Consider the following 72,089-nt stretch of genomic DNA (forward strand, 5'->3'; position numbering starts at 1 on the left):
TAAACTGAGCAACTCTCATGTGTAACTCCAAATGGGGCATGGCAGGGAGGGGCGTAGGCAAGTCATGGGCATTCCCAGGATTTAGGAGCAGAGTTACACAATACTTCCATTTCCACACCTAACTGATAGTAGTTAGGTATAAGCATTTACCCAACACCTCAAAAACCAGGAGCCTTCCTACCTGATTAAATTCTACTGACTAGCAACCCAATAATTCCCCCATTATTTCCCACAGGATGTAGAAGTGAGTGCAAAAAAGTAGCATTGCAGCAGCAGCAGTAGCTGCAGCAAGAGGTGACAGATCATGGGTGGAAGCATTTTTGTGGCTGTGATGGTTGTAAAGGGTATATTGCCTCACAAACTCTGTGTTTCCTGGTTTGGCTCCCTCTGGCTTCCTTCCTGCTTGATTGTTGAATCCTTCATCTAGAGGGTGACCGAAACCGCTTTTTTCAGTTTCAGCCAAAACCAAATCTGTGACTGAAATTTATCACTTGGTTTCGTCTGAAACTGGTTGCTACAGCCCTGAATCAGCACTACATTATGATATGGCACATCATGGCATGCCTTGCCCTACACCCTGAATGGGAATAGCCCCCCTCCTGGACTCTCCAACAGGTGCCTCCCTCTCCCCCACCCACTTGTAGGCCCCCCTCAGGTCTATCTTACAGGTCTAGTGGCATAGTTGGGACAGGAGTGACCTCCAATCATTCCGGCCAAGGCCAGCTCCAATCTCAAAATGGCTGCCAAGACCTCTAGCAGACATCGCTTAAGACTGCCACTGAAATTTGTAGCAGCCATTTTGATAGAAGAGGCAGCATGGGCAGAAGCAACTGGGCCAGGCAGGGACCTATGTCTGTTTGGTGGGGGTGGGAGGATGAAGTGGGAGCCACTTCTGTTCGGCGGGAAGGGAGTGGGGCTGCAGTCTTTTGGGGGAGCAATGGACACAGAACTAAGTTTCAGTTTCAGCTGATTCTGGACTAATTTTGGTGCTGAAACCAAATATGTCTGGGGCTTCTGGAACAAATTCTTCCATCCAGCATGTGATCTGAGGTTTTAAGCGGTGACTATTGCTTTGCTTCCAGGGATCAGGGCAGGCATGAAGTAAAAAATCTTATATTTTTATTGTATTTTGCTGCATTTATATCCCACATTTTCCCACCCATTTGCAGGCTCAATGTGGCTTACAATATAATACAACTACAATCACATTGATGGAATAGAGAATCAGAGTATATATAACAGATAAGGTGCATAGGAATATTATGGCAATCATATTAACGGAGAAGAATTTTAGAATTATTGCTATTAGGGTTCATAAGAAAATTATGTTGATTAAGAAGTGGGTAAGTGGGTAACAACATAATAAAATGATATCAGGACAAGGTATAATTGTCAGTTATTAGGATAAATGGATAACAACATAACATAATGATATCAGGACAGGGTATGATTATCAGTAATTAGGGTGTAAATAAAATAGGCAAAATAAAAGAGTTCCAATATAAAATTGTGTCTGGTGTAGTTTAGGAGTCAGATCGTTATGAAGGATCGTTATGGAAATCTACAGGCATGTGTTGCCAATGTTTTAGAATCTGTACCAGGAATGGGGAAGCAGGAACAGCCTCAGAAATCAGACGTGCCTAGGGCCAAGGATAACAGAGCAGGGACATGATCCAAGCCTGTGAGAGATGGAGAATTATAAACAGAGTTACATCTGCCGATGAAAGGAAGTCTCACCTGCAAACGAGAGTGAGATGTGGGGAAAGGAAAAACAAGTCAAAAGCTAAGGAAGTTCTCAAATTCTTGTCAGTCTCTCCTTCCCCCCACCACCTCACCTCATGGGAGAGGCAAACCTGCACAGAAGGGAAGCAGGCTAAGGAAGGGGTGAGAAATGGAGTGACACAAAAGGCTGAGTCAAGAGGAGATGAAGAGCAAAACAAATTAAGAGGAATTATGGAGTGGAGCAGGAAGAGAGATACCGTATTGAATCTCCTGCCCCACTTTTGTACTTTTGGGGGATCTTGCCAGGTATTTGTGAACTGGATTGGCCACTATTGGAAAAAGGATGCTGGGCTTGATGGACCTTTGGTCTTAGGGTTACCATATGGCTCCAGAAAAAGGAGGATGGATTGAGCCTGCCGGGTTTTACTTCCATTGCTATCAATGGAAGTAATTGAGCCAGCCGGGTTTTACTTCCATTGCTTTGAAAGCAATGGAAGTAAAACCCGGCTGGCTCAATCCGTCCTCCTTTTTCTGGAGCCATATGGTAACCCTACTCTTTCCCAGTATGGCAATACTTATGTACTTATGTAAATATAAGAAGTTATACTGTATTTGTGCAGGAAGGGAATAATTTGAAAGAGCAGAGGGAGTATAAAGGGAGAAAAAGGATATGGTTTATGGTTAAACTCGATATACCACTCTTCATGAATACATAACAAAGCGGTTTACAATCCAAAAATAATTAGAAAAAGGAAAAGAACACCATAATGTAAATAAGATAGAGAAAATAGGAGTGGAGTGGAGGAGTGGCCTAGTGGTTAGGGTGGTGGACTTTGGTCCTGAGGAACTGAGTTCGATTCCCGGCACAGGCAGCTCCTTGTGACTCTGGGGCAAGTCACTTAACCCTCCATTGCCCGCCGCATTGAGGCTGCCATGAGTGGGAAAGCGCAGGGTACAAATGTAACAAAAAAAAAATCTGTCATTCAGAAAGCAAGCAGATAAGGCTGAAATATGCCAATAAAATCAGCCATCCCAAATACATAGCAGATCCAGATCCTGATGGAAACATTTCAAACTAAGGAGAGAGGAGCACAAAGAAGGGGAATGTGAGAGTATGGGGGGGGGGGGGCAGAAGAGGAAAAGTGGTGAGGACTAGCTGGGGGGAGGATTGTGTACATGCTAAAGAGAAGAGGGTAAGTATGATGCGAACTGGCTTCAAGGGGGTGATAGGGGGAAGGAGGGACTGACAAGAATTTGAGTACTTCCTTAGCTTTTGACTTGACCACATGAGTCTTCCTCATGTCCACATTACTTCTCCTGCTCTTGACATTTAGATATTGACTGGTCATTTAGATTCACACTTGGAGGTTTCCATTGTTTGCTGGTTGGATGGAGGAAATATTTATATTGAGCTTGTGGGTTTATTGTCCCCAATTATTTTCACAAATTGGCTCCTATGCTGTGAATTACACACATATCACCAGATTTTAGGCATGAGCATTTACACCAGGGGTGGACTGAGGGTGGTCTTGGCCCCTTGCCGCTGCGCGTCACCCTACCTGCTGCTGCAGCTGATGCTCCCACTGCCCCGGTCCTACCTGAGGGGTTCTGGTGGTTTGGTGGCCTCTGCCCGGGGGGGGGGGGGGGGAATGTTCTTTCCTGCCTGCTGCACTGCCGCTATTCCCCTACCTGATGGCGCTGCCATGTTTTCAAAATGGCGGCCGAGACTTCCCGCAGTAGTTTTGCGGGTCTTGACGGTCTCACGAGACTTCTGCAGGGAGTCTCGGCTGCCATTTTTAAAATACGGTGGTGCCAGATGGGAGAGAATAGTGGCAGCTCAGTGGACCGGGCAGGAAAGAACATGTTCCCCACCGCAGAAGCCACTAGATCACCAGTGATGCACCAGGCATCTGGGCAGAGCGTCTGGGTCCTAGGGCACTGCCCAGTTGCCTGAATCGTCAGTCTGCCCCTGATTTGCACCATGTCTATGGTTGGCATATATACTGTGTTAAGCTAGAGTAGGCACCTAATTTTCTTTCTAGAATATACACCAATCAGGTGCCCTCCAGATGCCTAGGAATAAGTACAATGTTATTGAATTGTCCTCCAATGACCCTGTTTTCTAAGCCATACTATAGGTGCACTAGCGTTTTTAGTGCATGCTACAAATTAGCGTGCATTAATGCTAGAGACACCCATGGAATAGTTGGGTGTCTCTAGCTTTTAGTGCACACCAAAAGCACTAGCACACCTTAGTAAACAGGACCCTCAAAAGTGCTAAACGGCCTCCTTGAGAAACAGCAGCTGCTATTTCAGTTCAATGTGATACAATTTCTTTGAGAAATTCCTTTCATTAGAACCTCTAATGGAGAAAAGAGACCTTCAAAAGAAGGATTTATCTGATATAAAAGGAAAACAAAGCAAAATAAAAAAAACAGCTTAATTATATATATGAATATGTTCATTGCAAAGGGAATGTGCGGAATGAATTTGCACAGCTCAGGGCTCTAGAAGATGAAGAGAATTAGAATGACTAATGAATATGTTTCTTAAACAGTGCTCAGCTCTGTCGACATTAAATCTTTACTCCTCCTTTTCCAAAAGAGGTACAACACGTGAAAGGTTTTTCAATCTGTGTGCATACTTTGAATTTGCATGCTGTGGAAAAAAAAAGAACTCAGAGGATGATTCAGACTCCAGACTCTCTGGTGATTCAGGCTTTGGACTCTTCGAGTCTTAAAAGAGCAAGCTGTTTATCAGTTATTAGAGAATCTCTAAATGAATTGGGTCCTTCGGATATGCACAACCACTAACTCGGTTCAAATACAAAATAATTTTTAAGTCCCTTCAACTGGCAAAGATAATCAATCCTGTTATGCTTCTTGTAATACCCTTCAAAACACTAAAACACTGAAGAGACAAATGGTGGATTTTTACAAAAGGTTTCCTTTTTATCAAAGAAAACACAAAAGCTATCGGAAGCCAATAGTGTGATATTAAACTAATCACGGAGTAGATGTTACCACTGGTTCTGAGACTGAAGGAGCATTCCCCACTGATTTGGAAATGAAAACAAGTAATCAAATGAGTTGATTCATAAAAAAATATATATTTCACAGACTTAAATTTGAACATACTGTATGTTTATAGGGATATTTTAATTAAAAAAGACCCCAATTTGGGCTACCTGAGAGCTTGTAGCCAAAAACTGCTGCCTCCTTTATTTATATATCTTGAGCTATTTCTGGGAAAGCCCTGATTTTACAATTAAGGAAAATTGCCTCATGGTCACAAAAGAATAACCTTAAAACCCAATCTGTCTGGTTTCAGTACAAATTAAAAATCAGCATTGCTGGCAACGCATAACATATACATAGTAACATAGTAAATGACGGCAGAAAAAGACCTGCATGGTCCATCCAGTCTGCCCAACAAGATAAACTCATATGTGCTACTTTTTGTGTATACCTTACCTTGATTTGTATCTGTCATTTTCAGGGCACAGACCGTATAAGTCTGCCCAGCACTATCCCTGCCTCCCAACCACCGGCTCTGGTCACAAAAGAATAACCTTAAAACCCAATCTGTCTGGTTTCAGTACAAATTAAAAATCAGCATTGCTGGCAATGCATATAAATCTTTAAGGAAGTCTTTTACTAAACCTTAGCTTGAGTTATCTGCAGCAGGGTCCATTTTACTCCTATGGACTCTGCTATACATAACTTGAGTTAAACTTTAGTAAAAGACCCCCCTTAGTCTTTGGTGAGATCTCATTTAGGGCCTCTTTTACTAAACCATGCTAGCGATTCCTAGAGCATCAAATGAGAGGAAGCCCATTGAATTCCTAAGGGTTTCCTCTCATTTGCCACGTGGGAATCACTAGCATGGCTTAATAAAAGAAGCCCTTCGAGGTTTGTGTACAATTCTGGAGATCACACCTTCAAAAAGATATAAACAAGATGAAGTTGGGCAGCTACTAAAATGGTCAGTAGTGTTGGACATAAAGCATATGGGAACAGACTTGAAATCTTAATATGCATACTTTAGAAGAAAGTCGGGGGAGGGGAGATACGGTAGAGAGGTTTAAGTATCTCCGTTGTATAATTGCACAAGAGGCAAGTCTTTCAATTGGATGGAAGCTCTGGAATCAGGGAGCATAGGATGAAGATGAAAGGAGATAGAATCAGGAGTAATCTAGGGAAATAATTATTTATGAAAAGGGTGTGAATTTGTGAAATGGCCTAAAAATGGAGGTGCTGGAGACAAAGACAGTATGTGAATTCAAGAAAGCTTGGGACAAGTACATAGGGTTTCTAAGGGAAAGAAAGGGATAGTAGATGGCATGGATGGGTAGACTGGATAGGCTTTATCTGCCTTCATTCATCTGCAATATGATCACCACTTGAACCCAAGAACGTTTTCTATTTTACCTACATTATGCAAGAAGATTGAATAGTTGCAACACTGGATACAAGCTTTTCTACTGCTTTTTCCAAGCAGGTGACTCTGGTGGTAACTGAGATACTTGTAGCAGTTCTGTGCATTATGTCAGTATAGACACTTGTTGGACTTGATGAGTTAAGTTGCATAAAACCACTTTGTATAGGTTCTCTGATTTCCATCTATAGCAGATGTCATAAAATATTAATAATGACCATGTAATTATAGTTATAGTTTATTTGGGTTTGTTATATCGCCATTAACTAACTTGCAGATCAAAGTGGTGTGCAAGAGAAATACAGAAAAGAACTACAATAATTGATAGGACAGATTCAATGAACCCAATCTCTCAAGAAGAGGTCAAACATACAGTAAAGGGAAGAGGAAGAAAAGAAAATATTGCATGAATCAGGTAAGAAACGGTAAAGCGTTATGTGAGTATGAATGCTTGCTGAAACAGTCATGTTTTGAGGATTGTTTTGAATTTTTTAAATTACAATTCTGCATGGATTGAGTGAGGCATAGAACTCCAAAGAAAGGGGCAGCAAGGAAGAAAGCCTAAAGACAGGTGGATTCCAGCTGAGCAGAACAGGGACTAGGGAGGCACACTCAGTGGTCATTTATTGGATGTAGGAGACATGCTGGGGAGTAAGGAATAGTAAGATTAGAGAGATATGGGGGGGAGGGGGTGACCTGATTGGTAGGCTTTGAAAATAAGTGTAAGAATCTTGAAGGTAATCTGTTGATCAACTGGGAGCCAATGGCATTTGATAGAGAGGAAAGACATGATCGTACTTTTGGGCATGATGAAGCAATTTGAGAGCAGTATTCTAGAAGGTCTGGTGTTTCTTAAGAAGTGAACAAGACCAACCAAGGCAGATAATGTTAAAATAATCTAGTCTGGTGATGAGGAGAAAGAGAGAATCAAGGAGTGAAAAGTGTCATAATCAAAGAACCTACAAACAGAGTGAAATTGGCAAATGATAAAAAAAACCTGCATTACATAATCAGAAATTGTTAAGAAACATTAAGTTGAGAGTCTCAAATTACACCAAGATAATGGAAAGAATTCACTGGGGAAAGCGTGTGACCAAATAGGTTTAAAGGTAAAGAAGGGGTTGACAAACCATCTATGAACCAGTATGCTATTGTTTTATCCTTGTTCAAAACCAGTCTTTGAGAATGTAACCAGTCAGAAATAAGGGTAAGGCCTTATTTTCTCTTCTCACCACAAAACAAACATCCCTTCATCCATAAAAACCCCGGAACATACTCTCCCAATATCGGACTGTCAGGCTTTCAAAGCAGAACCTGGGTTCGTGAGCCCTTGGGCCACTGCCGAGGAGTGGCAGCGGCAGGCAAAACCACCCCACACAAGAGACAAGGCAGAACTCTGGCAGGGACAGCTAGACTTCACCTGCACTTGACCACCATTCCCCAGGGGTTGAACCCCCAGGTGCAGGTGGCCGGCAGGACTTACCGGACAGGGCAGGAACTGGAAACCAACTAGGCTGAACAGGATAGGACTAAGGGTCAGAGGGGAAAGGAATATACATGGGCTGCAAGGCAGGAGACTGGGCTAGGACTCACAGACAGACAATACTACACTAAGCAGGAAATGGACAGGCTTAAGGGTCAGGACTGAAAACTGCAAAGCAGCCAATAAGAAAGGAAACACAGACAGGTAAGAGACAGAACTGAAAGCTGCCAGGCAGCCACTAAACATGAAACACAGACAACCAAGAACTAGACAGAGAAATACAAACAAGAATCAAGACTGGGAAATAAGCAATATAGTACAAGATAAACTACACAAAGACTAGACTAGAATCAGGCAAGAATCTCAGATAATAAACTGGGCTCGGCAGAAGTGCACAGAGCACACCAGCATACCAGGGACCTTAGGCAATGCAAAGGCAAACACAGAAGTTTCTAGGTGATTAATAAAGCCCATCAGCACCTGAGGCTCAGCTGCAGCAATCTCAAGGCAACTATGGGTGCTGTTCAGGCACAAACAAGAAAGACAAGTCTGGCAGCCTGGAAGATCCGGACCGGACTGGGCTGAAGCCTGGAACAGGTAGGGACAGCAAGACAGTCTATGGCAGCCACCGGTTCTGGTCACCAGAGGGTGAGGAGAGCACAAACCAAGAAGCAGGCAGACAGCATACTGAAGCATAGAGAGGCTCAACACACCCAGGTGCAGTATAGTGGAGTAATTAGAGCCATGCTGGAAGCAGCCAGCACACAGAGACAGAGGCAGAGCTAACTCAGGCAACACACACAGGTGTAGTATAGTGGAGTAATTAGAGCCATGCTGGAAGCAGCCAGCACACAGAGACAGAACTAACTCAGAAAGGACAGACAGAAGCCAGCTCAGAAGCTGACCCCCAGTCTGAGAGGGGTCACAACCACAGACGTGACACGGACAAACTGAAGATCCTTGGAATTACTATTGACACCAACCTAACCCTGGAGAGCCAAGCGTCTGCCACCACGAAGAAAATGTTCCATGCAATGTGGAAACTCAAACGGATCAAACAATTCTTCCCTAGGGAAACTCTCCGTAATATAATTCAAACAATGGTACTATCACATGTTGACTATTGTAACGCCGTATATGCGGGATGCAAAGAAAAGATCTCAAGGAAACTCCAGACTGCACAGAACACGGCAGCTAGACTCATTTTCGGAAAGACAAGATTCGAAAGTGCTAAACCTCTATGTGAAATACTGCACTGGCTACCAATCAAGGAACGAATAACCTTCAAAATTTGCACTCTGGAGGAGGAGAAACTCCAAGATGGCGGCTGAGTAAGACGTCGTGAAGATAGCTCCGCTGTTTGCCGCTCTACTCCTGTAACATTTTTGCCTAGTCTAGTTTGAAACCTTTTAAAAAAAAATATGCCTAAAAGGAGAGGTAGGGCGAGAGCAAGCCCCGTTACTCCCTCCTTACCTAGAGCTGGAACGATGGAGCACTTCCTTCTACCGGGCACATCGTCGGGGACTGTTTCGCTGCTGGAGGGATTAGGGAGAGGTCTCCCGTTCCCCCAGCTTGAACACGAGATATCTTTTAGCCCCGAGACGAGGCTTCCTCCTCCTATGCCGGCTACGACGTCGAACTTGGACCAGAGACCCCTTGGTGCGCAAGTCGCGACGGGGCTTCCTGGCACGGGCCCTGAGTCGGCGCCTGAGAAGCCGAGGATTCCTTCTGTGGAGAACACAGAGGTGAAGAGAGGAGAGATTGTTCCTGTGGAAGAGCTTGGAGCAGTAGGAGGTCAATCAACTTTGCCTACAATTTCAACAATTGATTTATCAAGTAAGTCGTTTCTACCTGAAAAGCCCCAACAAATAACTTTGGATAATATATGGGAAGCGCTTGTAGGTTTAGAAGCCTCATTTACCCAACAATTTACTCAGTTAAATCAGAAATTCACGTTAGACAATGAAAAGATTTCTGAAATGGACATGATGTTAAAATCTGTGGGCAAGGAAGTTGAAACTAATTCCTCTGCAATTAAAAATTCTCAACAAATACAAATAAATTTAATAAAAGAGAATATGTATCTTCAAAATAGGATTGAAGTACTAGAGAACTACCAGCGTTCAAATGCCCTCAGATTGATACATTTTCCAAAACAAATTGCTATTTCCCCATTGATAACCTTCAAGCAATATTTAACAGACGCTTTAAAAATTCCAGAAAAATCACATCCACCCATCTCAAAGATTTTCTACATAGAACCATTTCGCAAGAAAGATTCTTTACAAAGGGAGGAAGTTAAAATCCAATCATTGGATTTAAATTTGACTCAGATTATTGAAGGAGACAATGAGGGTCTAACAACAGCAACACTTAAAGTGATTTTCATACTCCAACCGGATAGAGACTGGATTCTTAAACAATTTTTTCTAAATAAGAGACCTGATTTCCTAAATTGCAAGATAAGAATCTACCCGGATGTTTCTAGAAACACTCAGAAGAAAAGACAGGAATTCCTGAAGCTGAGACCAAAAGCAATACAACTTGGAGCCTTATTTTGGCTGAACTTTCCCTGCAAGTGCGTGATAAAACTTGATTCAATTAAATATGTATTTTTTGAGGCTAATCAATTAAACTCTTTTCTTGAGACAAAGTTGAGAGACTTACATCCTCCATTATCAGGAACAATAATAACTTCAACTCCATAAAAATTGTATATTGCTCGGTAATCTTATATCAGCCTCCATTTGTTAAAATTTGAAGTTGTCTTCAAAATTGGAATATTTACCTGAAAATTGTGATATTCTCCCCTATATAGTGGACTATAGACGAGTAATGATCTTCTTGTTATAAAAATTTTGTTTTTTCTTTCTTTCTTTTAGATGTATCTTTAAGAATTTATCAAGATACTAAATCGTCTTTATCTGTAATCAAGATATTATGCTTGAATATATTTTGAAATGAATAAATAAAAAAAAATAAAAAAAAATTTGCACTCTGGTCCACAAAATAATCCATGGTCTGGCCCCAACCTACATGACCGAACTTATCGACCTACCAACTAGAAACATCATTGAATCATCAAGAACGTTTCTAAACCTGCATTACCCAAACTGTAAAGGACTAAAATACAAATCAACATATGCATCCAGCTTTTCCTACATTTGCACCCAGCTCTGGAATGCATTACCTAGAAACATTAGAACTGTGAACACCCATCTAAAATTCCGAAAAGACCTCAGGACTCACCTCTTCTGGAAAGCCTACCCAGCAGACCCGAACTAATTCATGAACAATGCATCACATCTATCGAACTAAAAAATGAACAATACCCCTTCCACATAATCCTATTACTTCAAACTGTACGAATTTTACCACTCCAATTATAACTAAGTGTACTTTTGCCCTAATCATACTCTGTATTGCTCACCAGAAGCTGTAGTCACATCCCCGGAGACTTATCAGCTTCTTTGGGATTACTTCTCTCTATATGCTACTATATATTCGTCCCAGAGTTGTATTCTTTTTTCCTGAACCTTATCAGCTTCCTTGCACCTACTGTTACTCTATTTTCCACTCTGTATGTATTTCCGGAGTTGGTACTCTCCTCTCCGGAACCTGTAAGCCACATTGAGCCTACTGCAATGCCTGGTTGTCTTGGCATGTCAGGGGGACCAGTGCACTACGAATGCTGGCTACTCCCACGACCAAATGGCTTGGATTTGGTCATTTCTGAGATGGGCATCCTCGGTTTCCATTATCGACAAAAATCGGGGACAACCATCTCTAAGGATGACCATCTCTAAGGTCGACCTAAATTTTGCGATTTGGGCGTCCCCAACCGTATTATCGAAACGAAAGATGGACGCCCATCTTGTTTCGATAATATGGGTTTCCCTGCCCCTTTGCCGGGACATCCTGCGAGGACGTCCTCAGGAAAACCTGGGCGCCCCTTTCGATTATGCCCCTCAAAGTTATTCAAAGTTTTAAATCACAAGAGGATTGTGAAAAATTGCAGGAGGAACTTACAAGACTGGGAAACTGGGCATCCAAATGGCAGATGATGTTTAATGTGAGCAAGTACAAAGTGATGCATGTGGGAAAGAGGAACCTGAACTATAGCTATGTAATGCAAGGTTCCACATTAAAAGTCACCAACCAGGAAAAGGATCTAGGAGTCATCGTTGATGATACTTTGAAACCCTCTGCTCAGTGTGCTGCTGCAGCAAAGAAAGCAAACAGAATGTTAGGTATTATTAGGAAAGGAATGGAAATTAAAAACAAGAATGTTATAATGCCTTTGTATCGCTCCATGGTGTGACCTCACCTTGAATACTGTGTGTAATTCTAGTCACTGCATCTCAAAAAAGATATAGTAGAATTAGAAAAGGTACAGAGAAGGGCAACAAAAATAATATAGGGTATGGGGCAACTTCCCTTTGAGGAAAGGCTGAAATAGTTAGGGCGCTTCAGCTTGGAGAAAAGATGGCTGAGGGCAGATATGATAGAGGTCTATAAAATAATGAGTAGAGTGGAATGAGTAGACATGAGTCGCTTATTTACTCTTTCCAAAAATACTAGGACTAGGGGTCACGCAATGAAGCTACAAAGTAGTAAATTTAAAACAAATCAAAGAAAATGTTTCTTCACTCAATGTGTAATTAAACTCTGGAATTCATTGCCGAGAATGTGGTAAAAGCAGTTAGCTTAGCAGGCTTTAAAAAAGGTTTGGCTGGCTTCCTAATGGAAAAGTCTATAAGCTATTATAAAGATGGTCTTAGGGGAAAATCCATTGTTTATTTCTAGGATAAGCAGCATAAAATGTATTGTATTGTTTTTGGATCTTTCCAGGTAATTGTAACTTGCATTGACCACTGTTGGAAATAGGATGCTGGGCTTGATGGACCTTCAGTCTGTCCCAGAATGGCAACACTTAATGCACTTATGTACTTAAGATGGAATCCTTACATCTGTTTTATAAAATTTCCACATTTGGCAGATCATTTTGTAAAATACCAGGGGAATTGTGAAAAGCCCAACCGTGTTGTCCCAATGTCTACTTCAAAATTCTGTGCAAATTGGGACTTCACATCCCTTTATTCAAATACCGCTATATTAGTTGCTTTTTATTCCACCCCTTTCTTTTAGGTTTTTCAATAATCTGTCTTCCTTTTTCCTAATGATGTATTTCTTTCTGTCTTGCTACTTTACTTGACTCAGTCTTCCCCTCAGGCCATCATCTGGTCCTCTATTCCCCCACCACTGTGCTCACCAGCATCTTCCTGTGAGTGCTAAAATCATAATTATTGATGAGCTACAATAGCATTATATGGATTGGTATCAGTTTCAGAACACGTGTGACCATAAGACAGATATATACCCCAATGTTTTCACATCCTCACCTTGGAACGACTTTTTGTGAAATGCATTTGATATTTTTTTTCCTGGATCTTTTAACGTGAAAGGTTTTATACAACAGTACATTAAGGACCTATTGTCTGGCTGTTTCTTTGTTACTACTTTGGGCACATAGCCATGCAACAGGCATGCAAAGCATTTCTGAAGAGAAGCACATCCCCCCTCCCACTCCATGATACCAAGGTGACTGCCTCTTAAATCAAGCTGGATCCAATTAACAAAGAAAACACAAAAAGCTTTGTTAAAACACTAATGGGAAATCGTGTAGCACAGACACATTTGCATACTAGCAAACCAGAGCCAGGGAATTTCTGCTACATAGAAAGAACTGCTGTTTATTCAGTACTTCACCGAAAGGAAAATCAGCAAGAGAAGAATTATCAGGACCTCCTTTTTCATTAGAAAGGGTCAGTAAACGACCAATGCTTGATTTCCCTGCACTAATCTTAGTCTCGAAACAAGAAGAATAGTGCGAGAAAATCAGTGTAAAATCCCTCTGCTAAAGGGTATTGCAGTGGGCATGCAAAATTCATGCAAATCACTACATATTAAATTGCTTTCATAAAAATCTGCACTGAAATATAATGTAATTTTTTTTTGTATTGCTCATGGCTGGTATAAGGTGCAGCATGGAAACAGAGGATTCCTATTCCTTCACCTGAATCCCAACCCCTAAAATATCTCTGGTGGCCCAATTATGTCCCCCCCAACCTCTCACCCCCAACCCCATAAATGATCCTGATGATCCAAGTGGGTCCCCTACTGCCCCCCCCCCCAGACTCCCCACCCCCCCTCATCAAATAGGCCCACAGATTCACATTTTCAAGTTGGGAGAGAGGTGATGCCCAATCACTCCTGCCTCTGGTGGCACCTGACCTCATACAATATATCCTGAATGTACCATGTAGGGTCAGTCTGCTAAATAAGTTAATAATTGACTTATCTGGTAAACTAGCCTTAAGTGGTGCATCCTTGGATGCACAGCACAGGGTCAGATATTGCCGTTTTTCATGATGGCAGCATGTAGGTAGGAACAAGTGGGCATCACTTCTGCTTCCCAACTTAAAGGCATTCAAGGGAGGGAGTGCAGGTTCAGGACCCTGGAGGGTCATTTATGGGGCTGGGGGTGGGAGGTCCAGTAGGATATTTTGGGGATTGCTGAGACTGGGGACTCACTTGGGTTAGTTGACCATGCAAAGGCAATGGAGGGCCCTAGCCCTTCTAAATCAGGTTTTAGGACCGCTCATGGTACTGAAACCTGCAGTGGCCTAGTGGTTAGGGTGGTGGACTCTGGTCCTGGGGAAGTGAGGAACTGAGTTCAATTCCCACTTCAGACACAGGCAGTTCCTTGTGACTCTGGGCAAGTCACTTAACCCTCCATTGCCCCATGTAAGCTGCATTGAGCCTGCCATGAGTGGGAAAGCGCAGGGTACAAATGTAACAAAAATAAAAGAGATACTATTGGAGATTCTATATGGAATGTTGCTATTCCACTAGCAACATTCCATGTAGAAGCCTGCGCGGCCACATTGGTGATCTGCAAGGGCCGACTTCTACATGGAATGTTGCTAGTGGAATAGCAACATTCCATGTAGAATCTCAAATAGTAGCAACAGTGGAGGAGTGGCCTAGTGGTTAGGGTGGTGGACTTTGGTCCTGAGGAACTGAGTTGGATTCCCACTTCTGGGCAAGTCACTTAACCCTCCATTGCCCCATGTAAGCCGCATTGAGCCTGCCATGAGTGGGAAAGCGCGGGGTACAAAATGTAACAAAAAACAAACAAAAAAACAACAACAAACACAAAACATTTATCTGCTAACACTATCCTACTATCCCTACACTACAGCAGGGTGATGGTAGCATTATGTTGGGGGATAATTTGCAACAGCAGAGACAAGGAAGCAAGAAGATGGAGAGGAAGATGGATGGGAAGGCGCGGGGTACAAATGTAACAACAACAGCTTTATTATTAAATGATATCAGAGCCAAAATAGATGGGGGACAGGCCACTTTAACAGTCTCATTGGACTTACCAGTGTTTGCTGTATTAGAATGCCTGAAAAATTCTGAAGTTTAGTCCTGCCTTGAGACAGCTTTACAGCAAAACTTTGGCCACAGTCAATGTGATTAAAGTTGACTAGCACTCCGTTCTTTGAAAGCTACATTGTTAGATTCTTTTCCTTTTGTCATGTTTGTTTGTTGATCCAGAAATTGCATACAAGTGGAGTTTTAAATAATCCTTTTGAAAGGTTTTTTTTTTAATGCCTATGATGAGTGTTTACCCTCGTTAAAATCCTTTTCACCCTGTAAGCTTTTTGCAATGGGTGGAGCTGAGGGAACTGAGGCTTTTTCCCTTTGGGGATTGTTTGTACTTCACAAGTTGTTTTGAAGCTTGGAAAAGAACTTCAGCTAAAAATGTAGAAGAGTATGTTTGAGAATTAATTTGACTATTTCATCTTTTTTATATGTACACCAGTTGTTTCATATATTTTGATATTGATATTAATGATCATAGGAGCCAGCTCTGTGGGTGCTGTGGGTACTTGAGCACCCCCAATACAGAACAAACTCTTTGTCTGTGTCTAGGGAGAGGTGATTGCCATTTGGTTTAGCATCCCCAGTAATTTTGAAAATTTGGCTCCTGTGCTAATGATTCAACACTATGATGTGGAAATTTATGTATATTTTTATTTATGTTATTTCTTCATACTTGTATCCCACAATTATACAAAAATGAGTTTTGGTTCAATGTGGCTTACATTTAACAGTTAATTACATTGATTCAATTATATTTACAAGGTTATATGATGCTTTGTTTTTCAGTGGTTGGCAAGATAACTTTTAGTGCGTATGGAATAGTCATTGGGTTTCTTGAGAAGGTATGTCTTAGTTCTTTTCTTAAATGATATCTGATTGGTAAGATCATAAACATGGATCTTATCCCCTTACTAACTGTCTCACACTGGCTTGAGCAGCACTGCATGATCCTGAATGCAGACAAGACTAAGGCTTGCTGGTTGGTTGGTCATTTGCCTCTGCCTTTGTTAGTTACATAGTTGTTGGGTAAACAAGTGCAGGTTTCCGACTCATTTTGGTTTTAGGAGTCACTTTAGACTCTTGCTGCATTTTGATTAGCAGATCTCTCGGGATGTCCATCAAAGATTTTTTTGTGTTGCGTCTATTACAGGCTGTTCAGTCATGTTTTAGGTTGGATGCTTGGCACTCTTCTACATTCGGGAAATTATAGACCAGTAAGCCTGACTTAATTACCAGGCAAAATAATGGAAACTATTATAAAGAATGAAATTATGAAACTCATAGGCAAACATAGTTTAATGGGACAGTGTCAGCATGGATTCAGCCTTTCAGTCTTACCTTACCAATTTGCTTCATTTCTTTGAAGGCATGAATAAACATGTGAACAAAGGTGAGCCGGTTGGATTAGTGTATCTAGATGTTCAGAAAGCTTTTAAAAATGTTCCGCATGAGAGACTCCTGAGAAAATTCGAGTCATGAGATAGGAGACAATGTTCAGTTGTGGATTAGAAATTGATTATTGGACAAAAAACAGAGGGTAGGGTTAAATAGCCATTTTTCTCAATAGAGGAGGAAGAATAGTGGAGTGCCACAGGGATCTATACTGGGCCCGGTGCTATTTAACATTTATATATGATCTGGAAATTGGAATGGCAAGTTGTTAAAACACATACGGACTGTGAAAAATTGCAGGAAGACCTTAGGAAATTGGAAGACTGGGTATGTAGATGACAGCTGAAATTTAATGTGGACAAATGCAAAGTGATTTGCATTGGGAAGAATAATCCAAATCATAGTTATCTGATGCTAGGATCCACCTTGAGACTCAGCACCCAAGAAAAAGATCTAGTACCGGTGGTACTGGAAGTTTGCTGTGAGAAGATGTGAGGTCCAGCTCCTTATGAAGCGTTGAGCGAAACAGGAGCTCGCTGTTGGGCGTGGGCGTTCTCAATAGTCTCTATACAGACCACAGCTAAGTACTAGTATTGTACTATTGCACTTCCTAGAATAATAACTGTATTTAAGGTAGTCATCAGAGGTTTTTAGACTAATGACGATACTCGCCAGCGTGTGCATTAAGATTTAACACACTCTGAGCGAACCAGTCAGCTGTGCTAATCAATCAGACATCAGCTGTGACCGAGTCTCTGAAGTCTTTTCCTCTATACCTAAATTAGGACTACGTAGAGAGTCTTACTTGCCTTTGGGGGGTTTTATATGTTATATAATAACAGCAAGTACCAGGAATATAGCAAAATAAATATTGCCAATTGCACCCCCGGAATGCCACCAGAGTAGCTGGTTTTGACAGAGGCACTAACCGGACATTTTCAATGGCGCTAACCAGTGAAACGCTGCTGAAAATGACCAGTTAGCCCCAAACTGGTGACTTAACTGTCCAGGAGCCGTTTCTAGCTGGTTAAATCCTTTGAATATCAATCCTAGAGTTTTTATGCATACACATAGGGTTACCATATTTTTTTTAATTTTTTTTTAAATTTATCATTTTACTTAATTACATTCACATTTATCACGTAAATGTAAGGAAAAACAGAAATTAATATAAGGAAAAAGAAAAAACATTTTCTCACAACAATATATATAATGTCCACAATTGGGGGATCCAAGATCAGGAAAACAATCTCAAAGAAAATAAGAAAAACACCAAGTGGTTAATCTTACAAATTCATATTTTCTGAGGGAGGAAGGTTAAACGGTAATTGCAGCCGGTACAGTGGTAACTAAAGGAAGTTGCTACAGAGGGTTCTTCATCTGTTCTTTTAACTCCACAAACTCTTGTAATTTCTTGGGTTCAACAAATAAGAGGGTTACCATATTTTGTCCTCTCAAAAAAGAGACCCCCCCTGCCCCACCCACTCCCCACCCCTTTTGCTTCCTCACCCCGCCCACTGTCACATATTCCCCTCCGCTCCCCCCGGGTCACATATTCCCCTCCCCTGCCCCCCGTCACCTCCCCTCCCCTCCACTTACTTACTATCTACTGCCCTGGTGGTCTAGTGACCTCTTCGGGGCAGGAAGGAGCCCCCTCTTTCCTGCCTGGAGCTCTGTCCTTGCCCTGCATCCTGTTGCTGTGACGGTCTTGGGATTCAAAATGGCCAGAGTTGACGTCTCGTGAGGCCGCTTCAACTTTCGGTGGCCATTTTGAATCCCGAGACAGTCACAGCAACAGGATGCAGGGCAAGGGCAGTGCTCCAGGCAGGAAAGAGGGGGCTATTTCCTGCCCCGAAAAGGTCACTAGACCACCAGGGCAATAGATAGTAAGTAAGGGAAGGGGAGGCTAGGATAGGCCCGCCGCCCACCCGCTTGTCCAGAAATCCGGACAAACGGGCGGACTGGCAAAACCTGTCCGGATGCCCGGATATGTCCTCAAAAAGAGGACATGTCCGGGTAAATCCAGACATATGGTAACCCTACATATACATCATCTGGATTCTGAAATTACTGGCAAGTCAAGGGGAAAAAAACCCATTCTCGCTGACCTGCAGGTTATTGTTTTTAAAAGAGGAAGTCTATTAATAAGGTACCAATTCAATAAAGGTGTGCTTAGAAGTAGGTCCCTGATACAGAGCAGGGAGAGTCTATTCTATAACTGCATCTGGGTTGCCCAGATTCTAATATAAAATACTAGCATAAACCTGCGTCTTTGGGCCTAAGTGTAGGTGTTCCCATGTAATTTAGAATTAGTGCATGGTATCCAATGTCTAATAGTATATGACCACAGTTCTAGGTACTAGTCTCTGTGTTTCCCTTACAGCTACTCTAGCCCCAATATTGCCCAAAAAGAAATATTGTAAAGTGGAGATCTCTCAGCCAGAAGCTTCAGCTGTCACATTATTGCTATGTGAGGGCTTAATTTTTCTTCCCCTCTCAGGCTTGCTTAGTTTGGGTTGTTTGGAATCTGGATTTCCTCAGTCTTCTGGCAGGATCTTTCAGGCTCTATCTTCCATTTTTTACTGTATCTTTCTTATTGATGTTCCTCAGGCTGCTTCCTCTTCCTGTTTCTGTCTTTCCTGTTCATATTATATAGATTTGATTGTCTTACAATCTGAGCTCCTCTGGTTTATGCAGGGCTTTTTTTTTATTATAATTAATGGAAGAAGGACAGGGATTCTCAGGGGCCAGCCTAGGAAATGCTCTCATGTATGCCAAGTCTCTGGCATGCAAACAGCACATGCAACTTACAGCATTTTATAAATTGTACACGTAAGAGGGAGACATGCCCATGTCCTTCCCATGCTCCACCCACATGTGCACTCCCTTATAATTGTGGACTATTACATTTACCTATGTACTTATAGAATGGCATTTAGGGGACTTATAAATGTAAATGGCAGTTTTGCAGCATTCATATACAGTGGCGTTCCTAGGGGAACTGGCACCCGGGGCAGATCGCCGATGCGCCCCGCCCCCCGGGTGCAGCGCCCCCCCCCCCCCCCAAGCAGCACGGACACCCCCCCCCCCGGCGAAAGGACACCCCCGCGAAGGAACCCCCCCCCCGCCGGGTGCACGCCACTGGGGGGGGTGCTGCGCGCGCCTGTCCTCCGTTGTTCCATGCTTCTTCTCTGCCCCGGAACAGGAAGTAACCTGTTCCGGGGCAGAGAAGAAGCATGGAACAATGGAGGACAGGTGTGTGCGGCACCTCCCCGGCGGCGTGCACCCGGGGCGGACCGCACCCATCGCCCCCCCCCCCCCTAGGAACGCCACTGTTCATGTATACAAAGAACATGTTACTGCAGGTGCACAGTTATAGATTTGCCTTTTAAGATTCAGCTCAGCTAATTCAAGATTCATCATAGCAGATATATTTTCTGTAAAATTCAGAGAATAACTGGTGCTTTAATAGAATATCTTTGTTTTCATTCTCCATATGATATTAATATCTAGATATCCTTTGTTACACTTCAGCTCAGCTGTTTAAGTGCAACAGCTCTGACTAGTTTATAACTTTTCCTTTTTTTCCTTCAGTTGTCATTTTAACGTGGAGGGGCATAATTGAACGGGCGCCCAAGTTTTCCGAAGGGGCGGGGAAACCCGTATTATCAAAACAAGATGGGCGTCCATCTTTCGTTTCGATAATACAGTCGGGGACGCCCAAATCTCTACATTTAGGTCAACCTTAGAGATGGTCGTCCCCGATTTTCGGTGGTAATGGAAACTGAGGATGCCCATCGCAGAAACTACCAAATGTAAGCCCTTTGGTCATGGGAGGAGCCAGCATTCGTAGTGCACTGGTCCCCCTCACATGCCAGGACACCAACCTGGCACCCTAGGGGGCACTGCAATGGACTTCAGAAAAAGCTCCCAGGTGCATAGCTCCCTTACCTTGTGTGCTGAGCCTCCCCACCCCACCCAAAACCCATTCCCCACAACTGTACACCACTACCATAGCCCTTAGGGATGAAGCGGGGCACTTAGATGTGGGTACAGTGGGTTTATGGTGGGTTTTGGAGGGATCACATTTACCACCACAAGTTTAACAGGTAGGGGGGGTGAGCCTGGGTCTGCCTGCCTGAAGTGCACTGTAGTACCCACTAAAACTGCTCCAGGGACCTGCATACTGCTGTCATGGAGCTGGGTATGATATTTGAGGCTGGCATAGAGGCTGGCAAAAAATATTTTTTGAGGGTGAGAGGGGGTTTGTGACCACTGGGGGAGTAAGGGGAGGTCATCCCTGATTCCCTCCGGTGGTCATCTGGTCATTTAGGGCACATTGTTGTGGCTTGGTCAGAAAAAAAAAGGACCAAGTAAAGTTGGCCAAGAGTTTGTCACGGACGCCCTTCTTTTTTTCCATTATCGGCCGAGGATGCCCATGCGTTAAGCACGCCCCAGTCCTGCCATCGCTACGCTTCTGACACACTCCCGGGAACTTTGGTCGTCACCGTGACGGAAAGCAGTTGAGGGCGCCCAAAATCGGCTTTCCATTATGCCGATTTGGGCGACCCTGGGAGAAGGACGCTCATTTCCCGATTTGTGTCGAAAGATGGGCGCCCTTCTCTTTCGAAAATGAGCCCAATAGTAACACAGTATATGATGGCAGATAGCGGCCCAAATAATCCATCCAATCTACCCAAAAAGGTGGCCTGAGCCACACCTACCACTCCATGCAGGTTACACTCCATCATGGTTAAATACTGGCATAACAAATAGGGCAGTCATACAATCATGGAAGAGTGGTTTTATAAGTTTGGATAGTAACATTGATTGCCAATGCTTGAATAAACAGTAATCTAACATTGTTGCAAACTGACATTTTGCTCGCTATCAACCTTTAGGTGAATGTGACACAAAAAACTTGAGCTGTCCCTGCTATCCTCAGGTCACAGACTGTAGAAATCTGCTCAGCACTGGTCCTAGTTCCCAATCGCAGGAGTTGCCATCAAAGCCCCATTGCTGCTCATCCATAATCAGGACACAGACTGTAAAAGTCTGCCCTGTTTTTCTATATTTGGGACACAGACCATAGAAGTCCACAGAGAACTGGCCTTACTTCCCTACTACTGGAATTGCTATCTAAGCACTGACAAGTTTTTTGTTTTGAGTTCATCCTTTTTCCAAATAAGGATTCTTTATGTTCATCCCATGCAGTTTTGAATTATGTCACCATTTTCATCTCCACTATCTTCCCCGGGATGACATTCCAGGCATCTGCCACTCTCTCTGTGAAAAAAAAAAGTACTTTTTGACATTACTCCTATATCTATCACCCTGTAATCTCAATCCATGTCCTCTAGTTCTTGCACTTCCCCATCTCTGGAAAAGATTTGTATATATATTGATACTTTTCAAGTATCTAAACATTTATACCATGTCTCCCCTATCCCCCCTCTCCTCTCAGGTATTCATATTCAGGTAACATAGTAACATAGTAACATAGTAGATGACGGCAGAAAAAGACCTGCGCGGTCCATCCAGTCAGCCCAACAAGATAAACTCACATGTGCTACTTTTTGTGTATACCTTACCTTGTTTTGTACCTGTCCTTTTCCGGGCACAAACCGTATAAGTCTGCCCAGCACTATCCCTGCCTCCCAACCACCAGCCCCGCCTCCCACCACCGGTTCTGGCACAGACCGTATAAGTCTGCCCAGCACTATCCCCGCCTCCAAACCACCAGTCCCACCTCCCACCATCGGCTCTGGCACAGACCGTATAAGTCTGCCCAGCACCATCTCCGTCTCCCGCCACCGGCTTTGCCACCCAATCTCGTCTAAGCTCCTTAGGATCCATTCCTTCTGAGCAGGATTCCTTTATGTGTATCCCACGCATGTTTGAATTCCGTTACCGTTTTCATTTCCACCACCTCCCGCGGGAGACATTCCAAGCATCCACTACTCTCTCCGTGAAAAAATACTTCCTGACATTTTTCTTGAGTCTGCCCCCCTTCAATCTCATTTTGTGTCCTCTCGTTCTACTGCCTTCGCATCTCCGGAAAAGGTTCGTTTGCAGATTAATACCTTTCAAATATTTGAACGTCTGTATCATATCACCCCTGTTTCTCCTTTCCTCCAGAGTGTACATGTTCAGGTCCGCAAGTCTCACCTCATACGTCTTGTAACGCAAATCCCATACCATTCTCGTAGCTTTTCTTTGCACCGCTTCAATTCTTTTTACATCCTTAACAAGATACGGCCTCCAGAACTGAACACAATACTCCAGGTGGGGCCTTACCAACGACCTATACAGGGGCATCAACACCCCCTTTCTTCTGCTGGTCACACCTCTCTCTATACAGCCTAACAACCTTCTAGCTAGGGCCACCGCCTTGTCACACTGTTTCGTCGCCTTCAAATCCTCAGATACTATCACCCCAAGATCCCTCTCCCCATCTGTACCGATCAGACTCTCCCCGCCTAACACATACATCTCCCGTGGATTTCTACTCCCTAAGTGCATCACTTTGCATTTCTTCGCATTGAATTTTAATTGCCAAACCTTAGACCATTCTTCTATCTTCAGTAGGTCCTTTTTCATGTTTTCCACTCCCTCCGGGGTGTCCACTCTGTTACAGATCTTAGTATCATCTGCAAATAGGCAAACTTTACCTTCTAACTCTTCGGCAATGTCACTCACAAATATATTGAACAGAATCGGCCCCAGCACCGATCCTTGAGGCACTCCACTACTCACCTTTCGCTCCTCCGAGCGAATTCCATTCACTACCACCCTCTGGCATCTGTCTGTCAACCAGTTCCTAATCCAGTTCACCACTTCGGGTCCTATCTTTAGCCCATCCAGTTTATTTAAGAGCCTCCTGTGGAGAACCGTGTCAAAAGCTTTGCTGAAATCTAAGTAGATTACATCCATAGCTCGTCCCTGATTCAATTCTCCTGTCACCCAATCAAAGAATTCAATGAGGTTCGTTTGGCATGATTTCCCTTTGGTAAAACCATGTTGTCTCTGATCTTGCAACTTATTGGCTTCCAGGAAATTCACTATCCTTTCCTTTAGCATCGCTTCCATTACTTTTCCAATAACCGAAGTGAGGCTTACCGGCCTGTAGTTTCCAGCTTCTTCCCTATCACCACTTTTGTGAAGAGGGATCACATCCGCCGTTCTCCAATCCCTCGGAACCTCTCCCATCTCCAAGGATTTATTAAACAAATCTTTAAGAGGCCTCACTTGGAGTACTATGTTCAGTTTTGGAAGCTGTATCTTGCTAAGGACATAAAAAGATTTGAAGCAGTCCAGAGAAAAGGTCCTCAAGTCTCTTCTCATATGGCTTTTGGCACGAACCCCATACCATTTTTTTGTCACTTTTCTTTTTATGTCCTTAGCAAGATATAGCTTCCAAAACTGAACATAGTACTCCAAGTGAGGCCTCACCAATGACTGGTACAGGGGTCTCAACATTTTCTTACTTCTGCTGGTTATACCTTTCTCTATGCAGCCCAGCATCCTTCTGGCTATGGCCACCACCTTGTCACATTGTTTCACTGCCTTCATATCCTCAGACACTATCACCCCAAGGTCTTTATTCTGAATCATGTTTGTCTGTCTCTCACCCCCTTTATCCATGCATGAGTTAGCATATAGGTTCATAAGGTACAACACCATTTTCCCTCCAGTAAGACGAATGAATAATGTGTTTATATTCAAACTAAACTTAATTCACCCAGGGCCCCTTTTACTAAGCCGCCTATGGATGCTGAACACATGCCAAATTGGAGTTACCGCCCAGTTACCTCGTGGCCCTTGCGGTAATTTCAATTTTGGCGCTCGTCTGCTATATGCGTCTGCAAAATATTTTTTATTTTCTGGCATGCATAATGGACGCGTGCCAAGTGGCATTTGACACATATAGGTCATTACCGCCCAAATTCTTTACCACTTGGTCTATGGCTGGCAGTAAGGTCTCAGACCCAAAATGGATGTGCGGCAATTTTGATTTTGTCACATGTCCATTTTCGGCAAAAAAAAAGAGGCCTTTTTTACAGGCGCACTAAAAAATGGATCGGCGCACGCCCAAAACCCACAAGCCATTTTTCAGTGCACTTTTGTAAAAGGACCCCTCAATATTTAAAGACATTTAAATGGCCAAACAAGACTCCTGGCCATTTAAATGGCTTCCCAGGGCTATCCGTAGTTAAATGCAAGTAGTTAGTGCTGCTGATATTCCCGCAAACCACCCATCCCCTAACTGACTAGGTTAGGGGCAGGCCAGGAGCAGGACATAGGTGAAGCGCAAGCTTGGCTGGTTAGTGGTGATTTTCAGTTCACTAACCAGCTAAGTAACTACATAAAGGTGAAGTTTTACTAAAGGGTTTTTGCCGCGCACCAATCCAGAACTACCGCAGGAGCCTGGCCATAGTTCCCACCCCCATCACGTGCCATTTCTAGCACTACAGTAATTTTTTAGATTTTTGTACAACAGAACTTAACCGGTGGTAATCAGGCAGTGTGCGCAGGACCCCTTATCACCATCTCAATGGGTGGCAGTAAGGGCTCCCCACCGAAATAGCCATGTGGTAAGTGGTTCACTTAATGCATGACCGTTGCTTTTCCCACCTTTTACCCATTGCTGCTTAGTAAAAGAACCCCACAGTTGGAGAGCAAAAAGGATCCCCTAACCTTATGTGGTGAAGTTAACCAGGTGTCCATCTGAATATCAGCCAGTGATCGGTTAACTTCTGGGTGACTGCCGAGACCTGAATATTCAATGCCAGAGGCCACTTATGCCCTGACATTGAATATCTGGGGTCAGTGCAGCTTGCAACTGTGAGCGGCTCAGACATCGCAGGCTGAATATTGGGGAGAATAAGTGCAGAATATGTTTCTCCTTTAATTTCTTCATAAGTGTATTTCTGTAGGACAACTGGCTGGAAGATCACTTGCTGGCTTTTCCTAAGAAATATTCTCATACATGGTTTGCACACGTGCTGCCTGGCTCTGAATACAATGGTTCCTGTGACAGGCTGACAAACGCTGCCTTGCAAGTTGATTGTACCTCTGCTGCCAAACATTCCATTTCAACACTCAACAATGAGTAGTAAATTTGATGTGCCAGCAGCACAGTTTCTCCAGTGAACTTCAGAAGGGCAGTTATGTCAAGATCATACTTAATATGTTTTAACAAAAAAAATGTTCCAAGAATTGGTAATGAAATCCAAGCAGGAGGCAGCAATAATGGACCTGGAGCTTATGAATAAGGAGTATTTCTAATGTTGTAGTGGAAGATCATCCAGAACAGTAGATGTGGAGGGGCATAATTGAACGAAAACGTCTATCTCCATGGGCGTTTATCTCCGAGAACGGGTCCGTGAAGGGGTGGACCGAACCATATTTTCGAAAAAAATAGACGTCCATGTTTTATTCGACAATTTGTGAGCTGGGCGTTTTTGTTTTTCAGTGATAATGGAAAATGAAAGCGCCCAGCTCAAAAACGAATAAATCCAAGGCATTTGTTCGTGGGAGGGGCCAGGAGTCGTAGTGCACTGGTCCCCCTCACATGCCAGGACACCAACCGGGCACCCTAGGGGGCACTTTTACAAAACAAAAAAAAAGGTAAAAGAGCTCCCAGGTGCATAACACCCTTCCCTTGTGTGTTGAGCCCCCCAAATCCCCCTCAAAACCCACTGCCCACAAGTCTACACCATTACTATAGCCCTAAGGGGTGAAGGGGGCACCTACATGTGGGTACAGTGGGTTTGGGGGGGTTGGACGACTAAGCATTAAGCAGCACAATTGTAACAGGTAGGGGCCTGGGTCCACCTGCCTGAAGTCCACTGCACCCCCTAACAACTGCTCCAGGGACCTGCATACTGCTGCCAGGGAGGTGGGTATGACATTTGAGGGTGAAAATAAAAAGTTGTGAAACATCATTTTTTGTGGTGGGAGGGTGTTAGTGACCACTGGGGGAGTCAGGGGAGGTCATCCCCGATTCCCTCTGGTGGTAATCTGGTCATTTTGGGCACTTTTTGGGGCCTTATTCGTGAAAAAACAGGGTCCAGGAAAAGTGCCCTAAATTCTAGCTACAAACGCATACTTTTTTTCCATTATCTGCGAAAGGCGCCCATCTCTCCTCGGCCGATAACCACGCCCCAGTTCCACCTTCACCACGCCTCCGACACGCCCCCGTCAACTTTGTACGCTTCTGCGATGGAGTGCAGTTGAAAACGTCCAAAATCAGCTTTCCATTATACCGATTTATTCGTTTTTGTGAGATAAACGTCTATCTCCCGATTTGGGTCGAAATCTAGGCGTTTTTCTCTTTCAATTATAAGGTGGGTGGTATATTTAGATTTCATCAAGGTATTAGACATGTTTCTGCATAAAGCAACTTTTAAATAAACTGAGATCCTCTCTTTGGGCTTTAACGTGATTGAGTCTGAAACAGGCTGAGTGGGAGGCATGTCAAATGGTATTCACTCTGAGGATAAAGGCAATATCAATGGTGTGCCATAAGGATTGGTTCTTAGTTTGGATTTTTCAACATTTTTATAAACAATATTGTGGAAGTGCTGGAAGGGCTATCAGAAAGATGTCAATAAAACAAGGATGAATCTAGCAAAGCTTTAATAATGGTCTACAGCAGGGGTTGGCAACCTCAGTCCTCGAGGTCCACAACCCAGTTGAGTTTTCAGGATTTCCCCAATAAATATACATGGGATCTATTTGTATGCTCTGCTTCCATTGTATGCAAATAGATCTCATGCATATTCATTGAGGAAATACTAAAAACCCGACTGGGTTGTGGCCCTCAAGGACTGAGGTTGCCCCCCTCTGGTTTAGAACATGGCAGTTAAAGTGTAATGCTAAAAATACAGGTTTGGGCTGCACAAACCCAAGGGAGAAGTACAATATAGAGATGAAATGCTGCAATACACAAATAGGGTTGCCAACTAGATCCAGATTCGCCCAACAGGGTTGATCCAGTCCTGGGCCTACCCCAATGCATGTAGGGACTTGTAGGCTTGCTTTTCTTAGGGAATCCAATGGGGAAATCAGAGCCTCAAGTCCCTGGATGAAATGGGATAAGACCAGGACTTGATCAACCCTGTCAGGCAAATGTGGATCTAGTTGGCAACCCTAAACACGAAAGACAAGTAGGATCTAGGGGGTGATCACATTTGATGATCTTAAGATTTCCTAATAGGTACAAATGGCAACAGCAAAAACCAGAAGGATGCTTGGGTCTATACAGAGAGGAACAACCTGATGGAAAATATATATAAGACTCTGATCAGATATTAATTGGAGTACTGTATATGGAAATAGGAAGCAGTTTGGCCTCATTGCAAGGACCCTAAAGATGATCTTTCTTCTGTCTAATTTCTACCACATCTCTAATCTTCCCTTTGTATCCAAGGTTGTAGAGAAACTTGTATCTGAACAACTAGAGGTTTTTCTTGATAAGTGTTAAATTTATAAGCACTATACAAAGAAAAAGATGCTATGGGGCTCATTTTCGAAAGAAAAAAACATACAAGAAGTGTCATAAAGCACCATTTGGACAGATTTCTTCCCTAAATGTCCAAATTAGTATTTTCAAAACCTGTTTTGCAGATATTTTATTTTAGTTACATTTGTACCCCACGCTTTCCCACTCATGGCAGGCTCAATGTGGCTTACATGGGGCAATGGAGGGTTAAGTGACTTGCCCAGGGTCACAAGGAGCTGCGTGTGCCAGAGGGGGAAATTGAACTCAGTTACTCAGGACCAAAGTCCACCACCCTAACCACTAGGCTACTCCTCCACTTTTGTCTGGTGTGCATCCAAATCACAAGGGAGCATGTTGGGGATGTTTTGAAGGCAGGATTAAAGTGGGTTTAGGGTGTGCCTAACACTTGGATGCTTTACAGCCATAATGAAACAAACCCAAAATGTCAAGGTGCCCTAAATGACCAGAAGACCACTGGAAGGATTCAGGGATGACCCCCCTTGCTCCCCAGTGGTCACTGACCCCCTCCCACCCCAAAATGTGAATAAAAATAGTACTCACCAGCCTCTCGGATAACCTCAGATGTTATTGCCAGGTCCATTACAGCAGCAAGCAGGTCCCTGGAGTAGTGAGGTGGTAGGTGCAGTACACTTTAGTCAGGTGAGCCCAGGCCCATACCTCCCCCTACCTGTTACACTTGTGGTGGAAACTGTGAGCCCTCCAAAACTCACCAGAAACCCACTGTACCCACATATAGGTGCCACCACCCATAAGCGCTATTAAACTTCACCCATAAGGGCTAATATAGTGAAGTACAGTTGGGGGTAGTGGGTTTTGTGTAGATTTTGGATGTGTCAGCAAACAAGATAAGGGATCAATGGTGAGATGTGTACATGGGAGAATTTATATGAAGTCCACAGCAGTTCCCCCTAGGGTGCCCCACTGCTCTCCTGGGATGTCTGGGGGACCAGTCTGCTAAAAAATGTTAGCCCCTCCTACATCCCAATGGTTTGATTTTGTGCATTTTTAACTTGCACTTTTTTTTTTAATGCCCTAAAAAGATAAATGCAAAGCACAAAACCTTGTTTGAAATGGTATTTTCAGAAAAAAAAGAAAAAGATACTTTTCTTTTCTTTTTTTTAAATGGGTGTATTTCCTATTCAGATTTGGTACATTTAGTACAAAACGTCAAAAGTCTGATTTAGATGCACTACCACACATAAAAAATAGCCATAACAAACTCAAAATATTGAAATTGAGAAATCTTGAATGATGATTGCTCTAATTGCAAGCAGAAGAAACCTAATATCCATAACATAGCAACATACTTATACAATGTTCTGCTCTGGTTCTACAGCCTGCTTTACTGACACAGACTACTCAGTAATTACTGTGGATTCTTTTGGATTCGTATTAGGTAAATGAGACTTTTATTAGAGGTTCTAAAATCTAAGATACAATGATATATATATATATATATATATATATATATATATATATATATATATATATATATATACAATGATTAAGCTATGTACAATGATTAGCTATATAACTGAAAAGAAACAATACCTATAAACAATCTTTACGTCACTGATCCCTAATCTCTACATCCAAGCAATGCTAGGAGTTTCTAGACCAGAAAAAGAAGCAATAATACACTATAATATACACATGTCTATCGCTGTTCATTATATCATCCAGTCTCTTATCATCAGCTGGGGGGGGGGGGGGGGGCTGTTCACAGCAAAAGCCAGGAGTTTTTTTGACCAGGAAATATGGTTTTCTGTGCACTTCATACGTTACTCACAGATGAGCTCCCAGTTTCACTGATAGAAACTCTCCTTTTTATTAGGCTTAGAACTCATGTTCAGAACTAAGGAAAATTACAGAATGCTTGAGAATTTCTCTGTTTAGGTAAACAAGCCACACTGTGGGAATGTGGTCACATGTTTCTCAGTCCAGGTGGCCAGTCTGAACTCAAAACAGGCTCTACCTCTCCCTTCACATACATTCCAACTTATTTTCACACAATAAAAGTTAAACAATCATTTTTAAACAGAATTACTTCTAATCAAAAATACAGACCCCAAGTGCACTGGTCGGTCAAGGCAGAGTTGAAAAACAATCTTTAAAATTCACTTTTATTACATACAGGTACCATAAATCTCAATACTTAGTTTTGAACAACAGCTCACTAACAAACTTTTATGTAACATAAACAAAAAATTTCAACAGGATTGCAGACTGACTATCTCTAAACCAGATGAAACTTATTCACTCTAAATCTGATGTAATTATTTTTTCCACATTCCTCCCTTTATCCTCACTTCTCTCACCTAGCATTCACTGGGTACGTATTTCCCTTTATGGTTTCATAAAAATTCCTGGGGTCCTATTCAACAACACTTTCCATTCTTAAACATAGCTCTAATGTCATTAGCAAAAGCTTCTTCCCCAGATACGCTCTATTTGTTCAATGTTTGAACCTTCCTCTCTTAGGACCCTTCTTTGTCTTTGTTGTCTTAAAAATAGGATTCTGTAATTCCCTATATCATGGTCTGCCACTCACTCAAATTAGAAGACTCAGTGGCGTGGCCAGAACTGACATTTTGGGTGGGCCCAGACCTAATATGGGTGGGCACCATGTGTATATAGGTGTGAGTAGTGTTTCTTGGGATACTCCTAAATAATGCTGTATAGTGCACTTGATGATGGATTTTTAATATACAGTCTGGCCAACAGCTGTCCTACATCAATATAAACCACATACATATTCGGAATCTATGTTGCAAACCTTAACACCACCAATTCTGAACACTCAAATACCAATAGCTGCACCTTTAAAAAGGCAGCAGTGAATATACACAATAGCAATACATGTCCCAGTGAAAATCCAGACAAGTCAAAGCCAGACAAATATAGATCAACACACACACACACCACATGCCAGCAGAATCTCTTACTTTGGTCACAGGCAGAACACAGATCAACCATCATTAATTGCAGAATAAAGGTCCAAACATTTGCCTGGCATCAGCCCTACCCTTCCCTTCCTACCCCTCCAATCAGGAATCTGCCCTACACTTCCCTACCCCTCACTCCTCCCAGTAGACTAGCATTATCCTGCCATGCCCCCTACCCATGCCCCCTAGTCTGGCATCTTCCCTGCCCTTCCCAATTCTCTCCCCATATCCTGATGCACACCAGCATTAAATATAAAACCTTTTTTTTTAACACATCCTGGGTACTACAGAATCTACCCCCATCCAGAAACTCACCAGCATTTATATTTAATGTTGGTGGATTTCTGGGTGGGGGTGAGCTCTGCAATGCCCAGGTTAAAAAAAAAGTTTTATATTTAAATATTTTTTTGAAACCTGGGTAGTGCAGAGCCCACCCCCACCCAGCAGCCCACCAGCAATACACATACTAAAAAAAAATTCTGTTACCTGGTTTTGAGCTTCATATAGAAGTCTACTGCCCCGATGATTGTGCACGTGGGAGTCCGTGTTCTAGGAGCACACTCCTCGGTGCACTTTGTCTGCCTGGTATGGAGGAGACCCGAGCTGTGGCAGTCAGTGTCCACGGGCCACAGAGGGGGGTGACAGTGTGTGTGCGCAGGCCGAGACAGGCAGTGTGTGTGCATGGGCCATGGTGGGAGACGGGCGCTGTGTGCATGGGTCAGGGTGATCAGGCAATGTGTGTGTGGGCCGCAGAGGGGAGACAGGCACTGTGTGCGCTGGCCAGGGAGATCAGGTGCTGTGTGCCTGGGCCAGGGGAGGGGGGCCAGGCATTGTGTGCACAGGCCGCGGGTCTGGGGGTAGGCTCCAGCTAGCAGCAGCATACCAGAGCAGGTCCCAGGGCCCGATTTCCCGAATGCTGCTGCAACAATAAAAAAGGCAGGTAAGAAGGCTTCTCTTTGCTTGCTGCCACAGCGCTGGAGGTTTCCACATGGCTGCATGCTGCTGTGCAGCCTAACCAGCTCTTAAGAAGACAAGTACCAATTGGCGGTTCAGAGAGACAAGACAGGTACTGACTGGTGGGTCAAACAGACTGGATGGGCCTGAAATGAGAAGACTACAGTTGGTCCAAAATATGGTTATTAAGCTACTATTCAGTAGAAAAAAAAATATTACCATATCTCTCCTCTCTATTTGAAGGAGTAGCATGGTGGTTAGTGCAGCAGACTTTGATCCTAGGGAGCTGGGTTCATTTCCCACTGCAGCTCCTTGTGAACCCAGGCAAGTCGCTTAACCCTCCATTGCCCCAGGTACAAAATAAGTACCAGTATGTAAACTGCTTTGATTGTAACCACAGAAATGTGGTATATCAAGTCCCTATCCCTTCCCTGTTTTTGAACACAAACTAGTGGTAGTTTATTGAAACCCTTTTGAATACTTGACCATTACCCATCAGGTTTTACATTATATACTTCAATCATTCATCTCCAATTGTCTTATTCCTTATGCTCCACACAAAAAAAAACCTCTTCACACTTCTCAACAACCTTTCCTTATTCTTTCATCTCATCATCATATCTGGCTCGATACCATCAGAAATTTTTGCTTCATTGACATCACCCCAACACCCTGGAATAGCCTCCCACTTTCCCTTAGGAATGAACTCTTTCCCTTAGGACTGAACTCTCCTACCAGAAATTCAATAGCACTCTAAAAGCTGAAGGCCAAGCTCCTGCCCAGTTAAACCACACTTAGCTGGCAGGCTGCTGATGTTCACTGGCACTTAATGGGGAAGTACCACTGAATACTAGCTCATTTGCAAACTGGGTAGCCTTAGGCAGAACCACTATTTAACTGCTGCTTAACCAGCAATATTCAGTCTAACTGCTTAAGAAAGCAGATAAAAGTAGGACTGCAAAAAAGCCTTGGTCAGAATATCAGCCATTGTCCAGTTAACTTCTAGGAGATCACACATTCATTCAAGTATTTATATGCCACTTAATCCTAAACAGTTTACAGTTTCTGGGTCTGTCCCTAGTGGACTGACCTTTTGTTGACATTTTTGCTCTAACCACATCCATCTTTGCTTGAGCTACCCCTTAAGTATATTGACTTTATAAACTGCTTAGACAGTCTGTTTTGATCTGCAGTGTATCAAAATAAATTGAACTTGAACTACAATTCATTTGCATGTAGTGGAGGCAGTGCATGCAAATCTCTCTTGTGGACATTCATTGTGGATATCCTGAAAACCTGATTGGCTCTAGGACCAGGTTTGGGAACCACTGCTCTAACCATTACGGCACTCCTCCACATCTTTTCAGTAGTAGTTTAGGTCCATCTTGTCCTCTAAGACTTCTCCCTAGCCTAGGCTTTCAAAGCGCATCATAGATGAGAAGGTTTATCGAGATTCACGTTAGCCTATTTTTAACATTAATGAGCTGTTTTGCATGTTCAGTAATATGCTCTTCACACTGGACCATTAGCACATGCTATTGCTGTTTTAATCTATGCTAAATGCTAAAATGGGCACTTAATGTGTGTTTGCCATATTTGTGTGGCTTGTTAAATAGGACCCTAAATGAGTAACTTAAATCAATATACAGCATAATGAAAAGAAATTACAAAACTCAGTCAATAAGGTGAAAGCAAAAATTGATTCTTTCTTTGGCAGTGTTAAGTACCCAAACAATTACGTTAAGTGATTAAGGCTTTATCTGAGAGGGGATAGTGAATGAAACACAACATTGCTTCAAGGAAGAGAGAGAAAGTTTCTCAGTCAGAGGATAGGAAGTGCCTTAGTAGGTAAGGCAATAGGATAAGACCAAGAAAACCCTTGGTTCGAATCCTATCTCTACCACTGAGAGAAAAGGTGAAGACAAAAAGCCATAACAGACTTGGTGTGAGACTAACAGAAGGACCTCACTGGCAAAAAGATAGTAACAAATCACTAGGATAACCTAGCACAGGTTAAAGGCAGATATGGAGAAAAGCTGCAAATCAGTGTTGGCAATTGTGCAAGCAAAGAAAGACTTTTGTATGAAAATGGTTACTTCAGCAGTTAAGAGAAGGAAGAAGTTATCTGGGATGTTAAGTGAGGAAAAGAAAAAAAAATTACATTAGCTGCCCATAACAGTACACACATATTTTAAGTTGATGATGATAACATTTCAGGTTCCATGAGATAGGAGTCCAGAATACTAGGGAAAGAGCTCTAAACGTAACAGACCCGGTCATAAAGGTTTTTTCTGCAGTGCTGCACTGTAGAAGGCACAGTATTACAATGGGTAGCATTTTTTAAAGATTTTTTTTTTAAGATACTAATGTACTTTGCAGCATCATTGCGCTACAACTGGTTCTTGGCCTGCCATGAAGGCATCCTTTTTTTGTTTGGGAGCCAAGTTTATTGTTTGCTGAATGTTGGAACCAGTCAAGATGGTGAGAGAATGCTCTCCAGTCAGACTTTCTTGTGGAAAGTTTGAACTGCATTACTATATATTTACTGTGGTTTGTGTTTATAGGTATCAGCACAGTGAGGTCTCCAGATGAAGCTTGTGGCGAAATGGGTTCCTGTCAGGACCGTCACTGTTCTACTCCTGTGCCTTCTATAGTGCAGCACTGCAAAAAAAAAAAAAAAAACCCTTTAGGAGTGGGTCTGTTATGTTCCTAGGTTCAAGGTTACGAAGTACTGCCAAAGAAAAATCTTCTTTAAGGAGGAATCATCAAAGATAAGTGTGATTTTTTTTGACACATTCAGTATCATTTGAGATGACTTTGGGTATATAGTCATTGATAGACACAAATGGTTTTGGATACCTTTTTTGAAGGAAGGTTTTCTGACCTATGATTACTTTTCATCTGTGAGAAGTTGTGAATGCAGTCAATAACGGTTTGTATTAACCAAAAGGTAACTGCTCCAGTTTTATGAGGTCTTTTCCTCCTATTTTTGAAAATGTATGCTTTTCAAACCTTTTTTCCCAATATTCACTAGTTTTCTTTTTGAGGTTTCTACCTAGGTGTGACTTTTCCTGAATAGGATCCTGTTTTTTTACTTTAATTAGAATATACATATAAACATCAATATTTGGCACTTTTACTTATAGGGCCAGATTCTGTAAATGGTGCCAAAAGTTAGGTGCCAGGAAGATGTGCTTGAAGCCCTTCTTCTAAAGGCTGCCAAACCTTAATAGAATCCTAGCATAGATCGCGCAAGTCACACTTAACTTTGGGTGCCAGACTTAGGTCTGGTTGTTATGCCCCCTTTTGGGTAGCATATGGGAAATGTTAGGCAATATGGACCCCATATTCAGACTGTGGGAGGTAGCCGAGCTGCCTCCCATGGTTGGCGCTGGACCCAGATAAGCAATGCCGTGCCATTTCCGGTGACCAGCACTGAATATCTGTATACATTTTTGACGGTTTAAATTTAACCGGCCAAGCCGATATTCATCACTGGCCAGTTAAGTTTAAACTGACCAAAGATATACCTTCTATTTTGATGGCCACATTTGGCCACCGATACGCTGAACGTCAGTGGATAGCCAGTTATATCACGTAATACAATCAGCTAACTGCTAAGTGCTAACCAGCAATATTTAGTGAGAGATAGCTGGCTATCTGTTGCTGAATATTTATTTTATTTATTTATTTGTTGCATTTGTATCCCACATTTTCCCCACCTTTTTGCAGGCTCAATGTGGTTTACATAATACCGTTAACGGCGTTAGCCGATTCCGGTCTGAACAAATACATGGTTTGGATTAATTCAAAGCGATATTGTGGTAGAATGAGGTACACATATGGTAGGTACAGTTGGGGGGAACTTAGATAGGGAGAGGGAAGAGTCAGGTAATGCCCATTACGGTCTTTGGTTACATTAAGGAGCATAATCGAAAGTGGGTGCCCATCTCCATGGGCGGCCATCTCCGTGGGTGGCCATGCGAAGGGGCGGGACAAACCAAATTTTTGAAAAAAATGGGTGTCCATCTTTTTTTTCGATAATACGGGTTGTGATAATGGAAACTGAAGGCGCCCAGCTCAAAAACGAACAAATCCAAGGCATTGGGTCATAGGAGGGGCCAGGATTCGTAGTGCACTGGTCCCCCTCAAATGCCAGGATACCAACTGGGCACCCTAGGGGGCACTTTTACAAATTAAAAAAAAGGTAAAAGAGCTCCCAGGTGCATAGCACCCTTCCCTTGTGTGCTGAGCCCCACAAATCCCCCCCAAAACCCACTGCCCACAAGTCTACACTATTACCATAGCCCTAAGGGGTGCAGGGGGGCACCTACATGTGGGTACAGTTGTTTTTTTTTTTTTTTGGAGGGCTCAACATTAACCATCATAAGTGGAACAGGTGGGGGGGGGGGGGAATGGGCCTGGTTCCACCTGCTTGACGTCCACTGCACCCACTAACAACTGCTCCAAGGGACCTGCATACTGCTGTCAGGGAGCTAGGTATGACATTTGAGGCTCGCACACAGGCTGTCAAAAAAAGTTTATAAAGTTCTTTTTTTGTGGTGGGAGGGGGTTAGTGACCACTGGGGGAGTCAGGGGAGGTCATCCCTGATTCCCTCCGGTGGTCATCTGACCAGTTGGGGCACTTTTTTGGGACTTGGGTCGTGAAAAAAGGGTGCAGCAAAAGCGACCCAAATTCTCGCTTCTGCCGCCCTTTTTTTTCGATTATCAGCCGAAGGCGCCCATCTCTCCTCGGCCGATAAACATGTCCTAGTCCCACCTTCACCATGCCTCTGACACGCCCCCATCAACTTTGTTCGTTCCCGCGATGGAGCGCAGTTGAAGACGCCCAAAATCGGCTTTCGATTATACCAATTTGGGCGCCTTTGTGAGATAGGCACCCATCTCCCGATTTGGGTCAAAATATGGGCGCCCATCACTTTCGAAAATAAGGCCGATTGTGTCGCAGGTGTCCAGGTATTTTATGTTGGGTCAGTGGGGTATGCTCTTTTGAACAGTTTCTGTCTTTAGTGCTTTCCGGAAATTTAGGTGGTCGAGCGTAGTTTTTACTGCTTTTGGCATATCATCATCAAAGAATATCATCAGATAACTGGTTAAGTACCTCTTAACTGGCCAGCTGCCACTCCTGACTGGTGAAGTGGTTTTAAATATCGACCAGGTAACAAAAGAGAGGGTCAAAAGTACACAAATAGCAGAAACAACCAAAGAAAAACACCAAAGAACCTTCAGGACTGGGACAAACAAGAGTTCTTTATTCGACTGCAGGGGGTCAAAACTAATAGGAACTCTTGATTAGCATATATAAATGTTAAGAAAACAAATGTATTCACAGTCCAGGTATATAAAATTAATGTGCTGTTGCAGTGCAACAAAATCTAATCAACATTAAAGAAATCAGCAAAGTCACAGTGTGTGCCATATCTAATTTGGCTGCAGTAGTATAACAAGCTGCCAAAAGACTAATCAAGTGTTCCTATTAGTTTTGATGCCAGACACAGACGTAGGTATGCTGAAACATGGTCTCAGTCCTGGTGGCTCTTTGGTTGTTTAAATGTCATCCGGCATGTTATGGAATAGCTTATAGAATGAGATCAGAATGCAACTCCAATTAAGTGCTTATGTATATGTTTATATTTATTTATAGTTATATCCAGTGCATTCTTTCTAGCAAAAAAGGTGCCGGTACTCAAATGCTAGGCCACCCTTCAGGGGTGGGGCGATCACTGAGGGACCCACCCCACAATAGCCAGGCCCTCTGCAACCAGTCACAGAATCTATCACAAGGCAGAATTGGTGTGTAGAGCCTGGGCTCTTTCATTAAACTTGGAGTCCATGGGTCAATTTTAGCAGACAATGGAAAAGTTGCCGGTACTCAGTACCCCCTCAAAAAAAGCCCTGGTTATATCTTTCATATTTTTGTATTTTGCTAGACCCCTGACGCAGGCGCTTGGTCGCCGAAACACGACCTTTGTTGGGTCATTTCAATAAAGCATTCTTTCTGCCCTGTTCCTGGAGGTCCACTTGTGCTTTTTGTTCTGCTCTATTTTTTTTGGTATACTTGGAACCCTCTCTTTTGGACCTGCCTACAGGAACTGGGACAATGTGCTAGGTTACACTGAGGATTGCTTACAGCACCTTCTCCAGGAACCAGCGGTCTTTGATGATCAAGATGAGGACTCTTTGACAGATAAATGGCATGACTTGATTGATTTAAGACAGGATTCCATTAGATTCCAACTGCATTATGCAACACTTATTCAGTATTGCAGAGTCCAACGTATCCATAGAGGACTTAGGATCCAAAAAGAGCCTCAACTTTTTAAAGATTTCTTGGGAAAATGGTGTGCAATACTGAATAAGTGTTCACTCGATTTCATGATCCTCATTGAAACATCTAAAGAAAAATCTGATTATCTCAAAGGAGGCATCAATAAGAGGATAGAGACACTAAAAGTGTATGATCGTAACTTTGATGAACACTTTGCATCTTTGAACTGTAAATTAGAAAAAATTTAAAAAGATATTAAAAGAATGAAATACGATAAGTATAAATAGGATGAGAATGATTACAAAAAAGGTAACATTTACTCTTGGTCTGTTCCTAAGAACATTTATAACAATAGACGTAGATATAGTAATAGGGACAAAGTAGTCCCTTCAAAGGAAGTACCTACTAATGAAGGGAAGTCATCTATTACTACTGGTGAAAGAGCTAGAAAAAGAATACAAAATGATTCAGATGAGTTATTTATACCCCCCTGCTCTACACCCATTAATGATTCTACTGTGATTCCAAGAAATGATGACACTCAAAGCAATTTTTTAGACCAACTTTGGGACATGAGGAACCCCTGGAAAGATTCAGAAAGGAGTTCCAAGACAACCACAAGGGAGTAGATTCAAAGACAGTTATATGGAAAGGAAATCCCAGGACATGCAGAAGGATCATCAAGTTTACTACATGATGGAATTAAGAGGGAGAGGATGGGGGAAAGGGAGCGGGAGAGGTTGGGGAATCACTCACTATTGACAACAGCAATACAGGAACTCTACATCCTGGTGATCAATTTATCTAGAGTTACATTAACAGATACAGAGATCTCTGTTCTAAGAAAAGGATTAAATTTTGTACCCACTGTTTTATATGACCCTTTTCAGACGAGGCTTGATCTATTCAGATTTGAAAGGAAACTTAAAATTCAGTACTTTCTCGTCTGTCTGTATTATTTAGATTGTAAGCTCTTTTGAGCAGGGACTGTCTCTCTTTATGTCAGGTGGTCAGCGCTGCGTGCGTCTGGTAGCGCTATATAAATGCTAATAATAATAATAATTCTTTGGTTAGACATAAATCAAAATGGATACCACCAGGCCCTTCTGATCCATTGACCACAACATTCTACCAGTGTGTATTAAAAGATTTGTTACATTTAGAAGATAAAGAGCAGGGCCTTGCCAACACAGTAAGCAGGGTAAGCACCGCAGGGGGGCGCTGACCTGTGGGTCTTGTTCTGTATGCCCACCCTCAATGTCCACACAGGTGTTTGTGCATTAACATATGCACTGGAAATGTTTACTCATTGAGACATTTGTCAACCTGCAACACTGATAATGTTGCTTATATCATACAGTGTCCATGTAACTTAATATATGTAGAGAATCAGGTGCTTAACAATCAGACTATATATAAGTACAAAACAAAACAAAACATTGATTAGGTTGAGACCTGGGAGCATTTAACATCTTTTTTTTTCCTGTGCCTACATCAAAAGAAAAAGATGGCATGTAGGAATGTGTTCCTTTTGTTTTGTGAATTGCAGTGATATATTATAAAAATGCACTTGCCCTTTTTTATTACTACTATTTCACAGAGAGGTATTGAATAATGAGGGAAGGGTTTCCTTCATACAGAAGTTCTGTCCAGAGTCAGTCTGAATGTGGCAACATTGTCTAGTTCAGCACATTGTTAGCACCAAGGTCATAGAAAGTTAATTATGTTCAGTGGAAAATAAAACTGTTGGCTCAGGCTGCTTGCTATATGACTATTCCATCACTGTTTCATTATTGCAACCAACTATTACATATTAAGGACATTTGCTTTAAACCTTGTTTTAATTAATTTTTCCAGTCCTTACATGCACATGGTTTTGCTTTATAAACCCAAAGATGAATCCTAAGGGTGGTTGAACAATTAGGGGAAAGGGAATGGGACTTATATACTGCCTTTCTGTGTTTTTTTAACTACATCCAAAGTGGTTTACATATTATATACAGATACTTATTTGTACCTGGGACAATGAAGGGTTAAGTGACTTGCCCAGAGTCACAAGGAACTGCAGTGAGAATTGAACCCAGTTCCCCAGGATCATAGTCCACTGCACTAACCACTAGGCTACTCCTCCACTCCAAACTGTGTTATTTCTGACTACTTGTTTTGGACACTTTGGGTCCTGGTGATCTGTACATTTACTGTGTAGAATTTTTGAAGATGGAAATGAGAAAAAAAAATTAAGCTGTTTTTCACTTTTGCAGTGTATGTATAGATGCCTGTTCCGGTGTGTGCATGTTTATATATATGGCTACGATTCCTGAACGTGCAGCATCATTAAAAGACAGAGTTTAAGTGCCCAGTTGGATACATATGCTGATCTCAACTTTGTTAAATGTTTCAGATATATCTATTTGTTCCCATGATATAACTAAATTCTATTATTCTGTCTCGTTATATTTTCAAATATAAGCCACATTGAACCTGAGTTTGCTTGGGATCATGTGGTATATAAATGATTTTTTAAAAATCCTTTACCCTCCAACTTTTAAGACATTGTCTATCCAGCTGCATGGTGATAGCACAAGGAAAGCAAGTTTGGTCTAGTGAAGACCAACTCAAAATAGCCTGTTCCTTAGCTTGACTCTAGTATTACCATATTGAAAATGGGAGCATGCCATGCCTCTGATTTGTTCCACTAATAAGTTGGCTGGAGTCACTGGGGCTCATTTTCAAAGCACTTAAAGTTCCATAGGTCACTATGGAGCTCATTTTTAAAACACAGACTTACAAAGTTCTATAGGATGCACATAACCTATTAGAAGCTAAGTGCTTTGAAAATATGCCTCTATGTAACTTTGTTAGTCTCTGTGCTCTAAAAATACAGCTCAATGCTGTCCCACAAGTTTTTAACTTTTCTTGGGTATCTAGATAATTTATTTATGGGTTTTTATTTGGGGGTAGAAAGTGATCTTGTATTTTGCTCCCTACAGTAGATAATCCCTTATTATTTTTATTTCTCCTGTGCTGTACTGGTTACAGAGAATGTGATTTTTCAGTGTATCCTTTTCTAATTTTGGTACTTTATTCTATAATTGGTGAGGATTGGTCTGTGTTCTGTGGGTGACCAAGGTGAGAGATTCTGATGGCATGTAATTTGTGTGTGGATCCATAGGAGTCCGATTTGTCTGGCTTTTCCACTAGGAAGCATATTGCAGTTCTGTATATTCACTGCTGCCTTTTTAAAGGTACAGTTCTTGATATTTGTGTGTTCAGAATTGGTGCTGTTAAGCTTGCTGCATAGGCTCTGAGAAACTTCTTTGCATGAATTAGTGTTACTTCACAAAGTAATTTGGCAGAAAATCCTTTGTGTGCTCCTTCATAGGGAGAAGGGGGTGGAAGGAACCCTGTCAGGAACTCCAGGGATTTGAATTGGTTATGTCAGATTCAGAAAGGAAAGAAAGCAGTAGAACAAGAGGAAGGGACACGAAGACTTATTTTACTAATAGAGCTTAATAAGGTATTTTATATTTCTTATAAAGTAAAGTTGAGGTATATGTGCCACTGCAGTAATTATTTTCTAGGATACTGTGATGTATGTTGAAAGGTTGACCAGGCTCAAGTTTACTATAATGGTAAAGTTTTCGTTATTGGATAATGCAACTTCATTTTAAAATGTCAGTGTTTCCAAACAGTTTCCATAAGCATGTATGTGGCTTATGTTGATGCAGGACAGACTGTTTACTTAGAAATCCCTTATCAAGTGCACTCTAAGGCATTATTTAGGAGTATACCAAGCAATACTCATGTCTATATGCTTAGTGCCCCCCATGTTAACTCTGCCTCACCCCAAAATGTCAGGTCTGGCTACGCCCCTGGTGGCCATGTGATGGGGAGCACTTACCGCCACCCACTGAGATAGCGGTAAGGGCTCCCGCTCTAACCCGGTGGTAACCAGGTAGCACACTTCATTGCCTGATTACCGTCTGGTTAGTGCCGTGCTAAGAAAATACTGACTGATTTTCCCTAGTGAGGGAAATGGTGCACACTGGGTCTGGAACTACTGCCGGCGCCCATGTTGGGCTGGCAGTAGCTCCAGATTAGAATGCAGTAAGCCCGAATTGGGCTTGCTGCTGCTTTGTAAAAGGGTCCCTTTGTGCATGCAAACAGACAAAAAAACATACAATGCTTTTTAAGCTTTTTTGCAGTAGCTTGTTTTCATGAGTTAAATGCATGATAGGGCTTAACATCCTTTAGTAAAAGGGCCCCTTAGGGGAAAGGGAATGGGACTTGATATACCGTCTTACTGTGGTTTTTGCAATTAAAGCGGTTTACATGGAGGGGGATAATCAAACTGGGATGACCATCTCTAAGGGCGCCCATCTCTGAGGTCGTCCCTGCGAAGGGGCGGGGCATCCCCTATGATCGAAACAAGATGGACATCCATCTTTCGTTTCGATAATACGGTCGGGGACGCCCAAATATGAACATTTAGGTCGACCTAAGAGATGGTCGATCTAAATGTTGAGATCGTCGACCTTAGAGATGGGCGACCTTGGTTTTTGCCAATAATGGAAACCAAGGGCGCCCATCTCAAAAACAACCAAATCCAAGCCATTTGGTCATGGGAGGAGCCAGCATTCGTAGTGCACTGGTCCCCCTCACATGCCAGGACACCAACGGGGCACCCTAGGGGGCACTGCAGTGGACTTCACAAATTGCTCCCAGGTGCATAGCTCCCTTACCTTGGGTGCTGAGCCCCCCAAACCCCCCTCCCAAACCCCCCTCCCCACAACTGTACAACACTACCATAGCCCTTATGGGTGAAGCGGGGCACCTACATGTGGGTACAGTGGGTTTGTGGTGGGTTTTGGAGGGCTCACATTTACCACCACAAGTGTAACAGGTAGGGGGGATGGGCCTGGGTCCGCCTGCCTGAAGTGCACTGCACCCACTAAAAACTGTTCCAGGGACCTGCAGACTGCTGTGATGGAGCTGGGTAAGACATTTGAGGCTGACATAGAGGCTGGCAAAAAATATTTAAAATGGTTTTTTTTAGGGTGGGAGGGGGTTAGTGACCACTAGGGGAGTAAGGAAAAGTCATCCCCGATTCCCTCCAGTGGTCATCTGGTCAGTTCGGGCACTTTTTCGAGGCTTGGTCGTGAAAAAAAGGGGACCAAGTAAAGTTGGCCAAATGCTCGTCAGGGACGCCCTTCTTTTTTCCATTATCGGCCGAGGACGCCCATCTCTTAAGCAAGCCCCAGTCCCGCCTTCGCTATGCCTCCGACACGCCCCCATGAACTTTGGTTGTCCCCGTGACGGACTTCAGTTGAGGGCGCCCAAAATCGGCTTTCGATTATGCCGATTTGGGCGACCCTGAGAGGACGCCCATCTCCCAATTTGTGTCGAAAGATGGGCACCCTTCTCTTTCGAAAATGCCCCTGATAGTATAATACAGGTACTTATTTGTACCTGGGACAATGGAGGGTTAAGTGACTTGCCCAGAGTCACAAGGAGCTGCAGTAGGAATCAAAGCCAGTCCCCCAGGATCAAAGTCCACTGCACTAACCACTAGGCAACTTAAATCTCACAAATGTTCTAATTCCCTTCACATTATCCTTCACACTCCATTCTTTACAACAAAACCTACTAATGATGCTTGCATATGCTGTTCAGACAACCTGATTTGTTGAGTGCTTTATAAATAAACCAGCTGTATGATAACATCTATCAGGGCATCCACATATATACAAGAGCATGGCCATGGGTAGGCCGAGACCCCTCCAATTTGGAGTCAGGTCTACCCAATTAGTGGTGACAGCATAGGCCAATGAGAGGACAACTGGAGGCATTGTCAACATATGCATTGCTTAATGCACACTCATTTTAATCTCAGGACCCACCAAAAAACTCAATGCTGGTTATTCCACTGGTATATTAATACAATCAGTGATGCTTACTAATCATATAGCATATCTGAATCTATGAATATGATATTTTGAAACATCTAGATAAAGCATTTCAAATTATTCCTTTACATCCTACTGAAACTTGGTATCTAAAATCTCAGGGAGGAAAGTTAAACCAGTGGGAAATCATCCATCTCTATTAGAAGAACTGCCTGAATGAATATTTAGAATTAATTCACCATTCCCCCACTTGCAGTTTTTCCTATTACAAAAATAGGAAAGGAACTCATTTAATAAGATCCAATATGCAGTAAATAGGTTTGGGTTGAAACAGTTCAACTGTGTAAATAAAAATGACCAAAAATAATATGCCATACAATGATATGCTGATGCTTGCTATAGAAACGGGGTAGCAAACGGGGCAATTGCCCTGGGCCCCATACCATAGGGGGCTCTAAACCTGCCTCAAGCTAAAGGAGGCATAGGAAGAAGGACAGCTTTTAGGACCCCTCCCCGGTTTCTGCCCTGGGCCTCTGAATGTCTAACACCAGCCCCGAGAACAACTCTCCTTCTGTCCTTCTTCTCCTCAGTGGTGGCTCCATTACAAGCTGTGCTCCTCCTCCTTCGTCATCCTACAGGAGTACCTATAACTCCTGCAGAAAGGATTTCAGAATCTGTAGCCAAGGAACAGTGTACAACAGTGTTTAAAAAAAATAATTTTGTTATGGTCTAGTAGAAGTTTTCGTCTTGGGACTTAGTGGAAGAAAAATACCTAATCCTCATGAGTCAAAAAAATAATATCTTCTGAATCAAGGTTCATAAATAAATAAATAAAAATAAACAAGAGGGGTGACTCTTAGCTTTGGGGCCCTGTTTATTAAACTACCTTATATGTGCATTAGCATCTTTAATGCACGTTAACCATGTATGCACATTAACCATGTATGCGCCTACAATATTCCTATAGGCGCCTACATGGTTAGCACGCATGCTAATTGTAGTTGCATTAAAAATGCTAAGACACCTTAGTAAACAGGGCCCTTAGTTTGTTGAGGTAATGAACAGTAAAATAAAAAAAAAATACAGTACAGTTAAATAATAAAGCCAGTTGTTACGTGATGGGTGGGCCTGCCTATTTATGATCGTCTAGTCTGGATTAACTGATGCCTAAATAGACATACATAGATTGTTTCCAACCCCCTCTCCTTCTCCCTTTTTCTTATTTCTTGAGTTTACTGCTTCAATGTACTCCTTTATGTCCTTCTATCTCATTTCCTCCTTGTCTGAGCCGCAAGGGTGAAGAGAGGGAGGGGCAGATCACCGCTGCGTGCACCCCCCCCCCCGGGTGCAGTGCAACACAGCGCCCCTCCGGCGTGGAACGGCACCCCCCTGGCATCGGCACCCCCCCTGGTGTGGACCCTAACTCCCCCCGACAGTCCCCACCTGCCTACCAGCTGAGCTCCGGCCGGCACCTCCAATCTGCAGCGCTGCTGACTTTAAATGAAGAAAAACGTCTCGTCGTTGGCCCTTCACTCACTGAGTCCCGCCCTTGAGGAAATAGGAAGTTATATCAGAGGGCGGGACTCAGTAATGAAGGGCCAACGACGAGAAGGTTTTCTTCATTTAAAGTCAGCAGCGCTGCAGATTGGAGGTGCCGGCCGGAGCTCAGCTGGTAGGCAGGTGGGACTGTTGGGGGAGTGAGAGGCGTGGCGCCGGGGGGGGGGGGTGGATGGAGCACCCCCCCACCCGTTGACACCAGGGGCGGACCGCCCCCACTGCCCCGCCCTTGCTACGCCACTGCATACAGGGTCAGACCAATGGTCCATGTAGCCCAGTATCCTGTTTCCATCACTGACCAAGCCAGGTCACAAGTACCTGGCAGAAACCCAAATTGTAACAACATTCCATGCTACCGATCCCAGGGCAAGCAGTAGCTTTCCCATGTCTCAATAGCAGACTATGGACTTTTCCTCCTGGAGCTTGTCCAAACTTTTTTAAACCCAGATACGCTAACCGCTGTTACTACATCCTCCAGCAAAGAGTTTCAGAGCTTAACTATTCATTGAGTGAAAAAATATTTCCTCCTATTTGTTTTAAAAGTATTTCCATGTAACTTCTATGAATGAGCCTTAGTCTTTGTACTTTTTGAAAGAGTGAAAAATCAATCTATTTCTACTCGTTCTACACCACTCAGGATTTTATAGACCTCAATTATATCTCCCCTCAGCTGTCTCTTTTCCAAGTTGAAGATCCCTAACCTTTTTAGCCTTTCCTCATATGAATTCCATCCCCTTTATCATTTTAGTTGCTCTTCTTTGAACCTTTTCTAATTCTGCTATGTCTTTTTTATATATCTACCAGAACTGAACACTGTATTCAAGTTAAGGTCGACCATGGAGCAATACAGAGGCATTATAGTATTCTTGATCTTATTTACCATTCCTTTCCTAATAATTCCTAGGATCCTGTTTGCTTTTTTGGCTGCTGCCACACACTGAGCAAAAGATTTCAGCATATTCTCTATAATGACACCTAGATGTTTTCCTTGGGTGCTGACCTCCAAGTTGGACCCTAGCAACAGGTAACTAAGATTTTGATTATTCTTCCCAATGTGCACCACTTTGCATTTGCCCACTTTAATTTTGTCTCCCATTTGGATGCCCCGGCTTCCAATTTCCTAAGGTCTTCCTGCAATTTTCCACGGTCCGCATGTTGTTTAACAACCTTGAATAATTTTGTGTCATCTGCAAATTTATTCACCTTGCTCATCGTTCTGATTTCCAGATCATTTATAAATATGCTAAATAGCACCGGTCCCAGTATAGATCCCTACGGCACTTCATTATGCATCCTCCAACATTGAGAAAAATGGCCATTTAACCCTACCCTTTGTCTTCTGTCCAATAACCAGTTCCTAATCCACAACAAAACATTGTCTCTTATCCCATGACTATTTAATTTTCTCAGGAGTCTCTCATGAGGTACTTTCTGAAAATTTAGAAAGACTACATCAACTGGCTCACCTTTATCCACGTCTTTAAAGAAATGAAGCAAATTGGTGACGTAAGACTTCCCTTGGCTGAAACCATGCTGACTCTGCCCCATTAAACCATGTTTGTTTATGTGTTTCATAATTTTATTTATTATAATAGTTTCCACTATTTTACCCAGCACTGAGGTCAAACTTATTGGTCTGTAATTTATTGGATTACCCCGGAACCCTTTAAAAAAATAGGCATCACATTGGCCACCCTCCAATCTTCAGATACTATGGACAACTTTTAAGGACAGGTTAGAGACTACTAGCAGCAGATCAGCAATTTCATGTTTGAGTTCTTTCAGTACCTTTGGATGCATGCCATCTGGTCCTGGTGATTTACTACTCTTTATTTTATTGAGTTGGCTCAGTACATCTTCCATGTTCACTGAGATTTTTTTCAGTTCCTCTGCATCATCATCCTTGAAAATGGAACCATATGGGAGAGGCCAAAGAGGGAGTAGGAAAGAGATGAGTGAGAGGAGGATAGTGAGTACAGAGGGTAGAAATATAGTAATGGGAAATAGATGAACGGTAGAAGTCTGGGAAAGGAGTAAGATAAGAAATGGGAGAGGTAAAGGGTGAAAAAAGGAGATGGAAAGTTGATATGTAAAAAGAGGGAGAAAAGTGTGAAAGAGGGTGAAATTTGAATGGACAGAGATGCAGAAAAGAAAAAAAACAGAGGAAAGAGCTAAAAGGGAAATATGTAGAAATATATTAGAGACAGGTATAGTGATGGAATGGAACAAGACAGGAGAAGATAACAGACAAGCAAATACAAATGGACACTGGAAAGAGTTAGCTGAAGACAGGAAAGCAGAAAAGAGAAATTAGGACCAATATGATGGAAAAATAAAATGTTCCGACAACAGAGGTAGAGAAATGTGCTTTATTTTGGATTTTTTAACTATAATATGCAAGCTTTAGGAAATGTAAAGTGAAAAAAAGCACAGCCCACTGTGCCTTTTTCACTTGGCTTGGTTTTTTTGTGCTTTGGACTCCCTCTCTCCTGTTCAGCTTTAGGAAATGTGCAAGCAAACGTCTTTGTACTGTGTTCAGTACAAAAGGAAATGCATTTCTCTTTTTGTCTCTCCAGTGTTGCAGCATATGCCAAGTTTAACTTCTTGTTTTTCCTATTCCAGTTTTTTTCTACATATTTTTTCTTGCCTGTTAGTGTGTGGTAGCAGTGGCAAGTGGGGAAACTGAGGGAGGGCAGGAAGAAGACAGGATTGGAGGGGTCACCTCCTTAATTTCTGCCCTGGGTCCCAGCACAGCTAACACCAGTTCTGATCCTTGCTGTAGCTGGCAGGGATTCCCATGCATGCATGAAAACTGTTGGTAAAAAGGAGTTCTTCTCACCTTCAAGGAGATCCTCAGATGGCATGGCTTGGGGATCCCAACCGGCTATTTTGAGTTGGGTCAGGGTGTGCTAATGGAAGAGGAAGCAAGGAGAGGCAGAGAGTGAAGGGGAGAGTGGGAGTGAAGAGAAAATTTAATTCCTACTCACTTTGGGCTCAGGACCACCCAAAATTGGCTGGGTGGCTATGCCACTATACTGTAGGTTTGTGCAATCACAGACTCAAAAAAAGGGAACCGGACAGCAACTGGATGCTATCCAGATAATTTCTCACTCATCCTTGTGCTGCTCTCCCTCTGACTTTGTTTTATACAGATAATCTTGAGCCATTCATACAGATTTTTGTCCAGATACTATCGATATAATATCTGAAAATACCTTAAACATGCAAACATTAACTGATGAACATATAACTGGCTTTGAATATCTTATATGCAATGTCATTATCTTAAAGTAAGTGCTGCCAAACCCTAAACTTATTTTTTTCCCACACTCAACCACATACCCACATCCACTTCTGGATTTCTTTCCACTAGTTATGTGCATTCATTAGTATGCTTTCAGTTCATTACCATGTACTAAATCAGCTTAACATGTTAACCTATGGATTAGTGTGTGTAAAAATATATAATGTATGTTAAATAAAATTTATTAAACAAATGTGTGAAAGAAACTAAAGTCTAATAAACAGGAAAAAAAGACCAAGGAAACCAAAAACAAACTATAGGCTCCTTTTACAATGCCACACTAATGATTCCTGTGCAGCAAATGCAACGAAGCCTAGAGGAATTAAATGGGATTTGTCGTGCCAGAATCGTTAGCGTAGCTTTGTAAAAGGAGCATTAAAAACTTTGTTTCTCCTCTCTACCCAGTTTCCATTTCAAACTTGGCCACAGATTAAGGGGTTTTGTTTTGACTGTTCCATTTCCTCACCTCCTCACATCTCTGAGGTCTGTACCTTTCTAGGTATTTTTCATAACATTCCCTCTTGCTGGAAAGCTAGCCAGGATTCCTAAAATAGCTTAGAAATTGACACTCAGCACTACCCATTCTAAGAAGGACATCAATAATAAACTTCTCAATGCCTTATTATCTTATATATTAACTCCTTGCTCTTTCCAGTAGTTACTCATACCACTCTGTGTTTTATCTTCATAAGAGAAGGGAATTGATATACTGCCTTTCTGTGGTTTTTGCAACTACAATCAAAGCAGTTTGTATATACAGGTACTTATTTGTACCTGGGGCAATGGCTTGGCCAGAGTCGCAAGAAACTGCATTGGGAATTGATCCCAAGTTTTGGGGATGAAAGTCCACTGCACTAACCACTAGGTTACTCATCCACTCCAGTAAAGTCCACTTTTGTTTAACTCTTTCAGTTATCTCTCTCTCTCTCTCTCTCTCTCTCTCTCTCTCTCTCTCTCTCTCTCTCTCTCTCTCTCTCTCTCTCTCTCTCTCTCTCTCTCTTTTTTTTTTTCCAGCAGTTTATTAATTCATCAAGGTAAAGTTACACTCAAGAATCAAAAAGCTTTTCAGAATCCAGAAGGAGATGTATTCTCTAAATCCCTGTTAATTAGTGCCTGGAGAGTAATCTCATGCATTGGCTTTAAACTCTTTTTCTGAGACCTGGAGTCATGTTGAGTTAGGAATCTTCAAAAGTAAACAGGAATGTGTGAGACGGCATTAATTAAAATTTTAGTGAGGCCTTCTGTCTGAGGAATCTCTTATTAACACAGTTAATTATACTCACACCAGGAGCCAACATTTAACATAGCAAATGACAGAATGATCAGACATCTCCCAGATGTTTCCCCCTATCCTAAAGTCTGTTTGTTTCCTGAAGATAATGTCTATTAACTTCAGAAGTTACTTCATTTTTATAGACTAATAGGGGTAGATTTACTCTCCCCATCCAAGTGAACCTTAGACTTGGCTAGAGGAAGAACTCATCATATGTTCTCTATAAATACTGTGTGTGTGTGTAGGGGGGGGGGGGGTGTTTGTGTGGGTGGGTGGGTGGGTATGTGGATTTGCACTTGGCTCTGGCTTGGTCATGAATTAACCGCAAAATATAATCAAATATACAATCCTCAATCAAATAGAAATCTGTGCAGGATGTCTATAAATATCAGAATAATTATAGTGGGTGGGAAAAGCCTCAAAGAGCTCCAGAAAAAAAAACTCTTCATCACTGGCAAAAAAAACGCCACACCACATATATAAGTGCAAACACTAACTTCAAGCTTAATGTGCAATCAAAATTAATACATACATAGTAACATAGTAGGTGACGGCAGAAAAAGACCTGTACGGTCCATCTAGTCTGTCCAACAAGATAAACTCATAAGCGCTACTTTATATGTATACCTGACCTTGATTTGTATCTACCATTTTCAGGTCACAGACCGTATAAGTCTGCCCAGTACTAGCCCCATCTCCCAACCACCAGCCCCGCCTCCCAACCACAGTGCTGCCACCCAATCTCCGCTAAGCTTCTGAGGATCCATTCCTTCTGAACAGGATTCCTTTATGTTTATCCCACGCATTTTTGAATTCCGTTACTGTTTTCATCTCCACCACCTCCCGCAGAAGGGCATTTCAAGTATCCACCACTCTCTGTGACAAAATACTTCCTGACATTTTTCTTGAGTCTGCCCCCCTTCAACCCCATTTCATGTCCTCTAGTTCTACCGCCTTCCCGTCTCCAGAACAGATTAATTTGCGAATTAATACCTTTCAAATATTTGAACGTCTGTATCATGTCACCCGTTTCTCCTTTCCTCCAGGGTATACATGTTCAGGTCAGCAAGTTTCTCCTCATATGTGTTGTAACGCAAATCCCATACCATTTTTGAAAATCACCGGAGACAAATAATTGTTTTGGCTAATTCTATTCAACATATTTGCAACATCGCTGAAGGGAAAGGGAAATGGGACTTGATATACTGCCTTTCTGAGGTTTTTGCAACTACATTCAAAGCGGTTTACATATATTCAGGTACTTATTTTGTACCAGGGGCAATGGAGGGTTAAGTGACTTGCCCAGAGTCACAAGGAGCTGCAGTAGGAATCGAACTCAGTTCCCCAGGATCAAAGTCCACTGCACTAACCACTAGGCTTTTTGTGGATGACAAAAAGATTAGCAACAGAGTGGACACCCTGGAGGAAGTGAACAGCATGAAGTAATACCTCAATGTCATCTTTTTAGGAAAGGGCAAAGTCACCAACAGACTGGGGGGTGGGGGGGGGGGGGTGGGGAAGAAAGCTGCCACAGAGCAGAGAAAGCTGACAATTTATGGTGGTAAGAGAAGATTAGATTTGAGCCAAGTGGAGACCTATTTCAAACAATCATTAAGAAAAAGATAGAAGGATCAGTAACGCAGCAAAGTCTTTGGACATTATCAGCATTAACAGAATGGTGTACAGCCACCATGATCTAGGACGCGAGAGGCTAGACTGGGTGAGGGACCTTGGGGTGATCGTGTCAGAGGATTGATTGTATTTTGCAGATTTATTTCATCCTCTACCTAGATTTGGATTTTATACTGGTCAGGAATTAGTCAGAGTTGCCACTCTACATAAGTACATAAGTATTGCAACACTAGGACAGACCAAAGGTCCAACAAGCCCAGCATGCTGTTTCCAACAGTGGCCAATCCAGGTCACAAATACCTGGAAAGATCCCCAACAAGTTCAATACATTTTATGCTGCTTATCCCAGAAATAAGCAGTGGATTTTCTCCGTCAATTTAATAATGGTCTATGGACTTTTCCTTTAGGAAGCAGTAAAGACCCTTTTTAAACCCCGCTAAGCTAACCGCCTTTACCACATTCTCTGACAACAAATTCCAGAGTTTAATTACACGTTTAGTGAAAAAAGAATTCCAATTCGTATTAAATGTACTAATTTGTAGCTTCATCGCATGCCCCCTAGTCCTAGTATTTTTGGAAAGAGTAAACAAACGATTCACATCTCTGCTCTTTCTCCTCACAAATGAATTCCCCAAGAATCTGTTACTCCACTCAGAGGGGAAACAGGCATATATTTAATTCGAGGTAGTAATCAAAACAAAATATATAAACTGCAGATTCTGTATTGGTCACCCAAAGTTGGGTGCACAAATTTGGGTATGAATCATAGATCCACGTATTAGCTAGACACTAACAATTGATAATTGGTGTTAACTAAGAGATGTTATAAGTGTGGGCTACTGTTAAAACATGTTACTTTACTGTTAACCCCAGTGTCACCTCTAGGGGTTGCCTTAGTAAAGGTTCCTAGGTCCAGTCCTCTGCCTTAGCAGAGCTTGGCATTTGGGAGCTAGCACATTTGGACTAGTGTGGTCCTAAAGGAGCTGCTCTGTCTACATGGCACTCTTCCTGCTAGTCAAAACCAACTCATACACGTCTCATAGAGCACACAATCAGGTATCAACCATCTGACTACAGACACATCACACAGGCAAAAAATACAAGGGAAGGAAAAAGCCTCAGAACCTCACCTCCTCCTCAGAACGGCAATGAGGATTTTAAGGGTAATAACCTCTTAGGCATAAAAAAAACCTCCCAACAATAGAAAAATGTTCTGTGCAATGCAGACTCTTTGCAGGAGCCACAAACACTTGAACGCTATAGCATTGTGTGAATTAAGCTATACGTGCTTTGTCTTCAACCTGAGGCAGCACATGAAGTAAAATGCTGGCCACCATCAGTTAGACATTACAAGTTAAGTGTATATATAAATTCATTTTGGTGACACAGTTAGATATATTGTTCCAGGCTGAGTCTGCATTGCACAGAGTATTTTTGTACTGACTTGGGGAGGTTTTTTATGCCTATGAGGTTATTACCCTTAAAATTCTCGTTGCCGTTCTGAGGCTTTTTTCTCCCCTTGTCTTTTTTTGCTTGGTGATGCATGTCAGTCTGTAGTCGGATGGTTGATCCTTGATCGTGTGTTCTGAGGAGTGTATGAGTTGTTTTCGGTTACGTTTTTCTCTCCTTATCTCTTGGTGTACTTTATACTCTTCCTGCTAGTAACAGGCTTTCCCCTTGTCTGCCTAAGCCACCATGCTTCCCCAAAGGCTCCTTTTCCTTTAATAAAGGACCAGATTCTAGACTGTACATATGCTAGCAACTATTTCTTCAATTTTAATGAATGCTACAAATTTCCAAGGTTTAATTCTTATTCCCCCAACAGTGAACAGGTTAACCTTAGAACATTATGTACAGGTTCCAGGCCCCTCCCCCAGCACTCATTCCTGTGCGTTTTCAGCAATAAAGAGAAAACAAATCTACCAAGTACAAAACTTCCTTCTGGCTTTTCAGTAAAACAGGCATAAAACCCCATCAAGGAAAACATGCCTTTTCTTCCCCCTGTTGTGGTTTCTGAGAAGTTCCGAGAGAAGAGGACATTTCTCTGGTAAGTGAACGCTATTTTGCTTTGTGCTTTGGGAACTTAAAGATTGGGGTTTAAAGGAGGAATTGTAGGTTAGTGTTAGGCAAAATAATAATATAAACATCAATTTTATCAACTAATCTCCATAGTCTTTTCCACTTAGTTTTAAAAACTCTGTACCACAGCATTAACAGATAGAATCTAGCAGGCACTGCAGATTCTAACTCTACTGTTGTTTTTTGTATAGAGTCGCCAGCACCACGGACCCTGAGGCAGGAATTGAAGGAAGCACTGAAACCTTGGCCATTGTCGGCCATGGAAAGGAGAGACTGAGCGACAGCAGATTGAACACAACAGCAAGATAAGTGCTGGTTTAATATTTAACATAAAGACAGTAATCCGTAAAGAAAGAGACTGTGTAGAGAGGAGGTTTTTTTGCCAATGATGACAGCAAGAACTCCGGATAATTAAGAGCCATAGAGCTACGTTAAGGAGTCTGTTGAGGCTTTTTCCTCCGTCTCATAGAAGATCACGTAGACATGAATATGTAGAATTCCGAATTAGGAATAGGATTTTAGTAAGTTAGTATTAAATTTTAACTGCCAGACCCTCAACCATTCTTCTAACTTTTGGAGATCCCTTCTCATCGTTTCTACTCCCTCCAGGGTATCCACTCTATTGGCTATCTTTGTGTCATACGCAAAAAGGCAAATCTTTCATTCCAACCCTTCAGCAATATCTCTCACAAATATATTAAACAAAATGGGCCCCAGCACTGACCCCTGAGAAACCCCACTGCTCACCATCCTTTCCTCTGAATGGATTCTATTTACCACCACCCTTGGTCAACCAGTTTTCTATTCAGTTCACCACTTTTGGTCCTAAATGGGGGACCATATCAAAGGCTTTGCTGAAATCCAAGTAGATTACATCTATTTATTTAATTTCCATTTTGCTCCCACCTCAAGGTGAGTTACATTCAAGTACATTGGATATTTCTCTGTCCCAGGAGGGCTCACAATCTAAGTTTGTACCTGAGGAAATGGAGGGTTAAGTGACTTGCCCAAGATCACAAAGAGCAGCAGTGGGATTTGAACCAGCCACCTCTGGATTGCAAGACTGGTGCTCTAGCCACTAGGCCACTCCTCCACTCCGCTCTAGTGTATGGCCTTCATACGTTTCTTTTGTCACCCTACTGATACAACTTTTCTTGGTGTCATTCCCAGATGTCTCCAAATGGATGCAAGCTAGCAGGAAGAAGTTTTTGGAACTTCATTTGGCAGCAATTTCTTTGGGATCCTCTTTCCAACTTAGGTTTCCTTGTAAATGCTTTATTTCCTATCAGAATAATCAATACATTTTTTAATGAGCCTTTAATTGAGATTTTGTTTGGAAGGAAAGGATGTTACTTTCTCATGATGGAACTGAGGTGGCCATTCAAAGTCGTTAACTCGCGACAGGATTGTGAAAAATTACAGAAGGACCTTACGAGACTGGGAGGCTAAATGGCAGATGACGTTTAATGTGAGCAAGTGCAAGGTGATGCATGTGGGAAAAAAAGAACCCGAATTATAGCTACGTCATGCAAGGTTCCACGTTAGGAGTTACGGACCAAGAAAGGAATCTGGGTGTCGTCTTCGATAATACACTGAAACCTTCTGCTCAGTGTGCTGCTGCGGCTCGGAAAGCGAATAGAATGTTGGGTATTATTAGGAAAGGTATGGAAAACAGGTGTGAGGATGTTATAGCGACTGCATCTTAAGTATTGTGTTCAATTCTGGTTGCCGCACCTCAAGAAAGATATAGTGGAATTGGAAAAGGTGCAGCGAAGGGCAACTAAAATGATAGCGGGGATGGGACGACTTCCCTATGAAGAAAGACTAAGGAGGCTAGGGCTTTTCAGCTTGGAGAAGAGATGGCTGAGGGAAGACATGATAGAGGTATATAAAATAATGAGTGGAGTGGAACAGGTGGATGTGAGGCGTCTGTTCACGCTTTCCAAAAATACTAGGACTAGGGGGCATGCGATGAAACTACAGTGTAGTAAATTTAAAACAAATCGGAGAAAATTTTTCTTCTCTCAACGCGTAATTAAACTCTGGAATTCGTTGCCGGAGAACTTGGTGAAGGCGGTTAGCTTGGCAGAGTTTAAAAGGGGGTTAGACGGTTTCCTAAAGGACAAGTCCATAAACCGCTACTAAATGGACTTGGGAAACATCCACAATTCCAGGAATAACATGTATAGAATGTTTGTACGTTTGGGAAGCTTGCCAGGTGCCCTTGGCCTGGATTGGCTGCTGTTGTGGTCAGGATGCTGGGCTCGATGGACCCTTGGTCTTTTCCCAGTGTGGCATTATTTATGTACTTATTTACAGGTCCTTTTTTTTAGTAGGGGTGGGGATTATATCTTACTCTTAATTCTTCTTTAGAATTTTCCTTGCAAATATCCATCTTCCTATGGATTTTTAATGTTGGTCTTCCTCTTATTGTGGGCTACATCAATGTATTATTTCCTAAGGGTTCCTTTTACAAAGCCACGGTAGCAATTCCGCTGTGGCAAATGTGATGAAGCCCATAGGAATTGAATGGGTTTTACTGCATTTGCCATTCCGGAATCATTAGAGCAGCATTGTAAAAGGAGCCCTAAGTGATGTTCTCTGGATTGTTTAAATTCCTAAATTTCTAAATTTCCTTTCAAAGATTTGTCTTTGATGTTTAAGACTAGATTCTATATATAGCGCCTGAAAAATCGGCGCTCAGAAAACTTCTGCCTAGGTTTTATACACCATGCCTAGATTTAGGCGTGGTGTATAGAATACACGTAGCGGGTTTATAGAATATGCCTTGCGGTCGTGCCTGCATCTAACTTTAGGTGCATCCATTTATGCCAAGTAAAACTTAGTGTAAATACCAGCACCTAAGTTAGTTCGATAACTCTGTGCATAAATTTTTGGAATGCCCACAACTTGCCCATTCCATGCCCATGGCCACTCCTCCTTTATGGCAGCACACATTAGAATTTATGTGTGCCACTTTACAGAATATGCTTAGCAAGTTGTGTGCATAAATTCTAATTAATTCCAATTAGTCAATAATTGCTTGTTAAGCAGCAATTATTGGCGCTGATTGGCTTGTTAAGTAATTAAATTGCTCGCACAAATCCAGAATATGACCGGATTTGCATGCACAATTTCAGTCACACTGTATAGAATCCAGGGGTTAATGTATAAAATGCAAATAAAAAATAACAAAATAATGTGGAAAGAATGGTAAAATAAGAAATCTAGAAATGGTTGTATTATTTAATTATTCTTCTTGTTAGATGATTTTATGATATTGCAGTTAGTTTAAGTTAAGCCTCCTATAGGATTACACACTTTTCTAAAAGCCCATTTCCATGAGTAAAGTGCTGTTTTATTGTATAAATGCTTTTGAAAATTACTCTCTATGTTTAAAAAAAAAGATCATATTTTAAAAAACTGTGGGACAGCAATGCCCAACGTCTCTTTCTTGGTTGGTGGGAATATCATTATGTTTTCTATCACTTAAGGTGAGAATATTTTTCAGATTGATTTGTTTTACATAAAAGATGTACCGATATCCTTATTATGATATGGTGACTCAGCATTGCTTGGGCATTCAAACAAATAAAACTGTAATTTGTCTTTCATTATTAGATGTAATCATATTTGTAATCTTCCTATTAGATGGTGTATTAATTGCTGATAAAGATGAAATTATGCAGGCTAATCCACTTACTAAAGGATATTGCATGCAGTGTTCCGTTAAGAGCTGATAGCAATCTTCTGATATTTTTGATTAAAACATTCCTAAGGGCCAGTTCATTCAATCAAGAAGAAATTGTTCTTCTAATAAGTATTTCAAAATTACTTATACAAATTTCTGAGAGAGACGATGACAACGTGCTTATAGCGAATCTTAAACTGAATTAGGTTATATTATAGTCATGCCAAGTAGAAACACAAAGTGGCTGTTTTACAGAGTGGCAGTAAGCCTAACGCGGGCTTACCGCTATCTATTCCAGGACTACCGCCAGCCCAACGCGACCACTGGCGGTAGTTCCGGGACAAGCGCACACCATTTCTGGGGAAAAAAAACAGAAATGGTTTGTGCAGTGGTAACCCGGTGGTAATCAGGCGTCGCCGCACTCTGCCCGGTTACCACCAGAGTCCTTACCACCACCTCAATGAATGGCGGTAAGGGATCCCCACCGCATGGTCATGCGGTAAGATTTTTTTTTACTGCATGCCATTCTGTTTTTGGGGCATTTTATGCACTGTGGTAAAAAGGGCCCTGACGCACATAAAAAACGGCCCACGCCACTACTGCAGGACCCTTTTCTCTGCAGCTTGGTAAAAGGGCCCCAAAATTGTTAGCGGATATTAATTTGAGCTTTTCAATTGTTCAAAATAAAATAAATGATTTATCAGTTCTGAAGTTTTCACAAACTTTACTAGACAACATGTAAAACATCTGTTTGAGACATTAAAGTATTCTTTTTGAACCTACCTCTTATCATCCTATCTCTAATTTACAAAGTCATTAAATCACACTAGTAGTGTATCTAGGTTATACATTTGGATCGATCTTCTTGTTTTATTTTCTAGGTGCTGATGCTGCTCTAGGGCAGTGTTTTTCAACCTTTTTACAGTTGGGACACACCCAATAGACGATGCTGCTCATGTATGTGACACACCGCATACCTGTCCCTTACGGACCTTTGGTCTGACACATTAAAGCAGTTCTTTAATGAGTTAAATGCAAACTTGCTCTGCAACCACAAAAATCCAACCTCCCCGCAACAACAGATATAGATCAGAACTAGGAAATTTCTCCATGGAAGTCACCAAACAAAAACATATTCTGATTCTCATGTCATCTGAGCAACAGCTGGATGAGCGGAGTAGTGCAATCAACAGGACACTTCAAGAAGAAACCACGTGGATGATGAAGGTTTATAAAAACACTTTATTTACATGAAAGAACTCAAAGGACTTCACACAGCACTGTGTTTCGGCTAATGTGCCAAATTCTAGGAGTCTAGAAACTCCCCCACATATTTATAATAACTTAAAATCTATACAGAATATAAAGTACAACTAAACATTAAAAATACAAAAAATATATAAACATACAAAAATGTGTATAGAACAATGGATGGATAAATGGTGTCCACATAATGTATAAGGATAAAGAAACTCTATACTATACAAATGTTTATATAAATTAAATAACAAAAAAGGTGTTCACATGATATATTGGAATGGACAGACTTTATGCTATCTATTTAATGGCAAAAATGCAACAGTTGTTATATTCAAATATGGATATAAATAAAATTACATATAAAACAGATAATCCACGTGGAGGGGCATAATCGAACGGAAACGCCTATCTCCATGGGCGTTTATCTCCGAGAACGGGTCCGTGAAGGGGCGGGCCGAACCAAATTTTTGAAAAAATGGACGTTTTTGAGCTGGGCGTTTGGTTTTTTTAGCGATAATGGAAACTAAAAACGCCCAGCTCAAAAACGTCCTAATCCAAGCCATTTGGTCGTGGGAGGGGCCAGGATTCGTAGTACACTGGCCCCCCCTGATATGCCAGGACACCAACTGGGCACCCTAGGTCAGTGCGGTGGACTTCAGAAAAAGCTCCCACATGCATAGCTCCCTTACCACGGGTGCTGAGCTCCCAAACCCCCTCCCCCAAAACCCACTACCCACAAATGTACAACACTACCATAGCTCTTAGGGGTGAAGGGGGGCACCTATATGTGGGTACAGTGGTTTTGGAGGCCTCCCATTTACCAGCACAAGTGTTATAGGTAGGGTACCCACTAAAAGTGCTCCAGGGACCTGCATACACGCAGGCCTCTAGGACTGCTTGCTGCTATATAACATTGGCACACCAGTTGACACCTGAAGACTAATCTCTCCGAAAACATCCTTTATTGGAATAAGCACGCTTACTCACAGTTAACTGCAGATCAGAGGTTGTGCCCCACTGGCAACGAGTCTCCCTGGTACTGAGATGAGCAGTAGGTCAGAGCTGGCAGAATGCTGTACAATGCCCTCTTTCAGCCACATTCAAGGGAAGAACTAAGTTGTCTAATGTGGCTAACACAGGAAAGGGAACTAAAACTGGCTTACAAAAATGGCCACTACCGCATGGACTACAACAGGAAACACAATAGGGCATACTCTGACCCAGTAGGCAGGGGCAAAAGCTCCATGGGAGAAGAGCCTACCAACTACCAACATTGTGAGACTGTAACACAAGCTAATGAAATCACGGAGCCCAATACCCTACACCCACCACAATGCAATGCTGATTTGACCCTGTACTGCACCCGAGAGCCACATCTGACCCAGGGAAAGGCTGTGACAGGATCGAACACATTCTGTTGTCATGGAGGTGGGTACGGCATTTGAGGCTGGCATAGAGGCTGGAAAAAAAGTTTGTAAAGTGGGTTTTTTTTGTGGGAGGGGGTTAGTGACCACTGGGGGAGTCCAGGGAGGTCATCCCCGATTCCCTCCAGTGGTCATCTGGGCAGTTGAAGCACTTTTTTGGGACTTGTTTGTGAAAAAAAAGTGTCCAAAAAAAGTGACCCAAAATCGCGGTCAAAACGCCTTTTTTTTTTTCGATTATCAGCTAAAGATGCCCATCTCTCCTCGGCTGATAACCACGCCCCAGTTCCGCCTCCACCACGCCTCCGACACGCCCCCGTCAACTTTATTCGTTTCCACGACGGAGTGCAGTTGGAAACGCCCAAAATTGGCTTTCGATTATACCGATTTGGGCGCCTTTGCGAGACAAACGTCTATCTCCCGATTTAGGTCGCACTATAGGCGTTTTTCTCTTTCGAAAATAAGCTGGATAGTATACACGCCTTATTGATGCCCAGAATAACCAGACTTTTTAACATCCATGATCTACTGAGATCAGTTCTTTCTCCCCCCCCCTTTTTTTTTTCTTTTTCTTTTTTATATCTCTTAAATATTGAATTTTGTTAATAACCTATCACTAAATATGTATGTATTGTTATCCATGTATATAATACAAACGGTTTGCCTTTCTTTTTTCCATTCTTTGAAGGATAAATGCAGACAGCATCTCAACTTGTAACTGCTGTATTTACCCTGACTGCTGAGACCCTGAAGTAGCATAGCAGTTTGAGCAAAGTAAAACGCTGGCCACCGTTGGTCTGGGAGACTGATAAATCACAGGAGAGATGGCTTGTTTTAAAGTTACCTTTCAGGATTCTTTCTATCCTAGTAAGAATCCTGAAAGGAAACTTTAAAACAGTACAGGAACGCAAGACCTTTGAAGTCAGAATGATTGAATATTTTGAAACCCAACAGACAGGACTTAACAAAGATCTGGGTTTTCTAGCCATTATAAACCATAAAGTTGTATTGCTCTGTTTATCACCCTCCTCTCACCTATCTATCCCCATCCTGTTAGACTATCTCTGAAATGCTTTGATGTTCCTATGCATACCTCCTACCCATCCCCACCCTGTTTGACTGTCAATAAAATGCTTGGATGTTTTACTTATATATACTGTCATCTACCACATTTGCTTATTTCCGATCTGACGAAGTGGGCAACCTTCGATAGCTAATCAAGAAATGTATTAAGTTATGTCCAATAAAAATGGTATCATCTTATTTTCTTTTCCATGTTTTGTTTTGTTTGATTTCTATTGATTACCTTTAAAAGTGGACTAGCACGGCTACCACAACAACAACAACCATTTCTAAAGCGCTACTAGGGTTATGCAGCGCTGTACAATTCAAACATAGAAGGACAGTCCCTGCTCAAAGAGCTTACCACACCTCTCTACTATAAGGGAAAGGGAAATGGGACTTCATATACCACCTTTCTGAAGTTTTTGCAACTACATTCAAAGCGGTTTACATAGTATATTCAGGTACTTATTTGTACCAGGGGCAATGGAGGGTTAAGTGACTTGCCCAGAGTCACAAGGAGCTGCTGGGGTAGGCAAGATAGTAAAATTGCTGATTGCTTAGGAGTTATGCTGGGGTGGTTTAAGGAACACAAAATAAAATCAAACCTTATGGGTTAAGTTGGGAGAGGGTTACAGTTGCATTCTGTCATGCAATACAGATTTTTGGCTGGATACTGAATTAACCCATTATCAGCAAAGCAACTTTTGGCTAGGTATGCATAGTTCATCATCTGTTCCGATTGGAGGGAAAGAGGAGGCAAGTAAGGAGGAAACAGCTGGAAACTGGCAGGGAGTGTGTGGAGAGGGAGAGGAGGACAACAGGACAAGGCTGGATCCCTCACTTGTATGTCCTCCCACAGCTTCGGACCAGCCGGGAGTCCTCAGAGGCTCCCTTTCTCATCCTCTCTCCAGATCTCTGGGCCCAGGGCCTCCTTGCCGCTGACTCTACAATCTCCAAACATGCCTTTGCAGTCAGCAGTGCTAAGCACATGCTGCTTCTCTCTAGCCTGCTTCTCTCTAGTCTCTCTAGCCTCCTTCCATAGTGTCATGCCTCCTCTGAGGAAATTTCCTGTTTCTGGCAGGTGGGACACTATAGAGGGAGGCTCCAGACTAGAGAGAAAAAATGCGAGTTTAGCACTGCTGACTGTAAAGCAGATTTCAAAAGGCCACTGGGGGGAAGGAGGGAGCGAATGAGATGTCGAAGCTTTGATGGGGGGGAGGGAAGTGGGGAGCTTAATATGATTTATGCATTAAAAAAATTTTGTCTGTGTTACAGTTTTAGCATATTAATCATGTTAATAATGAGTTAATGTAACATAGGGGAAGTAGAAAAAATGAGGGAAAAAATATTTTTTTAATTTATTTACCTGGGGCTCAGGAGCACAGCAGAAGTGCGTGGAGACAGCGCTGCGATTTTCTGGGCTCCGGGACTGAGGGTGTTGGTGTGGGTCACCCGGGCAGGATCGGGATATTCCCCAATGTCTTCAGACTTTGGGGGGGGGGGGGGGGCGGCGTCCGCTGATAACGCTGGTTCGGGAAGGCCTGAGATGCTGCAGGTCCCGGAGAGCTGCAGGAGTCCAGCGAGGCAGTTTTTGGGCTTCGGCGACATCGGGGGAATTCCCAGACATGGTGAGGTGGGCTGAGTTCTTCAGCGCTGTTTTTGGGCTGGGAGAGTCGGCGGAAGAAGAACCGGAATGGTCAGATGTTCCGGTGCAGGGGAGTGCTGCGTTTTGGCATCCACCGCGATCGCGCGGGGACGCTGAAGATGGAGGGAAAATGGCCGGCGAGTGAAGGAGAGACATGTGGGCGCATGCATGAAGCGGCACGCCTCATGCACGAATCGGGGGCGCGCGTCAAAGGAGCTCCAGAGAGGCCTAGAAGCCTGGGCCTCAATTTTTAACCGGAGCTCCAGATTCGACGGTTTTTGGGGCCGTTTTTTATTTTTGGCTCCGTTTTTGGACACAGAGCAGCGAGACCAGAACCAAGGGCAGGCGTCATGTGTAGGGAAAACCAGAATGAAGGTAAGGGGTCTTTTGACTCAGAGTTTTAATTAGTTTAATTTTAAATTGTGAAAATTGCGTTTTTTATTTTTAAAAATTCAGGGATTTGTGTTATGTGAATTCTGTTTTTGGATTTGGGGTCAGGGGATTTTATTTGCTTTTTCTAGTGAGTTAGTTTTCGAATTTTAATATTTTTAGGGGGTCTTTTGGAGGGGGGTCTGATTTTAAGGGGTTAGGAAAGGGTTAAAAAGATTTGTTCGACGTAGCAGGTAGAGGGGAAGGTAATTGAATTTTTAATGTGGGTTTTAAATTATTTTGGGATTTTTAAAGGGGCTTTTGGGAAGGAAATATTGGAACGTGTTTTTAGAAGGGTTAAATTTAAATTTTGAAAATATAATTCAGTAGGGAACAAAAGGTTTAGTGACTTGAAATTTTGGGGTAGTTTGGATAAGGTTTAATTGGGTTTTTATTTAATTATATGATTTTTCCCATTATTTTCTATGGGAAGTTATAGGATTAAAATGGAGATTTAGCACTGCTGGCCAACATTCCGTTGGTCAGCAGTGAAATTCGGAACTTTGGAAAAAGCTGGGGATTGGCTGGAGGGTCTCTGGAATTCTGCTGGAGGTTCCGTTTCCTGGGAGACGGAGTCTCTGGCAGTTGCCAGAAGGAGCTGGGACTGCGGAGAGAGTGGATGTGTGCTGGTGAAGTGGGTACTGATTGAGGTGGAGAAAGAGTTAAGTAGGTTGAAATAGGATTGGGAAAGGGGGTGATTATATAGGAGGAAGTGTTTAGAGAGGGGATACATAAGGGAAAAGGGTGGATGTATTACTGTTTTGGGCATAAAGGATTTTTAGGTAATTAATGGTGCAAAAGGGGGGTTGAGAATGAATTAATGGATTAATGGTTAATAGGGCTTGATTGAGTGGGTGGTCCAACACTGGGGAGTCTGTGCATTGAATGTTTTAGAAGATTTTGGGTAATGAATGTATTATATAGTAAGAATAGAAACTGAGAAGTAATTGCTAGTATAGAATTTAGTGTGAGAGTGTTGTATAAAAAAAAAAGGGACATTTGGGTTCCTGCACAAACCGTGACTCTTCTTCTGTAGAGTAGGGCACATAAAAAATAGTATAGGGTACCTAAGGAAGGGAAGTTTGGTTACTTTTAGTTGGAGCTAGTTTGGGCCCAGTATTGTTAATAGTAAATTCTTATGGTCACCGAAGTGAGGGAATTTTAAATATAGACAGGGAGACAGGGTTTTGCTTCCTTTTTAGTTCTTTAAGATAGGGAGAAGATCTGCCGGGAGGAGAAAACCTGATCATCGTTCATGAGGAAAGAGCACCTGGGCCCCTAGGCAAGAAAGTGATTGCTGCCTTGGATACCGAACAAACAGCTGAGTGACTGAAAACTTGTTAAAATAATTTGGGGTTGAACAAAGAAATAGGAGAAAAAGATACTTACCACGACATCCTGATTCGGGAAAAGGTAGAACCTGAAAGAGAAAAATTAAACACAAAGCATCAAATTCTAAAATTTAACTTCAATATTTAGGAAGAAGTAAATAATGTTTGATTTATTCCATAAGATGTGTAATGATTTACTTATCTGATAGAAATCTGTGTTTACTGAAGAAATTCGATTCTGTTGAGAAACAAAGAAAGTTAAAGTTAATTGAAAGTAAGTGTTATTTGAAAGTCATGTAGGAAATATTCTTCATGATTGCTAATTATTTAAATAAACCAATTGTTGCACTATAAAATTGACTTTGATTCTTTCTAATAAGCGCCAAACCTGAATTTAGTTTTATTTCCTCACCTATCCTTTGAGGGTTAGTGGTTAGTTTTTGTTGCTTGCTCCTCATTCCTGTGTGCTGGTTTCTTGGAAGTTGCCACGACTGCTAACAACTGGCTTCCCGGAATCCTGCTCCTACATAACATCAACCACAGGCGTGAGTGGGGCATAGAAACATTAACCCTCAGATTCTATATAGAATGTCAAGTTGTGCATGCTAATTCAGTCGTATTCTGGGTTTCTGCACACAACTTAATTATTTAACAAGCCAATCAGGACTGATAATTGCCAATTAACAATAAATTATTGACACTAATTGGCATTAATTAGAATTTATGCACAGAACTGTCTAAGCATATTTTATAACGTGATGTGCATAAATTCTAAGTCGCATCATTGAAAAGGGTGAATGGCTGTGGACATGGAATGGGTTGGTCGTGGACATTTCTAAAATCTATGCGCATTGTTATAGAATACACCCAGTCTGCACCTAATTTAGGCATCAGCATTTATACCACATTTTACTCGGTGTAACTTCCTTGTTTTGGGCGCGCGCCGATCCATTTTTCAGAGCGCCTGTAAAAAAGGCTTTTTTTAAAACTTTTTGCCGAAAATGGATGTGCGGCAAATTCAAAATTGCCACATGTCCATTTTGGGTCTGTGACCTTACCACCAGCCATTGACCTAGCGGTAAAGTCTCACGCGGTAACCAAGCGGTAATGACCTACGCGTGTCAAATGCCACTTGGCACGCGTCCAATACATGCATCTGAAAATAAAAATTATTTTTCAGCTCCGCATATCAGATACGCACTGAAAATGAAATTATCGCAAGAGCCACATGGTAGCTGGGTGGTAACTGCATTTTGGAGTTCGTTGGGCAAGCATAGATGCTTATGCGGCTTAGTAAAAGGGCCCCTTATTTATTTAATTTATTTATTTCCAAAACTTTCTATACCACTCTAAGGGCCCCTTTTATGAAGCTGCGGCAAAAGGGGGTCTGCGCTGGCATCAGTGCGTGTTTTTGACTTGCGCCAAGTGGGTAAAAGGCACATCTTTGTTTTTATTCAGGAAATGGCCATGCGGCAAGTGAAGCACTTGACATGCGACCATTTCGGGGGAAGACCTTACTGCCACCCATTGAGGTCGTGGTAAGGGCTCCCGCGCTAACCCGGCAGTACAAGGCACTGTCAGATTATCACCGGGTACACACCGTTGGACTTACAGCCGCTTTGTAAAAGGACCCCTAACTAGCAGAGCAGAGCGGTGTACAGACTAAAAACAACAAAAGCAAGAAAAGAACTCCATTATACATAGGAAAGCATAATACTCATACCAAACAAATAATTTAGAAGTGGTAAAATGTAGGGTAAGGAAAAGAAGAGATGTATTCAAAAGAGTCTATAAAACAAAGATTAAAAGAAAAGAGGAAAAATATCGTGTATCATTTATTATTTACTATACCATTACTTATTGATAGCAAAACAGAACGGTTTACATAAAAGAAAAATTTTAAACATATAAAAAACACTCATAATAACATCTAGGAAATCCAATAATTGATAGGAAAGCACAGCAAATCAAACATATAATAATTAGTAACAAACTAATAATCCTAAATATCAACATGCTTAACATATATCATAATTCAGGCTATAAGACTGACATCTCTTTCCTAAATGTTTTTTTTTCTTTATTCTGCATTGTTATTAAATGTATTTTGAAAAAGGTATGTTTTTAGGGCTTTTCGGAAACAAATATATGTATCTTCAAGTCTTAGTAGTTTTGGAAGACTATTCCAAAGTGAAGGCGATAAATAAAAGAAAGCTGACTTTCGTGTGGATTCCCATCTAGCCCTTGTTAATAGGTAAATAGCTGGTGTTGATAGTCAGGCAGTCCCTCAAAATGTTTCCAGCACTATGGGAAATAATTCCATAATTTCTAGCGTGGCGCTAGCCCGGCAGTAATCGGGCAGTGCTGTGGGCTGCCCAGTTACTGCAGGAGCCCTTACCGCCACCTCAGTGGGCGGTGGTAAGTGCCCCCCCCCCCCCCCACATGGCCAAGTGACTTTTTTAGAGGCTTTTTACCTGCTGCGGTAAAAAGGCCCCGGTGCGGCCAAAACGGCCCCCGCTGCTTCCCCAGGACACTTTTTACCACAGCTTTGTGAAAGGATCCCTAGAGTTGTCTTCTACATCAGACAGTGAGCTGAGCAGAGCTCACAGCTTAGTCTTCTCCAGTCAATAACAGTTTGAAGTAGAAATCAATACGGCAGAACTGAAATTGGAAACCCTCCAGATCTAAGAATGAGAGAATAAAGAAAGTACTGTAAATCTAAATGAACAAACAGGAATAGGTGTGCATACAGTACTGTACTACATAAAACTCATTGTGCACAAGAATCTTACCATGGTTGGCTTGCTGCAAAAGCATGGTCTTAGATCAAAAGTGGTTTCTTGGCAGGAACAGCAGGCTCTTGGGTCACATAGTGCAATGTGTCAGGTCCAAACATTTCTGCAAAAGCACGATCTCAGATGAAAACTGGGTCTCTGGCAGGAAAAGCAAAGTCTCAGCTCAAAGCACCTTTAATGTTCACTTTATTTAGCAATTCTTTTCTGTAAAAGTTTCAGCTTTATAGACAAAACAACACTTTTCCTCTTTTGACTGTCCAAAAATTGCTGCCATGCTGTAAAAGCATGGTCTCAGCTTAAAACTTCAACAGGAAGAGAAGCTGTGTGCTTCTTAATGGCAAGGCAATGATGACACTGGGGGGGGGGGGGGGGGGGGGTCTGTCAAATTGCCAGACGGTTAGATTAGTGAAGGACGGATAATCGAGACTATGCTGTAACAGGAAGCAAGCCCAGAAGCAGGGTAGAAATGTTTAAGCCTGCCCTGAGCTGGTTCTTGCTGGGCCAGTCAGATAACAAGAACCAAGATTGCCAGAAATACAAGACACAGTTAGAGATGGGTTGGCTATAATAGACTCTCAAGAGGCAGAATAGCTCTACAGCTCTTCCTGGACAGTAGCTACTTTCTAACCCACACATCACATGTTCCAGGCTGGCTTGTGCTTGATAGCTATCAACAATGGGAATAAAAAGTGCTGAAATTTAGGGGTCCTTTTACTAAGATACTACTACTACTACTACTTAACATTTCTAAAGCGCTACCAGGGTTACGCAGCGCTGTACAATTTAAACATAGAAGGACAGTCCCTGCTCAAGGAGCTTACAATCTAAAAGACAGGTGTACAATCTAGAGACAAGTGTACAGTCAAAGACAAGTGTAGAGTCCGTCTGATAGGGCATACTATATTTCACGAAAGGTTAGGTGCCGAAAGCAGCATTGAAGAGGTGAGTTTTAAGCAGAGATTTGAAGATGGGTAGGGAGGGGGCTTGGCGTAGGGGTTGAGGAAGATTGTTCCAGGCATAGGGCGAGGCAAGGCAGAATGAGCGGAGCCTCGAGTTGGCAGTGGTGGAGAAGGGAACTGAAAGGAGAGATTTGTCCTCGGAGCGGAGGTTACGGGCGGGAACATAGGGGGAGATGAGGGTAGAGAGGTAGTGAGGAGCCGCAGACCGGGTGCATTTGTAGGTAAGGAGGAGAATCTTGAATTGTATGCGGTATCTGATCAGAAGCCAGTGAAGTGACTTGAGGAGAGGGGTGGTGTGAGTATATCGGTTCTGGTGGAATATAAGACGTGCGGCAGCGTTCTGGATGGATTGAAGGGGGGATAGATGGCTAAGTGGGAGGCCGGTGAGGAGCAAGTTGCAGTAGTCAAGGCGAGAGGTAATGAGAGCGTGGACGAGAGTTCGTGTGGTGTGCTCAGATAGCTGCGTTGAAAAATGGCCTGCGGTAGTGTAGACGCATATTTTGGGTGCGCGCAGAATTACTTTTTCAGCGCACCTGCAAAAAATGCCTTTTTAAAATTTTTGCTGAAAATGGACGTGCAGCAAAATGAAAATTGCTGTGCGTCCATTTTGGGTCTGAGACTTTATCGCAATCAATTGACCTAGCGGTAAAGTCTCACGCGGTAATGGTCTACACATGTCAAATGCCACTTGACGCGCGTAGCTGCCATGCGTCAGAAAATAAAAAAATATTTTGCGAACAGGCGCCAAAATTGAAATTACTGCAAGGGCCAAGCGGTAACCGGGCAGTAGCTCCAATTTGGCGCGGCTTAGTAAAAAGGCCCCTCAAGGAGGCTGGAAAAAATAAGCCTATCAGTTGGGGGTTTAATTCTTATCATTTCAGGTTGAAATCACATCTCATTCCATTCATTTAAAAGAAATGCGCACCCTTTGTTTTCTTTCATCTGATATGCTGACATTGAAGTACTGACTGTATTGCTATATGCTCTCAATTGTAAAGATATATTTTTAAATAGTTTAGCTCTAAATGTTTGTTCAGTAATGTGTATTGTAAAAGGTGTGCATTGGCATACTCAAACTCCTAAGGACGCATTTGTTTGTTTTCCTGTTCCATTCTTCCAAGCAAAATGCATTAACGTTAACAGTACTTTTATAGCATAGAAATATAGTAAACCACAATGAAAGCCATCTTTCTAGATTGTTAGCAGACCTGTCAGGTGTTTTAATGCCTTCTCTGTGCTTTCTGCTCCTGTTTAATTTGGAAACGCTGTTTATGAAGAACATGAAGAATAGATCAGAACATCTTGAACTGTAGTAATTGCATAAAAATTCTTTATCTGGTGAATCTAAAAGCAACATATTCTTAATCCCCAAGTCTTATTTAGGGGTCTAAATACTAAAACATGCAATTTTTGGAAGGCAATGAGAAACAAACTTCCATAAATAATGAAAACAGTAAATTAGGAATTAGTCCAGGTCGAAATACAAAACACAGCTGAAACATGCCATTACAGGAGGAGGAAACTGAATCAACAGGAGGTAAAAGATTCTTCTCCTGAAAAGCATCCTCCAACCCTCCTGAATTTCTTATCCATGTGGGGAGATTTGGATTAGAGGACTGGGTGATCAAAGGGGCTTCTCCTGCTAACTGTTGTCCCATTTCTCTCTCCTTTTCAGGTTTAAACTACTCAAATATGCTGCTCACCTCCATTCACTTGGCTTTGTCATTCTCTGTCCTTTTCAGTTCAGTTTTCGCTCTATACATTCCACAGCAGCAGTCCTTTACAAAGTATCCAATGACTTTTTCACCACTAAATCAAAAGGCCCAATCCCAATAGTTGGCAGCCCCCCCTCCGGTCCAAGGTGGTAAAGGCGGTTAGCTTAGCGGGGTTTAAAAAAGGTTTGGATGGCTTCCTAAAGGAAAAGTCCATAGACTATTATTAAAATGACTTGGGGAAAATCCACTGCTTATTTCTAGGATAAGCAGCATAAAATGTATTGTACTGTTTTGGGATCTTGCCAGGTATTTGTGACCTGGATTGGCCACTGTTGGAAACAGGATGCTGGGCTTGATGGACCTTTGCTCTGTCCCAGTGTGGCAATACTTATGTACTTAAATACTTATCCTACTTGCCCTTTTTGCTGCTTGTAACACTGTTAATCACAACCTATTTTTTGATACTCTGTCTTCACTGTCTTGGTTCTATTCTTACCTCTCCAAGTTTTAGGGGGCAAATCTACAACTGGGTGCCCCTATTTTGCACCCAAAGGATATGTGGTAGGAGTCTAATATATAAACAAAAAAAACAGCACCACGGGCCTTTAAAAATGGAACACAGTTCTTTAATGAATGAGCCTTGACAAAAAGACCTGACACGGGCCGTGTTTCGGTGACTAGCACCTGCGTCAGGGGTCACAGTGATGACGTGGAAAACTTGGGGAATAACTCAAATATATTCCTCTACAATATATTATTCCTTACCCCACGTCTCATATAGTAAAAGCTACAAAGCACCAAGGCACTTTCACTTTCTGTATCCAAATGGATGAAAAAAAAACAGGCCCTAGGTTCAGTTTTCATTTCCACCCACCCTCCTCAACTCCCACCCAACCCTAGCACATCTCTTCACTTATAGTCTTTATTTATAGTCAATTATTTTAATTAGGATAACAAGATGGGAGTTTTCATTACAGAGTTTTAATTATATTTAATTACTTTCTGAGAAACAAAAGTAAACAAATTACACAATATACCATATAATCTTAAGACTCTTTATATTAGTCTAATATCCCTAGTACTTTAACAGGCTTTAATTAATTAAATAACTCAATAACAGTAACATGCAGACAGCAGTCCAGCAGAGAGAGGGGTGCTATCCAGTCTTTTACATTGAGTGTCACATGTATGATTATCTCCGAGTTGGTGAGAGGTTATATGTATGTGCTTAATGCAAAGAGCTCCTAGCTCTCAGATAATGAGCCCTTTCTTTTGAGGCTAGAGTAGAAGATTTAGAGGAGCAGAAAGAGACAGAGAGGTACATAGAGGAGACCTATAGGGACATTGTAGAGAAGTCCTACCTCCAGTCTGGCAGCCCCTGTGCTGCCTTGGAGGAGGGAGGTCTCCTAAAAAGAAGGCACCCCCCTGGTGAAGTAGGAAGTAATTCTGTAGCCAGAACCTGCCTACCAGGAGATGCACTATCCTCTCGCACTGAGGGTGTGTCTCCAGGAACTTCTGCCCATGAAAGAAGGGTTAGGACAGCTGTTGAAGTTGTTCTTATGTTCTTATTTAAATCTACCTCTGTATACCACAAATTTGATCAGAAATCTGGTACCAGATCTCAGTGTACTTGTCTGACATCGACACCCAGATGATCCACTCCTATCTTAAACTCAACATGGCAAGAGCAAACTACTTATCTTTTTTTCAAAAATAGTTCCCCTTTTCACTCTTCCTCTATTTCTGTGGAGAACACTGTTATCTTGCCAGTCACCTCAGCCGATAATCTCGGAGTCCTTGTTGACTCCTCTCTCCTTCTTTCT

The sequence above is a fragment of the Microcaecilia unicolor genome, chromosome 1 (genome assembly GCF_901765095.1).
Source record: "Microcaecilia unicolor chromosome 1, aMicUni1.1, whole genome shotgun sequence".
In the NCBI taxonomy this organism is placed as follows: Eukaryota; Metazoa; Chordata; class Amphibia; order Gymnophiona; family Siphonopidae; genus Microcaecilia; species Microcaecilia unicolor.